A 72,089-nucleotide genomic window follows, 5' to 3' on the forward strand; every position below is an offset into this window, starting at 1 on the left:
CGAGTAAGACTACAAATCAGTTTTATAGAAAATATACGATTTTCTATGGTAAACATCGTTATTTCAAAGGTAAACAGTTTTCGTTGAAACTTTCCGAAAACAATAACAATTATTCCGGAAAACAACGTTTTGCATGGAATTAAGAATCTTTTTACACAAGGCTCAATACTTGTTAACAAACTAGTATAACATAAAGGACCTTTAGTGGTTAATTCTATAATTCCTTAGTTTATACCTCAAGGTTATATATATATATATATATATATATATATATATATATATATATATATATATATATATAATATCCGATAGGCAGTGGAATGTGTGACTTCTGCCTTACTTCCTCTTCCTTGTTTGGTTGTTGGCTTAGAGCAAATTCACACATTTAACTGTCTGTTCAATATTAGGTTATATATAGCTAGTATAAACTAAGTAATTGTAGAAGGAACTATTGTGGTTACTATTTTTACATCAAAAAAATATCGGATTTTCTGGAGGAATAGGCGATCCTTTCCAAAGAGAAAATAATATACTTTTCATAACAAAATACTTATGAACTTACCAACTTAAATGTTGATACACTTTCAAAATCACTTGTATTCTCAGGAAACTAGTAGACAGGTACACGCGCAAGGATTCAGAAGTTGGAACATAGTAGCATCATGTCTTGTTTGCTATTTAATTTTGGAGTCAATCTTTTGTGAATCAAATAAAATGTAAAGACTTTTATATCAATGAAATGGTTGTTGTTACTTTGATTACTATGATGCATGTGTTGTGATACTGAGCATGACGTCCTCCGCCCCCGAACGTTTCCGCCGTTCCGGTTTGGGGGTGTGACATATTGGTATCAGAGTTGGGGCACGGTTCGATGTGTTCGACAGGGACATCGAACCCTATAACGGGGGGGGGGGGGGGGGAGGTGGGTCGCACCTGATCCCACATCGGCTTGGCAGGAGAACTAAGCATCGCCTTATAAGGGGTGTGGATATCTTCTTTGTCACAACGCGTTTTAAATTTGTGAGGGCAACAGATCCCATAAGAAATCTACAGTTAAGTGTGCTCGGGCGGGAGTAGTACCGGAATGGGTGACCCCCTAGGAAGTCCTCGTGCCGGGTGGCCCAAAGCAAACAATATTGTGATACGTGTCGGAGGGGGATGTTACAGATGGTATCAGAACATTGTTTATAGTGAACTAAGTATATCAGCCTATAAAAGATATACAACTATAAATACAATGGGACCGAAGTGCTAAGTAAAAGTATGTTTTTAAAAATATAACAATATTATTATAAAAGTATACATACCTGCATATATATATATATATATATATATATATATATATATATATATATATATATATATATATATATACTTACTAAAACAAGTATCATAAGAAGAACAAGAACAAAAGTATTTAAATATTGGACACTACGGTCAAACCTGGACAGTTATGTAATTATATTTAGGATCAATATAGCCTGATCAACTATAATTATTTGAGATATGACCAACATGTGTTTGGGAGTGATATGGTGTAGCAACAGACTTAAAACTTACCTAACTTTATATATAAAGGATTTCTAGAACAAAAGACAAAGTTAAAATACTATAGGAGTATTTTAGTTATTATAAGATATCAACAAGTATTGAGCATACAATTAAAATATTATAGAAGTATTTTAGACTCTATAAATAACTTATGTTAAAATTTAAAAGACCCTTATTGGTCGGTGTATAATTTTGGAGTGTATACTCCCAAGGCTTTATATAATTGAGATTTTATAGACTTAGAATTTGTGATCTATGCTCTACTTTCTGTTCCTTGTTTTGTTGTGGTTTTAGAGTAGGGTCACGTATTCGAAGGTCTATTTAATCTTAAATTATATACAACTTGTATACACTGCGAAATTATAGAAGGACCCGGTAAGGATCACCCCGTAAGATAAAAATGTTATATTAATCCCATATATTCTTTAGACACTCTCATTCTCGCGCAACCCACATAGATAGAAGAAACCACTCATTGTTATCAGTCGGCAAAGGAGTTAAGCAGGAACACAAAGAGATTCACGAGAAGGATTCTGAGAAGAGATCAGCCGAAGAGAAAGGCACTGGAGTGATCATAGATGAACCTTACCCTCTAAAGAAAAGGCGTGCGGGGTCTGCTTAGACATTCGAAGTCAGACTCTCCATCATGAAGTGATTGAGATCTGTGACAAAACCCGGACCAAGAAGAAGCGAAGACTCAATACACCTACGGAGAACCGGAACACCACAGGGGTGTCTAGAGACAACAAATCTTCACAGTAATGAGATAGAGCGAACGTAGAAAGGACAGAGAACAGAGGAAACCACTCTCGATTCATGCGAAGAAACTGAACACCTTATCCAAACTGTTTATTTGATAGCTTTTGTTATGACCACCAAACAAACCGCACCATCTTTTAAGCAAAAGATCATCTTCTTTTTAATTTTTCTCAAAGCGAGTCCAAAAACTTAACATGAGAAGAAGATAAACGGTGACAAAAAGTTTTTTTTTGTTAAAAAAACAAATCTACAATAAAAAACAGTTATCTTGACAAAAATCCACGATTTTTTTGTTGGAAAAAAGGTGTCGCGAATTCATAGCTAAAAATAACGCTTTTTTTTTGTTAAAAGGGAACCACACAAGTTCTTTTATTCTTTTTTTTTTCGTGGTTTATATGGTTATTTTGTGTTATAAAATACTAGATTATTTTTAGGTGAAATTTTAATAAAAAATGTTAGTTAGATTATTTTTAGACTTTTTGAACCACATTTAGTAAATAAAAATATTTAATATTTATATTAGAGTAATTTAGTTTTTTAATACAATAATTTTTAACATAAATGATCCACGTGATCTTTGTTTTATCACAACATGATGCGACTTCTTAATTAAAACATATTGTGTAGTAGTGTTATGAATTGACTTTGTCAGGTGTACCAACCTCCATGGAGGCTTATATGAATCTTTTCATATTGGCCCTGTAAAACCAAAAGCAACAATAAGTTATTATATGTACCAACAACATTAAATTCTGCAAAGAATTTCGATAAAGATTATAGTTTAAGTGCATTGTCAAAACCATAAACATCAAATTCAGATATTTTAATTTGGTAAATTTATAAATTACTTTTTCCTTATAAGAATTAAAATATGATTTTTCAGGCTACACCGGTCACATATACATATCTTCTAATCAAAGAAATTATTACAAGAAAAAAAAACATGTTATGAACAAAAATATAATATTAGTTTCATAATTTACCAAATGTTAACACTAATAAATAATAATGACTTTTCACAAATTTTGCATTTTGATCACTGCATCCAACTAACAAATGAAATTCAGTTTAGAGGATTGATTCAAGAAGTGCATCCATGACTTCTTGTAGCCAAATTCGGGGAAATGTTAAGACCTACCAAGATATGAAGGAACGGTCTATGAGGCTACAAATGGTTTCTGGAGGGCAAATTCAAAATTGTTAGCACATATTTTCATACCTGCTTCAATTATTAAATTTAAATCAAACTTGTCAAAATCAAATTACAAAAAAAAAACCCTAAAATATAACCTAGCAATCAAACAACATATTTTTCATACAAATAAATATCACAAATCCACAATTTATACTTTATATAGTATTCTTAAATTATATATTACCTTTTCATCTTTAATGGTTACTAACACCTCTTTCTGCCTTATTGTTGTGACACACATGTATATCAGAAATAAGAGAAAGAACGTTAGAGAACGAATGTTGATGGAGTGATCATTCATTGAAAACGTAGCAGAATTATTCATAGAGCCGATAGGATTCTTCTATAGACCGCTAGAAGATCTATATAGTGACAACCGGTATGACTTCTATGAGAACGCACCATTTAAAGTAACAGATTTGATTAATGTAAGTGAAAAATCATTTGGAATACTTACCAATCGTGATTGTTTCTACTTGAATGTGAACATTAACATTCCTGTAGAGAAATAGAACTTCAAATTAATCCTATATAGCCAAATCAACAAACATGACAACACAAAAAGAAGCCTAAATTGATATATAACCAATTAGGTTTTGTTGAACAACTTTTTCAATTTATCAAAATTTTATTTTATTACAAACCTACATGAGTAATCAATAATCTTAAGCAAGTGAAAGAAGTAATTGTTAATTTAAAGCTAGTAAAAGATACAATATTGTGAAATTGTTTATAATTTGCATGTTTGCTTATTGTCCTGGAGGTACCCAACCACTTGGACATGTATTATTATTTGATTAATTAGTGCATTAATTACATTATAGAATATGAAATTTAACAATTGTTCAAATTCATTTACACTTGATTTATTAATAGAAAATTGACAAATTTATAGTCATAAAAGTATGCTTAATTCAACAATTTTTTATCAAAATTAGTAGCAAACCGAGTTTCTTGAAGAAACAAATCAAATACACAAAAACGATATAAATAAAAAACAAAGAATTGAGCAAAGAACATTTGAAGATCATGTCAGAAAGGTATGACCAATATGATCTTTTTGGCACTTTTCAATATAGTCATGGTTAATGTTTTCTCATCTTCAAGATGATAAGTACAAGTGAGTAGAGAAAACAAATTTATAAGCATAAAAATATGCTTAATTCAACAAATTTGTTATCAAAGTTAATGGAAAATATTTTTTTTTTTCAAAATACTCAATTATTAAGTATGTAGGATATTACCACTAAGGTATTTATAGTTTTGCATCCTCCTCAAGCTTCAATACAAACATCAACTAATGCTCATCATTTTCAAGTAAAATTCTCTACAATTTCAACTTAAATATAGTAAATATAATCAATAACATTATAAAAAAGGGTAAGTTTAAGAATAAATACATACAATTATTGAGTTAGATAGTTGGAATCGAGCAATTGTAATTTAACATATATCCAACCGATTATTACTTTCAAAACTTGAGGTATTTACTATATTAATAAGATTTAAATTCAAGATGACTGTTTTTCCCTTGATAAATTTTGGTACCATCGATCTACATTGAAAATGAAATAGAATAATTATGAAGATATATCATGTTGATTTGCAAACATATAGGATGGTGAGTGCATAAATTACGACTTTAAATTTGGAGAGGATTTGAATTTTGAATTTTATTTTAGGGATAGAGGAAATTGGTGAAGGTTTGAGCGGAAACATTAATAGACAATGTGTTTGACCAAAAATTGGTCAATATGACATAAACAATTTGATCTAAGGGTGGAAAATGTATAAGTAAAACACAATCAAAAGTCTTTATTGTTTTAGATGATGGAATAAAGTTTCTTTTTTAAACATAGATGTCAATCTCCTATTTAGTAAATGTAAATGTCTTAGTGTTCGTCTCTCTCTAGCATCATTGTATTGAGTTTTATTATTTAATTCTATAAAATTGTATGATATCATTAATATCTAAAATAATTATATTTCAATGGTAAATATTACTAATAAATTTATAAATAATTTCACAAGAAATATAAATAATTGTTTTATAACGGTTAAAAGATTTATAAAAGTTTACAATTTTCTAAAAAGTGGTAGTTTTCTAATATTTATATTGAGGTTGTAATGAATAACATTGTAACAATGCTGAAATATTCACATTCAAACGAAATAATAGAGTAAAATATGATTAAATTTCTCAATTCATCTGAGTTTAAACCTAAAAGGAAAATAGATGAATAATTCAACATTTCATAAAACCCAAAATATATTCAACTGATCAAAATTCTAACCCAAAAACGAATAGAATGAAATAAAGTCATCAAAAATCAAACCCCATAACCAAATAGTATGTAAACAAAATATGAAATGAATAATATTCAAATCACTCAACTACTCAAACAAAATCATGAAAATAAGATATTATTTATCTTGCTTTGGAATTAACAGTTTTGACTTGCCTTCTCTAGAAGTACGATTTGTCATTGATGTTGATGGTCGTTTGTTTGAGGACATGGTTGTCAGATTATCAACATCGTAAACATCTTACTAGTTGCGTTTTAATTCTTCATGTCCATACATTTTTTTTAAAGGATGTCCACTTAGTTAATGGACTTGTTGCAGTGTTTTTATCAAGATTCGAAGCAGGTGTGGCGTTATCACCAGTAAACGAAACAACATTCTAAATATAGAAAATAAATTCATATGTCAATCTAAAAGTTAATAATATTTTAAGGTATTTAAAATATTAGATTTAGTTATATTATATTTAAAACCTTCGAATTTAATGTGTCTTGAGATCCGACTTTTTCCAATAAAACATTAAATAAATCGGGTTTTGGCGCCTACATTTGTAGTACATAGAAATATGTTAGTCGGTCAACTGAAATATAAAAACAAAATTTAATAAATGTAATGTTTGTAGTATTCTTCATAAAAGAATGTTTCCTGTTCGATGTTAAATTTTTTTTCCAATTCAACAATGATTGTATTATCAACAATGAAGTTTGAGATCGTATAATCATCAACTTTGTTCTTCAAATTATAATGTGAAATTTGAATTTGAACACCAACTTTTTATCGAAAAATACATTCAAAGCAAATGGATAAATCTCCATATTACCCTCCTAAAAATAAATAAAAAATGGTTATAAAAATAGATAGACAAAAGGTAAAAAATTAGTTTTATATAAATTAAGTTAATATCGATAACCTCATTAAACTTTTGAAGCAACTCTTGTGCAGTTTTTCTAGAAGTTTATTTGATGTCACGATCAAATAATATAAGTGACACCACACCGGTAAAGTCTTGTACTTGAATATCGATTTTGAAACTAAAGTCATTGATATAAAAAATACAGTAATATAAAATTAGAAAATTTAACTAAAGGGTATAATAATATGTATAAAAGAATTATTGAAAAACTTATAACAAGATATATGTATTTGTTTATGCAAGTTGAAGTGTAACAACAAAAAACTTATTCATTTTGCTTTTGGTCTGTTCCACGGGTTTTGCCATCATACGTTAAAACGACTTTTATGACTTTCTCTTGACAAACATGGGTCAGCATATTAAAAAATTAATATAGATATAATTTTGTTTCTATAACTAAATGAATGAAACTAATATACTTAAAGTATATTGATTAATTTTTTCATGATCTCTCAACAGAAATATAGTAATAACAAGTAATAAGAACAAAGTAAATATAAGAAATTGTAGAAGAAGGAGAAAAGAGTAAAGAAAGAACCTATAAAAAAATTATAAAATAAGACCGTTAAAGAAGAGCACTGTAAATCATACGATTCAATTCAAAATCGTAAGAAGAACAACTTCAATGTAGTCATATATATAGGTTGTTTTTCAATAAGGAAATCATTATCTTCCAAAAAAAAATGGGATCCTAAAATATTATCTTCGAGATTTTCGGTTATTCGTCTAGAAAAAAATGATATCATTTATATTGAATCAAAATTTCAAATTAATTGACTTGCTTAATTAATGAGTTTTAAATTCAAAACTATTATCTCAAATTGATTTATTTTACGTGGGATATACCGGAAGATAAACTATAAATAATATTGACTTTATTTTTGACTCTTAAATATTTCGCTAATTTAATAGGATTAGATTAGATTTTATAGGTTAATGACCAAATTACTGATATGCTTATTTAATGAGTTTTTTCAAAAAAAAATAAATAAAAATTAAACGGGTTTGAATTTTGAAACCAGGAGCTATAAATAAGAGAGTTAAATTAGGAATAATATTAATTAGAGAAACTAATATCTCATATATAAATAGAATGATATGATATAATTGATAATGTAATTATTGAATTTAAAGATTCTATAATTATTAAAGATTCTATAATTAAATGTAATTGTGTTTGAATTTTATTTGAAGAAGATGATGTCATCAATCTAATCTAATGGTGGAAAACATAAGATTGAAATGCAATCAAGGGTCCTGATTGCCTCATTGGTGAATTATGGGTTCTGTTTTAATAATATTTAGAGATTACAAAAATAATCGTATTCGTATATTTTACGCCCCAAAAAAATTCATTGAATAACTCACGAAAATAATCTTAATGACCATTAACTCGGTTTGGGTTATGTTCTAATATCATTATTATGTTTGGCGGACTAGCCGATAAAAAAATAATATTTTGTAAAACTAGCTGAAATATATAAAATTACATAAAATGACATGTAAGAGTATGTGTTTCTATAATTAATTAAGAAGTGTATTTGGAAAATTTGAAAAAAAACTCCTAAAAAGCTATTCTAAGGCTGTGTTTGGCGCGTCACAGCTAGCTGATAAGCTAGCTTATTTTTCGAGCTTTTTTATGTTGTGTGTTTGGTAAGCCAAAAAGTAGCTTATAAGTTAACTTATAAGCTAGCTTTTTGAAAAGCTACTTAGACTAGCTTTTTATGAGCTTTTTAAAAAATTTTCAAATACACCTTTTAATTAATTATAGAAACACATACTCTTACATGTCCTTTTATGTAATTTTATGTATTTCAGCTAACTTTACCAAACGTTATTTTTTTATCAGCTAGATTTTCAGCTATCAACTAGCTTTTTATTTAACTGCTAGTTTTCCAGCTATCAGCTAACTTTTCAGCTAATACGCCAAACATAGTCAAAGTAGCTTTTCAAAAAGCTAGCTTATAAGCTACATTTTTGCTTACCAAACACGACAACATAAAAAAGTTCAAAAAATAAGCTAGCTGTGGTGCGCCAAACACAACCTAAGACAATGGCTTCCACAATATATATATATATATATATATATATATATATATATATATATATATATATATATATATATATATATATATATATATACTAGTTTATAACCCGTGGGAACCACGGTTATAAAATTAATTAAACTTTTATAATAAAAATTTATGATTATTAATCAGTTATTTTAAATAAGTCATTTTAAATACATTATTAATTAAAAGATACATCAAAATTTTAAAGTTATTATAACTACAAATTTAACATATAATTAGAAAATATAAATTAGAATTTTGAAATAAGTTGTCTAATATATCTACATGACACATGACATAATATTAATAAGGAGTTGTATTAGAGTAACACTTGGCAAAAGGAGATTAAACTATTCATTTATTAGAATACTAGTTTATAACCTGTGGACAGCACGGTTAAAAAATTAATTAAACTTTAATAGTGAGAACTCAAAATTATTAATCAATTATTTTAAATAAATTATTAATTAAGTGGTATTTTTTTAGTTATATAAAATTATAATCGTTAATTTAAATAAATATGTGAAATTATATCACCTTATAATTTGTATAAATTTTATTTTATTTTTTATTCTATTGTTATTAATTTAATGTAATAAGAAGGGGAAATTTAAAATTTGAAATTGAGAATTAATAGGTTGACAAGTGACATGTATTAATTAGGAGACATAATATGATGACACATGTCAAAAGAAGAATAAAATATGCATTAATTAGGAGGCTAATATGATGACACATGTCAAAAGGAGATTAAAACTATTCTTTTATTAGAATAAGTAAGAAGTAAGATATATATATATATATATATATATATATATATATATATATATATATATATATATATATATATATATGTGTGTGTGTGTGTGTGTTAATGTGAGACCATCATATTTTATGAAACATGAGGATGCAATCCTAACAATTTATTTTGGCGATAAAAAAGTATTTTTAAAATGCAAAATAAATGAAAATTTTTGAATTTTTTAAATATTATTTTCGTCATTTATTTTATACAAAAAAAAAAATTAAAAATTACTCTTTTTTCTCAACATATACGTGAAATATTCTAATAAAACATTATACTGTAAATATTCAAATCATATTTTTAGAATATTAAAATATTTTACTAGAGTATTAAACTATAAATATTTAAAAAAAATTAATAGAATATTAGAATATTTTAACAAATCTAACAATTTATGTAGAATATTAGAATATTTTAATATACCTACCAATTTTAGTAGAATATTAGAATATTCTAACATTTTAAAAATTCGTTTTGATTATTTACAGTATAATATTCTATTAGAATATTTCACTTATATTTCGAAAAAAAACAATGATTTTTTTTATTATTTTATTATTATTATTTTTGGATAAATTAAATAACGAAAATAATAATAAAAAAAAGAATTTTTGGATTTTTCCTTTTATTTTGCTATTTATAATTTTTTTTATCTCCAATATGAATGATTAGGATTGTGTCCTGATGTCTCACAAAATTAACATATATATATATATATATATATATATATATATATATATATATATATATATATATATATATATATAGGGTTAGGTTAATTTGAGACCACCTATATTTTGTGAGACCGTGAGACGCATTTTTTTTTTTTAATTAATTCAAGTTCCGAAAATAATATTTAAAAAAAGAATTTTTTGATTTTTCCATTTATTTTGCATTTTAAAATTATTTTTTAGAATATGTACAGTGTAATATTCTATTAGAATATTTCATGTATTTTTCAAAAAAAATGGAATTTTTTTTAGTTAATTCAAGTTCCGAAAATAATATTTAAATTTTTTTTAGATTTTTCCATTTATTCTGCATTTTAAAATTATTTTTTAGAATATGTTAGTGTAATATTTTATTAGAATATTTCACGTATTTTTCAAAAAAAAAATGGAATTTATTTATTTATTTATTTTTTAGTTAATTCAAGTTCCAAAAATAATATTTAAATTTTTTTTAGATTTTTCCATTTATTCTGCATTTTAAAATTATTTTTTAGAATATGTCAGTGTAATATTCTATTAGAATATTTCACGTATTTTTCAAAGAAAACGGAATTTTTTTTATTTATTTTTTAATTTTTTTAATTTTTTTTAGTTAATTCAAGTTCCGAAAATAATATTTAAAAAAAGAATTTTTAGATTTTTCCATATATTTTGCATTTTAAAATTATTTTTAAATTTGGTCTTACGGTCTTACAAAATTAAGATGGTCTCAAATGAACCTGAACCTATATATATATATATATATATATATATATATATATATATATATATATATATATATATATATATATATATATATATATATATATATATATAGACATACACTTGATCCTTAATCATGGTTCTTTGTAAAATTGTTATACACGCTATCCATTGAGATGTATGGGCGTATGGTGACAAAAAGTTACATTGGTAACGTTTATAATATCATTACATCAATGATACAAAAATGTTTTCCCCAATCTTGATTTTCAAATTGCCCCATGTTTGAAATTTAATTTAAAGGATTGTATGTTTGAATTTGAATATTATAACTATATATATTATTGAGTCACTTATCAAAATACATTAACGGGTAGATAATAAGTTTTTTCTTGTGTTTAAGAAAAAGTATATTCAAAAACAATGATAACAGAGAAAAATATTAATTTTATCTTATAAGTTTGTAAAATTAAGATGTGCAATTATTATATTGTATTTCAACAAAAGATATTTTATAACTTACATGAACAAAAAATATGCATTAGTAATTAGTACATCAAATAAGATTTAACATTATTAAAAAAAAAATACAATAGGTCACATGTGACGAATAAACCTTTAGTGGTTACTTGGTTGATATATTTGTATATAATATTTGAAAATTGAAATAAAAACAGGCGTATTCAGAAGATCATTGATGAACTAAATTATGAAACTTTTCAATGCAAAAGGAAGCACACTCGGGTCCCCTTTCTTGCATGCTTATTTTCTCTAGAAATGTTTTCTTTTTGAATAATTGGCACTTGAATCCAAATTTAAATTTCAATTTCGTAGCTTCGCAATTCAAACAAACACTTTAAATGTAAACGGATAAAACTGTCGAGTTTATTAAATTAAGTTTAGAAAAAGTTATGATCACATTTTTTAACGGCAGAATTTTAATTAAATTAGTAAGATGTTAGTATAAAATCGAAACACATTACAAGATAGATATAGCAATGGTTGGGTTTTGTAACTAATGAACCTAATAAACTTTAAACTTTGTGCTTCTATTAGCAAATCCAAAACGAGGAGGAAACAATCGAATCGAAAATGATCGTTTTCTTAGTTTTGGACACTCCAAATAAGGTTGTTTCGAAAGTTCCAAAACATCCAAGGTGTATTGAAAGCCATTGCTTTAAAGCATTTCTTGTGAGCCATGTTCATGTGTAAGGTACAGTGGCAAGAAAGTCTACTGAAACTGTATAAGGAGACAAAATATATATATCCCATAATCGAGCATTAAGTGACAAAATGACAAATCATTTATGCAGAGGTATACACGATAAGGATATGATCAATAGTCTCGATATGTGACTCACAAGTGGTTAAAAGTGATTCAATCTACATCTATGATTTCTGAAGATCGACTCTATTAGACATCTAGTTCCATTGAACTCTCCAAATAAAAACATTAATCTTGATATGAACAATATTACTTCATATAGTATGACTAGCACCTAGTGCAAACGAGCCAAGTTACTCGTGAGCTGCTCGGGATGTCTCGTTAAAAACTTGACTTGAAATTGATTTTTAACGAGTTAAAGCCGAGCTCGGGCCTAATATTAAGCTCGTTTATTAAACGACCTCGAGCTCGAGCCTATGTCACTAAACTCGATTTGGCTCGCGAGCCTAAAAGAGCTTATATATAATATAATTTATTATTATATTTATATATTAAAATAAAAACATAGTTATAGAATCAGGGATTTGGGGTGTTAATAAACGAGCTTTTTAACGAGTTCGAACCGAGCTTAAGCTTATTTATGCATATTAGACAAAAAACGAACCAAACTCGAGTCAAAGCCGAACTTTTATAATTCTTTACGAGCTTGATTCGAGTTCAAGAAAGCTTGAATCGAGCCGAGCTCGATCTTGAGCCTCGTATAACTTAAACGAGCTCGAGTCAAGCCTGACCATGTTCGGGCTCGGCTCAGCTCGTTTGCACGGTTGCACACCTAGCACCTACCAATATAGTACCATTATCGATATTTGATCTAGCCAAAACCACTAATCAATGTGGCACCACCAATACTTCAGTATGGTGAGATGGCAGTGCGATACTGCAGTGAACACCACACCGACCAAGTGTGCAGTTTGGTGTCCACCCAGCACGATACCATCTTCCCGCATGGTTTTCCTATTTTTTAAAATACTTTTAATCCTTATGAATCAAATACGAAAAGACAACTTACAACAAACATCTAAGGTCCCGTTTGATAGTTTATGTCTGAGAAAGTGTTGTATGGTAAAGTGCTGCCTGGGAAAGTTTTCTGACTGGGAAAGAAACCATATTATTTGATTGTACATGTGATTGACTATGCTGAATGATGAAAAAAGTAAGAATTGAATAAAAAATAAATTTAAAAAAAGTTATTTAAAAAAATTAATAATCTAATAAAGAAAGAAAGAGGCGGGGTTTAATGTATAATTGTCTTTCTAGCTCATTCAACCAGAAAGATATGATTTTAGGGCTTTCTGAGAAAGACATATCTTACCGGGAAAGACTCTTTTTTTTGTGTAAATCAAACAGTCTTTCCGGTCCATTTAGCCAGAAAGATCTGTTTATACCTAGAAAGATGCATATCAAACGGGGCCTAAGTATTCTCTCAAAACGTAGCCAATTGACCATTACCAACCTTTTTTTAGCATAACGACCCCAAATCCAACCCTCTAGATACAAATTGAACCAGAGAATGAATGATATTACTCCATTGTCCTCTAGTAATACCATGGAAAAAAAATGAGATTCAAAGTTGCCTTATGTTCCATAAATTTCTTTTTATCACTTCGAACCCATACATAGTTTTAAGTCCACCAAGAAACGACATTTCCACTTAAAAAGGAGAGCTCTATTGGAAGCATGCAAATTTCCAATTCCAACCTCACCTTTGTCTTTACTCGACATTATCTTTGTCTTAACCTACAAGGACGAGTACACCCATGACTTTCATGGGTTCGCTCACGATAATGTTTTGTATGAAAACTTTGATTTTGGTATCCTTATCCTTATGCATAAATAAACTTGTTTCGTGTTCCATAAGAAGTGTCATATATATTTTCAACATCGTCTTTGGTATTTTGCATCCAAATTCTCAATTTTATTGAAACCAACATTAAACTTTTTGTTCAAAAAAATTGGATATCGATAGCATGTTGTAATATCATCACTTTGCTCCTTAGTTAATAAGTTCTCATCAACCTCTCTTATGGACATACAATATTATACTAATAGTGAAACTACGTTAAACGTCGTGTTATGTTTTGTGGGTGAACTTTATATTGATATTGATTGATCATTTGTGTTGTGTTTTGAGGATCAAAATTTTCTTCCCACAATGATCGTTGATTTGTTCACTTCATGACTATGAACGTTCGTAATCAAACTCCAAACATTATACTCTACTTAAAACATTTAATGTTGCTTAGATTAACAAGTCAAACAAATAAATTAAAGTTTGGTTTGATAAAGAAAGATCTAATCTTATATGGTAAATTTAACAAATTGATATTTTTTATTATTATCTACACAAAATGATTATCAATTTTGTAATTGGATTGATAAAGAAAGAATTATGTATTTTCAATTTTGCAATATATGATTTTTTATTTTAAAAAAAAAATATCTTTTAAGTTCTTTTGGTATTTTTATGATTTCAAGATTGAATGGCAATGATCATATACTTTTCATACTTGCTTTTATCTTGATTCTTGAATCAAGCAAACGAATTCAAGTCACATCGATCCATTTTACGAAGCTAAACGTTTGAAAAAAAGTACATAACATTCTTTTATTCAAATGAATCACAAGCTTAAAGCTTTAAAGCAACTCCTAGAAAAACTTTATGTATACAAAGACCAATTCACTTTACAATAAAACGATTTTAGGATTGATTTTTTAAAACTTAAATCAAGAGAAGTTCATCGATGATTTCAGCTTTCACGTACTATTGGCAATGTAGATCAAACGTATTATTTTGCATAATCAATCATGATCAAATTCGAAAAACAAGGTTTTCAAATATCAATTGGGATTTTTGATTCGAAGAATAGGAAACAAAATTTAAGATCAAACCCTAGATGGGATTAGGGGAATGTTTACCAGAATCTGTTACTGACAATCAGAGATTGAAAATTTGAACATATCATTGTGATTTCTGGAAAATTTCTCTACAGTTTCCAAGAATAAGATAATGATTTACTCGGGAATCGTACCAAGTACCGGCCTCCATGCTCGTCGGAGTAACCGTTGCCGTAATGTCCCCGACAACGGCCTCAGCCCTCTCGAACCACCGCGCCGAACACCACCACCACTCCACCGCTTCGTTTCTTCTCCACCGTCTGTTCTGTTCTGTTCAAGCAACCGAGGCGACGGAGGCGAGGACACAAGCAAATCCTTCAGCTTCTGCCTCACGCCACCGACATCCTTCCTATTGTCCGACGAATCAACATCATTATTACCTCTCCGATCTAAAAACTCTTCACGACGCGGCAACCGCCGACTCAGCAACATCCGTAACGTCTTCCGTCGTCTGAGGTGAATTACCGGGCTTGTAGCTGGACTCCGGGAAGGACTTCCGGCTAACGCACATTGTGTCGCTAGCAGCTTAAACTTTTGAAGTGTCGCCATTGATTCCGATCAAATTAACTCAAATTTCTCAATACAAATCTCCAATTCGTTTCAAAACTCCATCAAACGATAAATTCAAAGACAAATTTAGCGTCGAGGTTCTTGTTCTTCCATTGGATCAGTAAATACAGAGGGAGAGGAAAGGGAGAGAAGAAGAGGGGTTAAATAATTGAAGGGATGGGAGAGTGGAAGTAACGGACGGCGACGTTAAAGTTAACGGGGGGTTAACAGCGGGAGGATGGGAATATTGTGACACGTGGCAGTGAATACGGAGTTTGAACGGGTCTCTCATGGGTCCCACAGTCTAACTCGTGCAGTCTAACTCGAAAGAAAATGGAATGTTGCAGCTTGTACGTCGTGCAGTTTTGTTTGTAACCTTGTTTTTATGTTCTGTAAAGTATCAAGTGTGTCATATTGTACTTGTCTTTTTTGAAATAATGAAATAATATTTTTGTTCCATTATTCGAATATTTAATCAAGTAATGTAATATCAATATCTTATGTAATGTAATATCAATATCTTATGTCAGGAGACGTTGATATGTTTATTTTTTTATTATCATTTTTTTTTTCTAAAAGCAGATAACTTAAAACAACTAGTAATTACGTGACCCTAGAGTGACAAATATTATGGAGATTGTCAAATTTTTCTTTAGTGACATACCAACCCGTTCACATGGAGGATGCGATTTTGTTCTTTGATAAATGGTTACGTGAGTCGATTGAGGGCATTATGGTTTGTGGTGGTCTTTATTTGGGGACATTCAATGGCGATTTGTTTCATTACAAATTAGGTTTGGTGGTTTGGGATTGTATTCAGCAGTAGAGACTTCCTCTTATGCTTTTGTAGTATCACGAACTTAATCGTGGGTGTTACAAGACCACATCTTGCAAGATAGCGACATATGTGATATGAATTTTGATTATGTTTGTGATTTGGCTTATCTTTGTGATACGATTCTAATATTTGACTTCGGCAGTTTCACTAATAAGGACATCACCCCTCTAAAAGTCAACATTCATTAGTGAGTGCTCTTGTCCAAGACATGGAAGTTCACTTCCACATGACTAATAGGAGTCTAGGCATGTACTTTATGTCTATTTATAAAATCTAAAAAATTGTGTGTTGGTTATTGGAATTGATGAGAGCATACCTAAGAAATGAATTTGGATGTCGATTTGATTCCAATAGTACTCGTTGCTTCTTTTGTTGGGTTGATTGGAACACTAGTTATATGCTTAACACATGCAAGTTAGATGTTGTTTTGCAATAATAGTTAAGTCGTTAGGCCGAGAAGAGAGAAAAATTTCTCATTTTCTTAGGTACATAAACTCATGAAAGAAAAATTAATTAGGTCATTTTGGTGGCTAGGGAAAAGGCGGTCTAAGTTTTGAAAGTGTTTATACATTAAATTGGATTGTATGGCAGTGAAAATTTGCTAAGGACTTCAGGTCTATTTGGAATTAGAGTGATATACATGACAGTGGTGTGGTATGAGTTTGAATGGGGAGGAGCTAAATTTGATTAGAGTTTGGTAAAACAATAGCTTGTTATATTAATTAGATCATGCTAAAGGTGTTATTCTACATTTTCTTCTTAAGAAGTGTGTTGTTGATGGGTCAATGCGTATGTTTTGAAAAGATGTTGGATTTCCAAGATTGTACTTGATAGAAAGGGTATAAAATTGTTGCATCAGAGATCAATGGTTTAATCAAGTTTGGGATTGGAATTGGTGTAGATTCGTGAGGTAGCAATGGTACTAAGTTCTCAAATGTGGTTTTATTACTTAGTTCCTTCCTCTTAAGAGGAAAAATAAGTTTTGGGAGCTTGATCATCCATGAAGTTTTGTGTAAGTTCCACCAAATTCTACACTTTCTACATTGATGGGGTGATACCAATACACGACATCAACATTCCAAATGGAAAAGATTTGTTCATAAAAAGATTAATATTTTTGTTTAGAGTATTTTACTAAATTGATCCAGCTTAGATTAAATTTGTTAATATGGGAATTGATTTGGATTCACTTATTTGTCACTATCGAGGTTCTCATAATGAAGATGTCATTTATGTATTTTCAAGTTGTGAGGCAACGACTCAAACATGGTCCCGTATTCATCGATAGTTAAATTTGGTCATTCTTTTATGTGATATTGTCAAAAACATCTATATATGAATTGATTCTTCGATTTTGTCATCTATGAAATCAACAGATTATGATACAATTTTCATGACAACTACTTAGGTGATCCGGAGCTATCATAATAAGAAAGTCTTTTGCTCAAATAAGTATCATCGACCATTTAAAGTCAATTGAGTTTTGTGGTTACAAAACAATATCATGTCTATCACTTTGTAATTGTTTACTTCTATTTGTACCACTTGTGTCGGTTTATAAATTTCAGTTAAAAACGCACAATGACTTGTAGTGTCGCCATTATATCATTTTGTCATCTATGAAACGTACGAATTTGGATACAATTTTCGTGACAACTATTTTGGTGATTCGGAGATATCATAATATGAAAGTTTTTTTTCTCAAACAAGTACCATCGACAATTTAAAGTCAATTGAGTGTTTTGGTTACAAAACTATATGATGTCTATCACTTTGTAATTTCAGTTAAAAAAACACACGATAATTTGTAGTGTCGTCGTTATATCATTTTGCCAGTATGATACATTAAAGGCATGTATGTATATAATGATATAAATAGAATGGATGTACGGACACAACACTATTCAAAAATATTCTCAAAGATTGAATTTTTTATCGGGATAATGTCACTGTAGCACATGGAACTTTTAACATTTGGCTAATTTGGTCCTTAAAGTTTTTTTTTTTGGTACATTAGACCAGTAAACTCGTAAGTGACCTTTTAATTACACCATTTTAGCAACTTTTAGAAGGTTTCCCGGTTATACGATGCCATTTTGTCAATTAATATATATTTTTTGTCTAATCCGATGCCACATGAGATATGCCACGTCAATTAATGAAATACGACGCTAAAAGCCTTTCGTCTTCAGCTATCGAACTTCACTAGTCTTCGTCTTCATTATTCAGCAGTAAAAGAAACTGATTTAGGGTTTGTGAAGCATTCCTGTGATCGAGCTGAAAGAAACAAAGAACTCGCAGCAATGGCACAATCGGAACCTAATGGACGGTTTGCGATGGTGGAACTCAACTACCAAGGGGTATTTAATCGAAATCCTTTCTCTTACACTGGTGGTGTTAAAACCATCTTCAATGATGTTGACTTTTCTTCTATGACTTATTCTGAGTTTGTGACCTTCTGCGAACGTTTCATGCATGAAGAGTGTAAAAAGTTTTACTACTGTGAACCAGATATGTCCTTCATGGAAGGGCTTAATCCCATTTCAGATGATGTGGAATATTCTGCTTTTATTTTTGATGCTTATGGAACAGATGGTGTAATTTCGGTTTATGTGGATCATATTGGGGTTGGTGTTGATGGGTGGAATGATGATGAAGATAATGATGATGATGAACATGAGTCTTGTATTGATGGTGAAAATGAAGACAACATAGATGAACTTAGAAATGTTGCCTTTGAATTTAATGAGGATGTAGTGCATATGAATAGGACATCAAATGATCCTTTCTTGAGTAAGATATGTGTTGATGATGAGGATGCAAACAACATTGTAGATGATGACAATGGGAGAGAAGTTGAAGTTAACATACAACTCATTCCATATTTAATGAGCTATTACACTGGAAAAAACAAAAACCAATTCTAAGGATGAGATTTAAGGGTCCAGGGCAAGTAAAATCAATGTTATGTAACTATGTTGTAGCTAATGGATATTAATTGTGTTTTGAAAAAAATGATAGGACAAGACTTTTGGTGAGGTGTAGCAAAGGTGCTTGCACATTTAGATTATGGGCTTCCTGGATGAGTGATGAAGAGAGTTTCCAAATCAAGTCACTAAAAGCTGATCATAGTTGTGCTAGGAACTTCAAGTTTGGATCATTGGTGACATATGCATGGACTGGGAGTCACTATACCAAAGAGATTGTAGAAAGTCAGAAAATAAGTTTAAGGAAGCTTAGGTTAAAGGTAATGGCCAAGTTTGGTATCCAAGTTAGTATGGGGCAATGTAGAAGAGCAAGAAGTATGCACTGAAACTTGTTGAAGGTAACCTTGTTGAACATTATGGTAAGCTATGGTCATATGGTCATGAGATTTTAAGGACAAATCCTGGGTCAACTGTGAAACTAGATATGGAGGATGGTCCAGATGGAAAGAAATATTTTAGCAAGTTCTATTGTTGTTTTCAAGGAGTTAAACAATGTTGGATTGAAGGGTGTAGAAGGGTAATTGGTCTTGATGGATGTTTTCTTAAAGGTGTTTGTAAGGGAGAATTGCTTTGTGCTATTGGGAGGGATGCAAATGACAAGATATATCTTATTGCTTGGGCAGTGGTTAATGTGGAGAACAAGCAAAATTGGAAGTGGTTTCTAGAGCTTCTCATTGATGATCTACACTTGAATTTAGGAAATGGTTTCAGTTTAATGTCAGACCAACATAAGGTTAGTATTTTACATAGTAATGCATTTATGTTGATTTTAGACTATCTGAATTAAACCTTTTTGCTTCTACAGGGTTTGATAGAGGCTGTTAAAGAGTTGTTGCCGTATGTAGAGCACAGGCAGTGTGCTAGACATATTTGCCAGAATTTGCAGAAGAGATTTACCGGTGCCATATATCATACCTTGTTTTGGAGAGCATTTAAAGCCACAACTGAGCATGCTTTTAAAGTTGTGATGAAAGAAATTGAGACATTGAACCCAGATGCTCATCAATATCTCATGGAGAAAGATCCTAAAACATGGTCTAGAGCTTTCTTTCAAACTGGAAGGTGTTGTGATGCAGTTGAAAATGGGTTCTCAGAAAGTTTTAATGTTGTAATAGTAGATGCTAGGAAGAAGCCCATAATAACCATGTTAGAGGAGATACGATTATACATGATGGACAGAATCTACAACATGAAATTAAAGGGACAACAATGGGGAAATCATATTTGTCCAGAGATAAGTGATAAGGTGAATTTGCTTAAAAAAGCTCAAAGGCATTATCAGGTACTACCAAGTGGATTAAATCAGTTTGAGGTAAGGGGAGCAATAGATGCATATGAGGTGGACTTAGAAAGAAAAACATGCTCATGTAGGTTGTGGCAATTGAATGGATATGGATGTGCTCATTCTGTAGCTAGCATATCCTTTCTTAATAGGGATGTAGAAGCCTATGTAGACAACATGTTTAGCACAACCACATGTAGGAAGGCATATAATTACATAACTGCTCCCATGAATAGCAGTGACATGTGGCCAGAGACAAACTATACTCCACCATTGCCTCCTATTAATAGAAGGATGCCTGGTAGGCCAACTACTAAGAAGAAGAAATCCACTACAGAGAATACAGGAACACACATGGTTTCTAAAGCTGGAAAGAAAATCAGATGTAGTATTTGCAAGGAGATAGGTCACAACAAGGCCACTTGTCCATAGAGAAGGCCCCAAAAGTTAAATGTGAAGAAACAGAAGAAACAAAAAGTATGTGTGAACTAAAATGCAGGACAGGTAAAACAATTTAAAATATAAGATTAATTACATATAATTTGTTACTAACATAATTATATCATGCCATGTAGGGTAGTACAAGTGAACAACAACAACATGAAGAGGTTGAAATGACTCCAATTGAGATGGATACTACTCAAAATGATATGCAAGTTGCTCCTATTGATGTTGAATCTAGTAGTGCAAGGGATTTTAGTCATTATATGCAATTTACTCCACCTAGATGTTATGAAGGTGATGAGGGTGTTATGGGTGAGGAAGTTGATGTAGTTGAGGAAGCTTTTGTGGTTGCGCAAGTTGTTCAAGATGAGGAGGCTGAGGAGGTTGATCCTATTATCCAAGTTGATAATGTAAATGTTCAGGAGGTTGATGAGGTTAGTCCTAATGCCCAAGTGGATAATGGTAATGTTCAGGAGGTTGCTCCTGTTAACCAAGTTCAGCAGGTTTGTGTTAGGCCAATTTCAGATATTTTGAAGAGGATAAGGAGAAGAAAGCCAGAGAGAATATTGAAGCTGAAATTAGGCAAAACAATTGGTGGTGTTGATGATCCAGGAAATTCGAAGGGAAAAGCTCTTGTAATTGATTAGTGTTTATTGTAATTTGTGTTTAAAGTTTATGTAATGGGATGATGGTAAATTGGATTTAAAGTTTATGTAATAGGATGATGGTAATTTATATTTAAAGTTTATGTAATAGGATGTTGGTAATTTATATTTAAGTATGTATGACATTAAAGGGTATTTTGGTCATTGAAGTATGTATGAAAGAAAAAGGGTATTTTGGTCATTTAAGTATTTATGAAAGAAAAGGGTATGTTGGTCATTTATTTATTGATGACAGATAAGGGTATGTAGGTCATTCATTTATGTATGCAAGAAAAGGGTAGTTTGGTCATTTAAGTATGTATGACAGAAAAGGGTATTTTGGTCCTTTAAGTATGTATGACAGAAAAGGGTAATTTGGTCATTTAAGTATGTATGACAGAAAAGGGTATTTTGGTCATTTAAGTATGTATGACAGAAAAGGGTAATTTGGTCATTTAAGTATGTATGACAGAAAAAGAGTAATTTGGTCATTTAAGTATGTGTGACAGAAAAGGGTATTTTGGTCATTTAAGTATGTATGACAGAAAAGGGTAATTTGGTCATTTAAGTATGTATGACAGAAAAGGGTATGTTGGTCATTTATTTATGTATGACCGAAAAGGGTATGTTGGTCATTTATTTATGTATGACATGAAGTATGAAAGTATGTTACCATTTTAAGTAAAATCATGACATTTGGCTTTGAATATTTATGCATGGAAAAAATTGGAATAATGTGCATGCATGGGGATGTTTTATATGGCCCCAGATATGGTTTTTTAATGGCTTCACAGGTCCCATTTTTTCATTATTAAAACACTCACTGACTACAAATGGTCCCCATACACATAGTGTACTTCCACATGGATCACTTCCTAATTAAATATATTTGTTGGGAATATAGACCATGCATATGTTTGATAAACATCATCTGATTATACAAAACGCCCTACAATTGGGACTTTGAATATTTTTTTACATTACTTATCATATGCCCTTTCATTAGGGACTTACCACCTGACAACATCAACACATTAAGGTTGATAACCCCAACTTATAACTAAAATCAGCTTCAATACATACAAAATGCCCCTTATGGAACTGACTTTCTAGTCTGCCTTTACAAAAAATACAAGGGATCCCAAAAAAAACAAAAGCTTACACTAACCAACCAAACTAACTACATTGACCCCCCTTGCATCATGAACTTCTTTCTCACTCTTTGCCACCTGATACTGCTCCTGTGACAGCAGAAACTCCACTTCAGCAATCCTTCTCCTCAATTTGTTCATCTCAGACGTTTCATCTTTGGCATCCAGTTTCTGCTTCAGAGAATATAGCAGGTTTTTGTAGTACCCGTCTGCCTGTTCTTCATCTTTCCATTCAAAGAAGCTACATTTCCTCAACCTAGTCTATAAAAAGCCAATAAAATTAGGGTTTGACTGACAATCACAAATCAACTACCTTTAATGTACCAGCGAAATGGGTTTTATTCACAGTGATCGCCAAGAAGGAAATAAAATTAGGGTTATTAACAGATGAAACAAAATACAAATACACCATTATCGTCTTTACAGAAAGAAACAACACATCAAACCATAAAATACTAACTTATCAAAATCAAGAGAATCGGGACCTACCATACTATTTTGACAATTCCAGAATCGCCTCCCAGGGTTTGTTATCTTCCAACAGGTTCGTTCTTTAGCTGGAACGACACAATCACAAACCTTTACCCCTTCTTGCGACTGAACATGAGTGACTTGTAGCTGATTCCTTGACATCGATGAGCTCGAAGACATTCTTCTTCAGGATGGAAATAGTCGGGGAAGGAGAATTCTTTGACTTTTCAGAGAAGGGTAAGTAAAGATTTAAAGGAGGTCCGAATGAGGGTTTCAATTAATAAGCCTATATCGACAACTGGACTACTTCGACACATAAGCTTCCCACGTAAGCTTATTGGACACATCAGCGTGCCACATAAGCATTGTAACCGGGAAACCTTCTAAAATGGTGTAATTAAAAGGTCAATTAAGAGTTTACTGGTCTAATGTACCAAAAAAAACTTTAAGGACCAAATTAGCCAAATGTTAAAAGTTCCATGTGCTAGAGTGACATTATCCCTTTTTTATCCACTAAAGCTTGTACCTTGCGTGTTGCAATGAGGACTCTTAAAAAATTATAAAACAAATAATCTATAAAAAAAACCAATTATAAAAAAACATAAAAATGAAGATATAAAAAGTTATAAAAAATTAATTTGATAAATGAATTTTTTCCTAATAAAAGCCAACAAAAATAAAGTTGTAAATAAGACATAAAAAGAAAGAAGTTGTAAGACAAAACTTCGTTATAAACTAATTTTAAAAACCATAAAAAACTAAATTGTAAACAAAAGTTGGGAAAATTTATAAGAAAAACATTTGGACCAATTTTGTAAAAAAATTAAAAGTTGCGTCAAAATTTTAAATAAAGAAATTTGTGATAAATTGAGTTTGTAAAAAGTCTTGTATGAAATTCTTAAACGTTTATGACGTATAAACATAAAATTTTAACAAAATTATTCATAAAAATGACATGTGAAAATATAAAGTTAAGATTGATAAAAAATTCTTTAAAATGTATAATCAAAAGTTTTAGGCTTTCTATTAAGGTCGAATTTTCAATATAAGTCCAAGGATGAAATATGTACAAATATAATTGTGGGTAGAGAAAAAGATTTGGCTTTGTAGAGGGTAACATGGTTTTGAGGAGCAATTGCTAACTGATGAAATAAAAGTGATTTACATTGCAAAAAGAAGACGTAATATCTAAAAGGGATAATGACTTGGGAGGTAATTAGGTTTTTTGTTTGTCCGCATTAGGTCACTTATGTTTTTTTTGTGCGTATTAGACCATTATGGTCGTTATTACCGTTTACATTTAACCCTTTTTACCGTTTGCTTCTTGTTTAGCTTAGTTGACAGCTTACGTGTCCGGTGGCATGCCTATAACAACCCCATCGAGTCCACCTCAAACAATGTCCTATTTTTCTTGTGCCATAAATTGAAGAGTTGAAGAAGAACAGAAGAAGATGTCGCAAGCCTCCATCGCCTCCACCTCAAACAACCGAATCATGTGCTACTATGGGCTCTCGAGTTGGATTCGAGGCTCCACGACACCACAAAATCCGGGGAAAAGGTTCAGAACATGCCCTAATTCGTTGGTAATGGCCAATTTTGAAGATTGAAGCTTTTTTCTCTTTAAATCTCTGTTATAAGTGTGTAAGTTATGGCATTTATGTAACGCCCGTGTTTTTGGGTTTGCCATTTTTAGCAATGTAATAGTCCAGGTTAATATTTGTAACCCAATTTGAAATAATAAGAATGTATTATTTGTGAATTATGTGAATTATGTGTTTATTTTCTTAATTATTATAATTTAATGAATTAAGAATAAAATAAGCGTCAAAATTAAAGTGTGGGATATGTGCGATATCTTTGCATGAAGATGTAGTGGTTGAAACAAGGATTCCGGAGATATAATGAATGCCGAAATCCGAGTTATAACGAAGAAGTTATGACATGTCGAAGTTTCGCGACAAAACCGGTGTGACACGGCGTGACGTAAATAGTGAATTTACGAAGGAGTGATATGTAGCCTTAGTGATCAACACGAAAGACGTAGATAATGTTGAACTGAGAGCATGCATAAAAAGAACGCCTAAATCTGACTTCGTATGAGGAAGTTATGATTTTTCGAAGTTTCAGCTTAGCAGTAGACAGCCCAAAAGTTCGAATTGAAATCGAGCGAGTTTTAGCCGAAACTTTCTAAGCGAGAATCGAAGATCTCGTCAATGGTAGTGCAACGACAGAAAGAGGGACGAAAACGAACGTCAGACGAAGAAGTTATGAATTTCTAACGAAGTTTTTCTGTCCCGACCTACTAAAAATAAATAATAAAAAATAAATTCAAAACTAGCCGACGGAGTCTAAATGAAAGTTGTAGAGTATGGTCTGACCTATGCATGGATATAAAGAACGTCGAAAACGGAGCCTGTATGCGAAAGTTACGCAATTTAGAAGTTTGACGAGTCAAATTACGCCGAGCGTAATTTAAGTACGCCCAGCGTACTCAGAGGAGTGCAAGTTGTCTGACCAATACTCGAGTGCCACCAAATTACGCATGCAGTGACGTCAAAGTACACCCAGCGTAACCAAATTACGACCAGCGTACTTGGAAATTACGCCCAGCGTAATCCCAGACCCATCAGCCTATAAATGGAACTCGAGATCAGCCATTTTCCTTGCGATTTTTCTTCCTCTCTCTCTCTCTAATTTCTGCATCGTTTTACGTGCCAATCATATCCCGAAGCCCCGGTATCATTCCCGATCCCCGAAGCAAGTTCCGAAGCCCCGAGGATCCCGAGAAGTGAGATTTCCGAGCCGAAGCCCTGCCCGCGAGGAGCCCGGTTTTTGTGAAGATCTTCCAGATCTACCGAAGAATACTACATTTGCAAGTTGTAGTGTTGTCCGATCATCTTCTGATCAAGTGAGGGTATAGTCCCTTTCAATACACGATATTATACAAGTAATCGTTAAATGTATTTAAGAATTGTGTGAGGGTATTATTATTACCTTCTAACACATAGACTTATATGACTCTCCTTGAAATTTCTTGTTATGTGTTTACGTGTTACTTGCTATTTCGATGGAGTATTGATAGAGCATGCTATACAGTTCTTTTTTTTTTTTTTTTTTTTTTTTTTTTTTTTTAAATTATGTATAAAACATGTATATTTTTATCTACTAATATGTTAGGTAGAACATGGGTAGACAGTTGGTGCGCAATGAAATAAATTGATGAGAGGCCTCGTTGTTGGTGTTATTCTAGTCATTCAGCAGAGTATGGATGACGATCACAGACTATTCTAGACAGCCCTGTGGAATGCTAGCAGGCTCATAATCTGTAGGTGTTGTGAACGATCTGGTCACCGGTGTACTCTATCCCCCACATGGTTGCCTTTAGGCCACTTATTGTTGAGGAAGCCCCTCTGCAGTAATGTCCGTCCCGATGAAAATCCTAAATTAAGTTCCTTATAATAGATATTGTTTTTAGGGACGTAAAGTGAGGATTACAGGAATGGGTAATCGAGTTATTGTTGATTGTTGAAATTAAATATAATTATTTATTGTGGGTTGAAAACCCTATATGCTCACCAGGCCCCCAAGCCTGACCCACTCAGTTTATTTGTATTATAGGAAGTGGCGCAAGGGCATAAGATGGATGAATCATCAAGTTGTTTTGTTTACAAGTCTGTATATGTATATATTTGTTGAATGACTTGTAATGTTATCGTTTATGCTTTACGGTTTGTATCGGAACATGACATCCCGATTTTTTTATTATGAAATGAAATTATATTTCTTTATGAAATGTTTTGATAAAAATCTATTTTATCATGTTTTGTTTTTGGGAACAAATTCCGCATCTCTTTTAAAATCAAAAGAATTTACTCTGAAAATGTTTAAAAAGCATAAATGAAACCGGTTTTTTCTGGCCAAGATTTTGGGGATGTCACAGTTGGTATCAGAGCATTAGTTTAAGCGAACTAGGAATTTGTAGGATTTCTAGACTTAAACTTAGAATGCTAAGTGAAGGTTGTTAGATGTGTGTCTGTTATATTTCAAACATGAGCACTAGTTTATTTTAGGAAAGTTGCCTAAAATGCTTTTATGTGCTAAATGTTAATTTGTTGCCATATATGATATTAATTGTTCGGATCTATGGTCTGTTGCCGACCGGATCTGGAAATCTTATGTGTGTAGGATTCTAAGCGTATGTCTACGATATTAGAACTAACATGTAAACGTTTCGGAGTGATAAGGATGATTTGAATATCTATCGTGAATAAGGATCTAATTTCTCCTTATTCGGTGTATAGATCAAAAATGGTGAGAACGAGGAGTGGAGTGGGAAATGCTGATGAAAATAGGAATCAACCACCAGTGATCGAGCAAGTACCTGTTGTAGCTGCTGCACCTGAGCCGATAACAATGGCTGGTGTACAATTGATGATTCAAACGATGTTGGATTGTTAGATGGAAGAAACGAGACGTCTGCTTAGGCAGAATCGTGAAGAACCGTCAATTCAAGTGGAAGAGCCCGAGGAGAATGGAGGGCAGTCTGAAGGAGGAAACTTTAGTGGGATCATTGGTCAAGACGACCCACTGATTGTTAGGCAGAATAACCAGGATAGAGGAAATGATGGGTGTGGGTGCAAGTACAAGGATTTCATGGCATCCAAACCACCATGTCTATCCGGAAGCCCGACTCCGGTACAAGTTATGGACTGGATCTCCGAAATGGAGACAATGTTTGAAAGTTGCGAATGCAGCAACAGGTAGAAGACCGCTCTTGTGATCCCTCTGCTAAAATCTGGTGTGTTGAGTTGGTGGAAGTTGTTAGCTGATTCTATGCCCAAGGGAGAAGCAAGCAAAATGTCTTGGGAAGACTTTGTGGAACAACTAAAACTGCAATACTGCTCCGAGCAGGACCTTCTGGAAATCAGTAATGAGTTTCAGAATTTGAAGAAGGGGAAATTGAGCGTTACTGAATACGCTGCTAGTTTCACAGAAAAGATGAAGTTTATCCCATATTTGGTACCAACATAACTCTCTAAGGTCAACAAGTTTGTCCTTGGACTACCAGCGGACTATGGTCCAATGGTTAAGCAAGCAACCACATTGAAAGCTGCCATCTGGGCTAAATGTTGAGATCCAGATCAGGGAAAAAGGTCTGGAAAGGTCAGAGGTTGGTGAAAAGAGGAAAATTGATGGATCTTCAGGGTCCAGCAAGAAAAGTAAATTCTCGAAATCTGGTTCGAGAGGAAGTGGAGGAAAAGTAGAGGCAAAATGGTGCGACAAGTGTAAGAAGAAGCATCATGGGAAATGTGACGGGGAAGTGGTCACATGCTTCAAATGTGGAAAGTCAGGGCATTATGCCAACGAATGCACCCTCACCAAGAAAGTTTGCTATGGTTGCGGCGAGGAAGGGCACATCTCGAGAGATTGTCCAAAGAAGAAAGAGGCAGCAAAACCCATCATTCCGCCAAAGCCGAAGGTGAGAGCATTCCAGATGACACTGGAAGCTGCTAAAGATGAAGTTGATGTCGCTTCAGGTACCTTTCTCGTAAAAAAATTGCCTGCCCAAATTTTATTTGATTCTAGAGCCAACTACTCCTTTATTTCACATGAATTTGGTAGAAAACTAGCTTTGCCTATCGATAGACTAGATAATGCTTTATTAGTCGAAGTTGCTAGTGGCAAGTTTGTACCTGTTAGCCATCATATGAAAAACATCTTAATTGACTTGAATGAGAATAAGTTCCACGAGGAATTATTGCCTATAGAACTTAATGGTTTCAACATCGTGTTGGGAATGGATTGGCTTAGCGCCAATGACGCTGAGATATTTTGCAGAAAGAAGATAGTCAAGGTAAACCCGCTAGGGAAAGAGACATTTATGGTGTATGGGGACAAACGCAGAGTAAGTTCTGGGATCATTTCCCTAATGAAAGCCAAAAAGTGTTTGACCAAGGAGTGTACATCATATTTAGCATTCGTAATCGATGCTAAGAAGGAAAAGAAGGTGATGCAAAATATTCCTGTCGTATGTGATTATCCGAAAATATTTCCCGAAGATCTTCCTGGATTACCGCTTGACCGGCAAGTAGAATTCCGTATCGACTGGTTGCCCGGAACGACGCCTATAGCAAAAACACCTTATCGATTAGCACCGACGGAGATGAAGGAGCTGATGATGCAACTTCAGGAGTTATTGGACAAAGGTTTCATAAGACCTAGTTCATCGCCCTAGGGAGCTTCGGTGTTATTCGTGAAGAAGAAAGATGGAAGTATGAGGATGTGCATCGACTACAGAGAGCTGAACAAGGCAACAATAAAGAATAGATATACGTTGCCGAGGATTGATGACCTGTTCGATCAACTACAAGGTTCAAGTTATTTTTCAAAGATCGACCTGAGGTCAGGATATCATCAGCTAAAAGTAAGAGAGCAAGATATAGAGAAGACTGCATTCAGAACACGATATGGACACTACGAGTTTTTGGTTATGTCGTTTGGACTAACCAATGCTCCAGCAACATTCATGGATTTAATGAACAGAGTTTGTAATCCGTTCCTTGATAAATCTGTGATAGTGTTCATAGATGACATTCTGATTTACTCGAAAAGCCAAGAGGAGCATGGCAGACACTTGCGATAAGTGTTAGAAGTCTTGAAGAAGGAGAAGTTGTATGCTAAGTTTTCCAAATGTGATTTTTGGATTTGAGAAGTCCAATTCTTGGGTCACGTGGTCAACCAAGAAGGTATAATGGTTGATCCAACAAAGATTGAAGCTGTAATGAAGTGGGAACAACCAAAAAGTCCCACAGAGATCCGAAGATTTTTGGGATTAGCCAGATATTACCAAAGGTTTATCCAAGGCTTTTCTTCGATCGCTAGTCCATTGACAGCTTTGACCCACAAAGGAGCTACTTATGCTTGGAGTGATAAGCATAAAGAAGCATTCGAGAAGCTAAAGAAGAAGTTATGCGAGACACCGATTCTTTCTCTAACCGATGAAGTTGAAGACTTCGTTGTTTATAGCGATGCGTCTAGAGTTGGATTGGGTTGTGTTTTGACCCAAAGAGATAAGGTGATCGCGTATGCATCTCGACAGCTAAAAGAGCATGAAAAGAACTACCCGACTCATGATTTGGAGTTGGCAGCGGTAGTTTTCGCTCTGAAAATATGGAGGCATTACCTCTATGGCACGAAGTGCAAACTTTTCACTGATCATAAGAGTGTCCAATATCTCTTTAGTCAGAAGGAATTGTATATGAGGCAACGACGCTGGCTAGAATTACTTAAAGACTATGACTGTGAGATGCTTTACCACCCCGGTAAGGCTAATGTTGTTGCTGATGCTCTCAGTCGGAAATTCAATCTTGAAAGAAAAAGGCCAAGAGCGTTGAGAATAGAAGTTGTCACGACCATTGTGGAAAGTATTAAGAATGCTCAAGAGGAAGCTTCTGAGAAGAATGACCGAAAGGAGGAACGTTTGGGCAAGACGTTGGTGTTCGGTATAAACAGTCATGGACTAAAGGTGTTCCAAGATCGGATTTGGATACCTAAGATAGGAGGAGTCAGAGATCTTCTGATGGAAGAAGCTCATAAGACCATGTACTCGATTCATCCCGGTAGCACTAAAATGTATAGGGATCTAAAACCCTACTACTGGTGGCCGACGATGAAGCTTGATGTTGCAAAGTATGTGGCCGAGTGTGTGACTTGTGCGAGAGTCAAGACACAACATCAGAAACCATATGGGAGTTTAGAACCTTTACCTGTACATATGGGTAAGTGGGAAGACATTGCTATGGATTTTGTCACTAAACTGCCCAGAACAAAAAGTGGTCACGGCATGATTTGGGTGGTCGTTGATCGATTCACTAAGAGTGCGCATTTCATAGCAGCTAATGAGAAATGGTCTATGGAAAAGCTTGTGAATTCTTACGTGAAGGAAATTATGAGGCTTCACGGTGTTCCGTTAACGATTGTGTCAGATCGTGACAGTCGTTTCACCTCACGATTTTGGAAAAGTCTACAAGAGGAATTGGGTACCAAGCTGTGTTTAAGTACAGCTTACAATCCACAGACTGATGGTCAGAGCGAACGGACGATACAAACACTTGAAGATATGCTGAAAGCATGTACCCTAGAATTCCAAGGTAATTGGGATGAACATTTACTTTTGGTAGAATTTTCCTACAATAATAGTTTCCACTCAAGCATTAAGATGACCCCTTGTCAAGCTTTGTACGGACAAAAGTGTCGTACGCCGTCTTGTTGGCTTGAGGCTGGGGAAAAGCAGTTTATGGGACCAGAGATAGTCCATCAAACTGCTGAAAATTTGAAAATAATTAGGGAGAGAATGTTAGCAGCTCAGGATCGTCAAAAGAGCTATGCTGACAAAAAGCGAAGACCGATGACTTTTGAAGTTGGAGATTCAGTTTTGCTTAAAGTCTCGCCGTGGAAGAGACTTATAAGATTTGGTAAAAGAGGAAAATTAAGTCCAAGGTTTATTGGACCGTTTAAAGTTCTTCAGAGGATTGGGAACCAAGCTTACAAGCTCGAACTACCAGAAGAACTGAATGGAATTCATAACACTTTCCATGTGTGTTATTTGAGGAAGTTCATGGGAGAAGTTCCCGACATGATTCCACTTTCGGAGTTAAGAATTGATGAAAACAAGAGATTGATCGAAGAACCAGAAGCAATCGTTGACCGAAAGACTAAGAAGTTGCGACAAAAGATGGTTGAGTTAGTGCTTGTCCGTTGGAAACACGCGAATGAGCCAAATCTCACCTGGAAGACGGAGAGTGACATGATGAGTCGCTATCCGCATTTGTTTGCTGATGTGTGATTCCAGGGACGGAATCATCCTAAGGTGGGGAGAATTGTAACGCCCATGTTTCTGGGCTTGCCATTTTTAGCAATGTAATAGTCTAGGTTAACATTTGTAACCCAATTTGAAATAATAAGAATGTATTATTTGTGAATTATGTGAATTATGTGAATTATGTGTTTATTTTCTTAATTATTATAATTTAATGAATTAAGAATAAAATAAGTGTCAAAATTAAAGTGTGAGATATGCGCGATATCTTTGCATGAAGATGTAGTGGTTGAAACAAGGATTCCGGAGATATAATGAATGCCGAAATCCGAGTTATAACGAAGAAGTTATGACCTGTCGAAGTTTCGCGACACAACCGGTGTGGCACAGCGTGACGTAAATAGTGAATTTACGAAGGAGTGATATTTAGCCTTAGTGATCAACACGAAAGACGTAGATAATGTTGAACCGAGAGCATGCATAAAAATAACGCCTAAATCTGACTTCGTATGAGGAAGTTATGATTTTTCGAAGTTTCAGCTTAGCAGTAGACAGCCCAAAAGTTCGAATTGAAATCGAGCGAGTTTTATCCGAAACTTTCTAAACGAGAATCGAAGATGTCGTCAAAGGTAGTGCAACGACAGAAAGAGGGACGAAAACGGACGTCAGACAAAGAAGTTATGAATTTCTAACGAACTTTTTCTGTCCCGGCCTACTAAAAATAAATAATAAAAAATAAAGTCAAAACTAGCCGATGGAGTCTAAATGAAAGTTGTAGAGTATGGTCTGACCTACGCATGGATATAAAGAACGTCGAAAACGGAGCCCGTATGCGAAAGTTACGCAATTTAGAAGTTTGACGAGTCAAATTACGCCGAGCGTAATTTGAGTACGCCGAGCGTACTCAGAGGAGTGCAAGTTGTCTGACCAATACTCGAGTGCCACCAAATTACGCATGTAGTGACGTCGAAGTATGCCCAGCGTAACCAAATTACGCCCAACGTACTTGGGAATTACGCCCAGCGTACTTGGAAATTACGCCCAACAGCCTATAAATAGAACTCGAGATCAGCCATTTTCCTTGCGATTTTTCTTCCTCTCTCTCTCTCTCTCTAATTTCTGCATCGTTTTACGTGCCAATCATATCCCGAAGCCCCGGTATCATTCCCGATCCCCGAAGCAAGTTCCGAAGCCCCGAGGATCCCGAGAAGTGAGATTTCCGAGCCGAAGCCCTGCCCGCGAGGAGCCCGGTTTTTGTGAAGATCTTCCAGATCTACCGAAGAATACTACATTTGCAAGTTGTAGTCTTGTCCGATCATCTTCTGATCAAGTGAGGGTATAGTCCCTTTCAATACACGATATTATACAAGTAATCGTTGAATGTATTTAAGAATTGTGTGAGGGTATTATTATTACCTTCTAACACATAGACTTATATGACTCTCCTTGAAATTTCTTGTTATGTGTTACTTGCTATTTCGATGGAGTATTGATAGAGCATGCTATACAGTTCTTTTTTTTTTTTTTTTTTTTTTTTTTTTTTTTTTTTTTTAAATTATGTATAAAACATGTATATTTTTATCTACTAATATGTTAGGTAGAACATGGGTAGACAGTTGGTGCGCAATGAAATAAATTGATGAGAGGCCTCGTTGTTGGTGTTATTCTAGTCATTCAGCAGAGTATGGATGACGATCACAGACTATTCTAGACAGCCCTGTGGAATGCTAGCAGGCTCATAATCTGTAGGTGTTGTGAACGATCTGGTCACCGGTGTACTCTATCCCCCACATGGTTGCCTTTAGGCCACTTATTGTTGAGGAAGCCCCTCTGCAGTAATGTCCGTCCCGATGAAAATCCTAAATTAAGTTCCTTATAATAGATATTGTTTTTAGGGACGTAAAGTGAGGATTACAGGAATGGGTAATCGAGTTATTGTTGATTGTTGAAATTAAATATAATTATTTATTGTGGGTTGAAAACCCTATATGCTCACCAGGCCCCCAAGCCTGACCCACTCAGTTTATTTGTATTATAGGAAGTGGCGCAAGGGCATAAGATGGATGAATCATCAAGTTGTTTTGTTTACAAGTCTGTATATGTATATATTTGTTGAATGACTTGTAATGTTATCGTTTATGCTTTACGGTCTGTATCGGAACATGACATCCCGATTTTTGATTATGAAATGAAATTATATTTCTTTATGAAATGTTTTGATAAAAATCTATTTTATCATGTTTTGTTTTTGGGAACAAATTCCGCATCTCTTTTAAAATCAAAAGGATTTACTCTGAAAATGTTTAAAAAGCATAAATGAAACCGGTTTTTTCTGGCCGAGATTTTGGGGATGTCACAATTTATGCTAAAGCTTTGTTCTTTTTCATTTTTTTTATAGAGAACAGGGAGAAAGTTTGGATTTTGGGAATGGGTTGTTGAAGATCCGTACACAGAGGAGCTTTTGGGTCTTAATCATGAGTTGAATGAAATGAAGAAGAAGATGAAATGGCATAAAGTAGCTTTGATTGTCTTGTTTGTATTGTACTTTGTTAAATTATGTTGAATGGAATTATGATGCAGTAGACATTTTTTGAATATAAAGGGTACCCATAATTTTGTTATTTTGATTGTAAGGGTACCTATAATGTAATGAAATCATATGCATGAATGCAAATGAAGCTTTTGGTAATGAAATTTTTAATTGTAATGTTAATATGGTGTATTGAAATCTAAATGCTATTGTAGTGAACAACCAATCTCAGTGTAATGCAAAAGCAATAATTATAATGAACAACCAAGAATCAGTTAAAAGTTTTATAGGAGAAAATATATTAAAGGAAGAAGCAGTAATTGAAGGCAAAATACATCTGTAAAGTGCATGATTCAACAACCAAGAATCAGTTTAAATATTTAAAGCAGAAAATATATTAAAGGGTAATATTGTCATAGCTACAAACACCCTTAAAATGGTGTCCCATTCAACATCAAAATAGCATCAAAAGCTGGATAGTTTTGTCCCTTAGTCTAGTACAACATTACATTTAATATCAAAAGATTCGACCATCACATGCTTACCTAACACTTACACCCCACATGCATACATAACAAAAAAAAGAGTTCAACATCAAACCTACAATCAACCCAAATCTACAGGTTTCTTTGAACTACAACCACTAGCATCCTTGGGCACCACTTTTTTCCTCAGGCACTGTTTGATGATTCTTTCTGAAGCTTTCCTCTTTCTCAATTGAACTTCACTTTGAACTGGTCTTGCAGAAGTGGATCTTGGAGTTGCAGGAGTGGATCTTCGTCTTGGAGTTGCAGAAGTGGATCTTGGTCTTGGAGTTGCAGGAGTGGATCTTGGAGCTGCAGAAGTGGATCCTGGTGTTGGACTTGGAGCTGGAGTGGAAGATCCAGGAACCGGATCACCTGTTGTTGGAATTCTTTTTATTGGGCACCCATTTTTGTATGCCCACTAACATAGCATATTGAACACCTTTGCACTTGCTTTACTCTTGATACTGTATGTGTGCTTGATATCTCCCTTTCTGCTGCATTTTTCCTCCTCTTACTAGATGGCCTACCAGGTAGTCTTCTACTCTTTGGGGGTAAAGGCTTGGTGTACTCACTTTGTGTCCATAAAGAGCTATCATTCAAAGGATGAATAATGTATGCATAGCAGGTGAGATAAGTTGCCTTGCTGTAACAATTAACTACATAATCCCCTGAGTTTAAGTTCATGGATGAAATTACAGCCACTCCATGTACACAGGGTATTCCAGTCAACTACCATCTCCTGCATCCACAAGTCCTTCTGATCAGGTCAACTGCATACCTGTCATTACATAATACCACCTCAAATTGTTGATACCCACAAGGGTACACAGCCCAGAATCTGTACATAAACATAAAACAGGTTAGAACACATAAACACATGTATAAATATTAACAAGTGAATACAAACCTTCTTACCTTTGTTTCTCCTTCAAATCTCCTATTTTCTTCCTAATGCTTGGGCATATAATTAAATCCCAAGCCTCTCCTTTACTCCTCTGATGGTATTACCTCTGCATCACATAAACCCTTATATCCTCCAACATTGCTATTATTGGTTTATGTCTAGCCTGAACTATTTCAGCATTAAAACTCTCTGAAATTCTATTTTCCACAGCATCAGAAAATACTCCTTCTACTTGAAAAGCCCTGCAATAACATTTAGGGTCCCTCTCCATGAGATAATCAAATGCCCTCCCTGTCTAATTCCTTGATCTCTTGCATAGCAGCTTCATGTCTCTGTTTTGTGGTAGCCTTCACAGCTCTCTAAAATGGCTTGATAAAATGCTCACCTTTGAACCTTGTGTTGAAGTTGGCTAGTATGTGCCTAGCACATAATCTGTGCTCAGCATGAGGAACCCTTTCTTTGTTAGCTTCAATTAAACCATGTACAATTTACAATATTAATTAATAATTAAACTATAAAGTTAAGAGTAAACATGAGTAGTACCTTGTGTCCATCTGATATAAGAGTAAGCCCATTTCCACTGCCTCTGTCAATATCATCCATGAGTAGATCAAGAAACCATTTCCAAGTGTCTTTGTTCTCAACAGTCACAACATCCCAAGCTAGTGGGAACATGCTGTTATTGGCATCCCTACCCACGGCAGCTAAGAGTTCACCCTTGCAAATTCCTTTAAGAAAGCATCCATCAATCCCAATGATTTGTCTACACCCTTCTACCTAACCATCTCTTACACCTTTAAAGCATACATATAACCGTTCGAAAATTAGACTTCGATCAAGGGTATGGTCAACATCCATACTCACAGTTGATCCTGGATTAGCTCTTTTGATTTCTATGCCATAGTCCCACAACCTACTATAATGCTCTTTTAGAGTGCCTTCTATCTCAGACAATGCAAACTTTTTTGCATTTCTACATTGTCCAATGCTAACTATGATGTTGTATGTGCTTGATATTTGAGCTTTCATCTTCCTCAAACTAAGCCTGGGGTTTTCCAGAAGTACATTGAAATATTGTTTCCCTATCCACTTGTAATTCACTAAGCCTATTTTATAAACTCTACCACAATTATGACTTGATTTAAGTGACTTGATCTGAAAAGTCCTTTCCTCTTGCATCCAAGAAGCCCATAACCTAAAAGGACATGTAGGTTCTTTACCTTTGCAACACTTCACTAGAAGTCTGTTTTTATCATTCTTTTCATACCACAAATCATAACCATGCTTAACAGCATAGTTGGTAAGACACTGTTTAAGTTCAGTAGGATTGGTGAATTTCATACCTAACGTAGGAGCCATTTCATCCTATTGTTGCTCAGAATTGTGCACAGGGTATATAGGTGGTAGTTGCTCAACATTAGAATCTTCTTCCTCTTCAACATTTGGGCAAATTTTGTTCAAAAACCTGTCTTTATTCTGAATAATTGTTGTTGCCCTTTTCATTGAAAAATCCTCATCATCAACCTCGTGTTCCCAGCAGTCTTTATCTATTAACATTGAATCAACATCTTCATCTACTTTGGAGTTGGTATCATCTTCAATTTCAGGCTCTTCCATTTCAATCCAGTCGAACAGGGGTTCATGCATATGGTCCACATACACAATTACTTTCTTTTTCTCATGAAGACACTCATGAAATTCGTGGTAATCACATTCGTTATGCAATGCGGCCAATCCTTGACACAATGTTTGCCCATATGGACAATAGTATACATCTTTGCACATTCTTCTATTAATCACGTTGAGGTGAGCAATGAATTCAGCATACCCCATCACCCTGAAATCCGCGTACATTATCTCCTTTTTATCTGGATCAAAATAGATTAGTGGTTTGTTGATGAACATCCCGTTGTACCAGACTTCAACGACCAGTGTATCAGCTTCAACCATTTGATTGTGGATTGATCGAAGTAAGAACAGTGGGTGGGGACGATTGAGTGAGAGTGAAGAGAAAGTGATTGGGATTCGTCTTGCCCTAATTTAAGGAGACCTAATATACATTAAATGCCACCTAATTATCCACGTAATGGCCTAATAACCACGTAACACCCGTATTCACTTTGTAACCGGTTAAACAAGAAGCAAACGGTAAAAAAGATTAAATGTAAACGGTAATTACGACCATAATGGTCTAATACGCACAAAAAAAAACCTAAGTGACCTAATGCGGACAAACAATAAACCTAATTATCCTCCCAAGTCATTATCCCTATCTAAAAACAGTATAAACAATATCAATATTACTGTTCATCATATTCTATGAATGTCCATAATTATATAATTCCAAAAAACTTAATAAAACTCCCAATACCCATTATACCCTCTTTATATATATGGTGGAACTAGATTAGGTGGTATTGCTAATTTTCAAACAAAATAAATTAAAATTGACAATTATTGTATGTAATTAATCTCCTTAACAATCATGGAAAAGTTGAAATCAAAGAAATCACACACTATTGCCATTAAAACATAATTTATCAAAATAAATAAGAAGCCAAAATTTTGAAAAACTGAAAATTGAGGGTCTAAATGGCAAAAATTAACGATGAAAAATGGGCTTCAAAATTTTTGACGATCAATAACTAATTCGAAGTCCTTAATACGATTCTCATCGATGACACATAAAAACATCGTCTATATCTCTTGTTGAAAAATAAACTCAAAACTCAACATGAAATATTGTTTTACGTGATCATTTGTAAAAGTAACTATTTGATCTCATTTGGTTATTATACACACAAGGAAAATGAGTAACATGTGCTTTTGTGTTAAAAATGAGAAATATGCATTAACATGATATCGTTTGCATTGTACTTTTAAAAGTTACATAATGATGCATGGGATAAATTTTTGTCAAAAAGTCCATTTTGAAAGTATATGTGTGTAAATAAATGTGTGTTGAGTAGTGTGCATTTCGTGTCTTGTCAAGGAGAGTTTTTAGGTGTCGGTACCTTGCTTTCGGTTTTTGTAATTGAAAATTTTCTTATAAAATATTAATGATAATCTTTTTTTTTGTCCCCAAACTAGAAATTATTACTCAAATCATAAATTTTGTCTTTTCCTTATGGATCCATTAGGTTAGTAGTTTTGATAACAAATTTAAATGAAATTATTTATAGTATTTTATTGTATTAGGAATACTTTTCTTGTTCTAGAGTGGTTTTGAAATATTCAAAACCCATGTTGTGAGGGTGGACATATCATCTTAATATTCACAATTTATATATATAATCCAAAAAAATATTATATATTCATGTTGTAACTATAAAAGTAAATTCCGTAATATGGTCCCAAAAATATCGGGTTAAATAGTAGTATATCAATAAGTTAGATTGGTTTCATAGCCCTTTTAATGTCATAAATAATTGTACTATGTTTTTGCCTAACTCCTTGCTAAGCTTTAATTCAATTCTGCAGTTCCAAAAAAAATGATGACCTTAACATGTTTGAAAAACATTCAAATCATTCTAAACTTGTTTAAATATCAAAATCCACAAACTTATGCATTTTATGTTCTTGATTTTTATAATCCTTAAAAACAACAGCCACCACAAATGCATATTTACATCATATAAATGCACTAATGGAGAAAAAAGGGGGAAGAAAATGCTCAAAAAGGGGTGATCCACCACTTTCGTTGATTTTAATACACTATCCATCAAAACCCTTAACTATGGCAAATAAACCACTTTATACCGAATTCACTAAACTTCCTACTAACAAATTAATAATCCTTACAAGATCGGTAATTAAATTCCTTAAAATCTTTTTTATTTCGTAAAATAGTTACTACAGTCTTCTTACATTGCATTAATATATCGAAAAGTTATGGATATTACACATTACATTATATTTTTCATCAAAAGATAAACTTTTCTGTAAAATTTAAAGAAAAACATTAAAGCCCTAGAATAAGATAAAAATATGATAAAAAAAACAAGTAAACAATCATAAGATGAAAGATGATGAAAAAGCGAGCACGTTTGATATATGATACAATATATATCCATTCATAGAATTGTCGAATTTTAATAAAAAAACATTGTCATTCATGAGACATACCACGTAAGAAATCACAGGGGTGGTTGAGTTTTCTCGAGGAAGAGAAAGTGAAGGAATCATGTTTTGACAATTAAAAAAAGTTGATTTGTCAATAATATGTTGATATTCTTGTATTCAAATGATGAAATGAAGATCTATATGTATTCACATACAAATATAGCCCAAAAAATGAACATTAAATGGCTTTCCCACACACACACACACACACACACACACATATATATATATATATATATATATATATATATATATATATATATATATATATATATATATATATATATATAGTTAGGTTCAAATGTTTCTAGCAAGTAGTGTGTGCCTAAATGCACCGAGAATTCAAGAAATAATAAATCATTGATTAAATTAAAAAAGGGTATTATGTTAAACTTAGTATATCTAATTATGGTAAAAAATCATTCAATTAATCTCTCATTAATTACTTAAACCCTAGAAAACCAACATCCCTTTATCAGTCGTCGCTCACAAAATTATTTCGCATCCCCACCGCTGTTTCTTCGATTTCGCCATTGTGCAACACCGGGCAGCGGTATGTATGAAGATTTAGGCCTTATTTTCGCATTCACTTCTTCTTTAACACACAGGTCCCTGGCGAAGCTCTCTACTTCTTTTAACGCTAAACCTCTCATGGCGTTTTCTGATCGTCCCGAAAACAGCCAAGGAAATACTAAACAGCTTGGCGTTTGATGATCGTCCAGAGAAAGAGTCAGCGTACGAGCTGTTGTGTAACATCCGGATTCCCATGTATTATTTTTATCCTTTTATTTTTGGGTGTTGTGAGGAGACTCGGCGAGTTGGAGTCTAAACTCGCCGAGTAGGATCGCGGTTTGATGGGGAGATGATTTGTGATAAATACATTTGATACAATATGTTTGATGTTATTTGTGAGTAAATGAATGTTTTGAAAATGAATTTTTTTTTTTTGAAAATTTACATTGTTACATGTTGTTTCACCGAGCCATGGGTTTCGCTCCCTACGGTGACTATTGGTGTAACCTTTGAAGAATCTCGGCGACACATTTGTTTAGCCCTAAGAGGGTTTCTGGGTTTGGGTCTTTCAGGCAAAAAATCGGGTTAAGGTGGTTTGATGATAAAATTGGGGCGGAAGAGGAAATGTCAGAGCGACTGCAAACAAACGTATCACGAACACCTAAGATACAAGTCATCATCCGCTCACGGGCTTTCCACAAACCAACAAGCAAAATCCATTGTTTGCCGCAAACTGATTTAAGGTAATTTCCGATCATCTTTGAATATCGATTCCTCTGTAAAAGATCAGGTCTTTGAAGCTAATATTTGGGTTTCTTTCGGGGTTAATAAAACCCTTGATAGGTTAGAATTCCTCGCCGAATTTCTCGACAAACGGTATCACCAATATCTGGATTTCAAAATTTGATGATACCGTTTCCCTAGCTATGCGAATTATGCTTTTCATCTTATCTATGCTTGGTTTTTGAATTATTCCAAAATTTGATGTCTACTACACCTTTAGAGTTTTGATTCGTATTTTTCCAATCGAGAAAGACAACTTTTGATTGAAAACAAATAATTAACTATGTGAATGAAATCAAGCTCCAATTACACCAGTCGGATGTGTATCAGTGTTGGCGGATGTCTTTTCCACTCTTTGTTTCCAGTCGAGAAAGACATAACATATGAATATATTAGGCATATGCCTTACCTGAATTAATGTGTTCGTGTGTTCTTTGCGTTGAATGTTCGTAATAACCTGCCCTTGTTTGTCATTCCTGCCTTTGTTTGTCATGGATATGCTTATGTTAGGGTGGATGCCCTAGTGTCGTTTCTGAACCCTAAATCCTAAATTTCTAATCAATGACTCAAGTTCCTAATGATGTTGAGAATTTTATAGTTCTAAAGCTTAATTATTACTTCAATCTGATTTTCTTCGTCACACTATGCCATATCTCTATGTTCTTAAACTTTGGTTTTTAATTTTAGAATATGAACTTGTTTCTCTAAATGATGTCTGTTACATTTGTGCATCAGTAGTTTGATCTTCATCTTTGAATGTCATAGGTTACACGTTTTTTTTTTGTATAACAACATGAATCGGCCCAAGAACTAAAAATAAAATTTTTAATGCTCAAGTCTTCTCCTCATAGCCTGCCCTCTCCTACAATTCCATTTGTTCAATTTGATCAACACTTCAACCCTTTTTCAATTTGTTCAATAAAGATCAGACTGGAAAGAAACCCTTCATCTTTGCTGCCTATATGTTTTTATACCAATTAAGGTGGTTTGATTTTCAGCAAAGGCTATGAACTTCTCGGAATCTTCAACTGGAGCGACCATTTTCCGATCGTAAGGTGGTTTGATTTTTAGGGAATTTCAACAGCTCTTATTTGGGACTTCAAAAAGGGTCAATTTGTTCGTGTTTTAAGTGCACTGATTTTATTTTAATTATGCGAAGGTAAGTTGAAGGCGAATCCAAGACTATTTGATTTTATTTTAATGATAGATGGTTCTTGATTTTCGATTTGTTCTTGATATTTGATTGTTCTAAACTTGTCTTTGATGATAAGGGTTAAGCTGACATTCTGTCAGAATTTGCATGAAGAGGGTTAAGTTGGGGATTTTTTTTCATATCAGAATGCAAACACATGTTCATTCTATGAGAATATAAATATTACATAAAACATGTTATGCTAGTAATTCTGTCATAATACATTTATACATGCTTTAGAATGTTTAGATATCTGTTATTCATTTGATTGTTAATGAATTGAGAGGATAAAATTCTGTTAATTTTTTTATTCATGTCTTCCGATTATGGTTTTGGTTAATTATTTATATGTTGATAATAAATTCTGCTAGAATTTTACTGTTTTATTTTGATAAAATTTTAATATTTATATGTTTATAATGTATTCTAACAGAATTTTACTGTTGCATTCTAACATAATTTGTGATAGAAATGGCTTGAAGAATGGTTTGAAGAACTGATGGGAAAGGTTTGAAGAATGAATTAAAGAATGATCACACTCAATGTTTAAGAATGTTGTTATTTTTTAAGAATGTTGTTATTCTTTTAGAATGTTGTTATTATTCAAAGAATCACAATTAATTATTTGGTATATTATTAGTTCAAGAATTTATTTTGTGTATTCTTTTCAGAATGTATTTAGTAGGTTATGATTGACATTATGTTATTCTGATAGAATATGTAGAATGTAGTTATTTTTCAAACTCGGATTCGAGAACTTTGTTATTATTCAATAATATTCTAATAGAATAAAATTCTAAAAGAGCATCATTCTAACTAAAAAAATATTCTGACAGAATAAATCCGTTATGTTTACAAATTATGTTAGAATTAAAATTGAATTAATTAAAAAAATCATATTTTTAAAATTAGGAGAATTAATTATCCATAAATATCCGAATATTTCCTTTTATAATTGTAGTTAATTGTCCAAAATACCCTTTTGCTAAAATTTGTGTGATTATATGGTACATGCTATCCCATTGTAATATCATACACTCTCAAATCATGTCCATTGATGAATTCCATCCTTTGGTCCAGATTTGTGCATTGTGACACACAATAGTTAGTAGAAACAAAATAACCTAAGCCTATATATATATATATATATATATATATATATATATATATATATATATATATATATATTTCATTCTCATTTTATGGTGTTATGCTCTACAACTTTTTTAGACCCTTAATATATATATATATATATATATATATATATATATATATATATATCCCCTATCCTAATAAAAAAATATAAAATTGCCATGTGACAATTGCTCAGCCCCTCTCCAAGCTTTTTTCCTGCTCAAAATGTCTAACTAAAATAGCAAAATCGCCCTTATCTTACTATTAAACTCTATAGCTATTAAATATAACCTATTCAATTGACTTATTTTTTATAAAAAAAATAATACATTAATAAAGTAATTTTTAAAAAGATATGTGGATTTACATTTGTAATTAAATACTTAAAGTTTACAAATTTACTAAAAATAGAGAACATATCCTAAGAAAAACACCAACATTGAACGAGTTTCAAGGTTACAGCCAGTAAGCCTAAAAAAGAAACACATGATGCAGTAAATCAAGGTAAAGTTTTGAAAAAAAAACAGATGAAAACAACAACAATTTCTATTAATCTAACGTACAATCACCATGAACGATTAAGAAGCAGTAAAAAGTAAGAGTTTTAAAAATCTTCATTTGTAGTTAAATACTTACCATTTATTGTGTGATTAAATACTTACAAATAAAAAAAATTATTTAAAAATACTATATAAGTTTTCTAACTTAATGATATATTATTTATTACATAATTAAATTTCAAATTCTATTTAACATTAACACATGTGGGTCCCACGGGTTTTCACCTAGTGTGTGTGTATATATATATATATATATATATATATATATATATATATATATATATATATATATATATATATATAAAGAGAGAGAGAGAGAGAGAGAGAGAGCGAGCGCTAGGTTCAAGTATTTTAACTAATTATTATGCGGATGTGTGAACAATGTTATTCTATGAAAATTATTAAGAGAATAAGTTGTTTAGCAATGCGAATACGTTCAACCTTACAAAAATATCGCAATTTTCATGCATTCTCGCCATTTATTATTTATTTTTGTTCTCACACATTGTTTTTCACTCATTTTCATTCTGACAGAATACAAATCAATAAACATTCTGACAGAAATGAGAATAATAATAATAAGTGTATAATAACCTTATAGACGATTTAATTAGTGAGAATGTGTGTTAATGACAATAGTTATGTAAGATTGAACGTATTTATATTATCAAACAACATATTTTCTTTTTCATTCTAAAAAAATAGCATTGTCCATACGTCCGCACAATAATTAGTTATAATAGAATAACCTAAGAATATATGTGTATATATATATATATATATATATATATATATATATATATATATATATATATATATATATATATATATATATATATATGAGAAATTGAGTAATGTAACCCTTATAAACGACCATTTTAACAAACATTTTTTTTTGGTAAAATGACAATTTGCTCCGGAACATAACATTCCGGATATAGCTTGTTTTATGACTATTGGGTGGGTGATATATTTGTTTTGCATTTTTCTATTGTTTCTTTAAAATATATAATATTTCTACATCTAAATTACTTCATTTTTGTTTTTAAAAAAATATTGGTCCATGCATTCAACGACTGCTTCTTGTATGCCATCTTCATAGGTAGTGTCCCTCTTAGAGGGGAGTATCTAAAAATAATGTTTGTAGCGGTTGCTATCGATGGAACTACCAGACCCTCCCTATAACACTTGGTCTGACTGTGGAAAATAATCTCTACTGTTACACATGGTTCCTTATAAGGTTAAGAGAAGCTTTGAGATAGGGTAGGGAAGTATAATTCATAACAAATATGGATGATGTCGTTAGTTCTTGCATAGAACATGTATTCCCTGATTCTTATCATGAATATACTTCTAAAAGTGTATTCAAGTATATGTGCATATGAGGCGTCTCTGGCAGAACATTAAAACTTTTGTTCTGGATGACATCTAACTCATATACTATGTTTGATTTTGAAGAAAACTTTTGTCGATTGACACTGATGCTCGTGAAATTCTTGCCAACATCGCTCATGCGAAATGGGCAATAGCCTATTTCTCTAACATCAGTTGCAATGTAGTCAACATTGATGTTCCCTATTTTTTTGTGTTATCGATAAATCAACTCAATGTAGCGATAATAATGCTTACCGAGTCAATTTGTGACTACATTCAGTGGACTTTTGATGAATGCAAATTAATGGCAGATAAAATACCTGGTGAAATATTAAATTTATTTAAATACTTGTACAAGAACCTTATTTGATCATATATACTTTTCAGTGAGTTTGACTACCATATTCACCCCGTATGCTGAAATGGTGTTTCATAAAAGGATGCAAAAGTCTGTTCGGTGGCAAGCAACAAAGATTCCGCTAGAAATCCCGTCTCCACTCTCGCCCGACATTTATCGTGTTTTTTATTTAAAAAAAACTTGTGTTGTTGATCTGAACCATCATACATGTTCATGTGGGAAATGACGCAGTTTGGGTATAGCTTGCGGTCACGCTATTGCGACATCACGTCATTCAAACATCTATTAATTACCTGATATGGTTCAAATATATTTCCAGGCTGATGCGTTTCAGTCTGCCTACCAGACACAAATCATGCACCCTCTTCTCCCTCCATCAGAATGAGAAATACCAGACCCTTTAATTGCAGTTTTATTGTCAATGTAATTACAATTAATTATGTTTGTAATTGATTTGCACTGTATAATGAAAAATATTCTTATTGCCCTAATATTTGTTACATATTACTAAGATAGAAAAAAACATAATTAATAAGTACCATAATAATACTAAGAAACAAGCAAACATTAGATATTAAAAATATTAATAAGCGTTACAGAAGGAAAACTTAGTTGATGAACATAAAACTTACAACTTTTACACAATGATTCCAAAAAAGAAAATCCAACTACAAATTAATGCTATCTTCAAGTGCATATTTTGGGTTTGAAGTTTCTTCTTCGATCGAAATAAGTTACTGATTATCAACGAATTATTGTCTTTTTCTTTGTCAACCCAACTGATAAACCCAGACAGTGGTCCTTGAAAATTTATGATAAAACACATGACGTATATTGTGTAAATTAATAATAATTCAAAGAAAATTAATAAAAGGATAACCCACATACCTCTTTAGGAAAAACGTAAAAAAACTGTCTAGGGTTATTTCTAATCGTTGATGTCCTTATAATACCTTCAGAGCCACAATCGCAGTATATAATTTCTTTGGATTATGAGAAATGTATTTTTTATATATTAAATTTAACAATGTGAAGAGTTTTGACGCTTGAAATCCTTTATATAATGACATTTACTACGGTTATAATTCTGGACACTATTCTGAAAATACATTTCGAAGCCACTTTCTGAAATAGATATTTCGGACCCTAATTTTGGAATAGTAATTGTCCTAGATTTCTTACATATGTGTAGTCATTCCGAATAGTAGAAGTCACAGATTCCTGACATATGTATAGTTATTTCGAATAGTGAATGTAATATATTCCTGACAGTATTTCAGACCAGCTATTCCGGACCATTGTTCCAAAGCCACGTTCCAGACTAGCTATTTCGCAGCCACGTTACGGACCAACTATTTCGGACATTGCTTTTGTACCTAATTGTCATAGATTCCTGGCATATGTGTAGTAATTTCCCAACAGTAAAAATCATAGATTCCTGACAGTATGTGTAGTCATTCCGAATAGTAAATGTCATAAATTCCTAACAGTATTTCAGACCCTTATTCCGGAACCCCATTCCGGAGCCACTTTCCGGAATGGCTATTTCAGACACTTGTTCCGGACATTGCTTTTCGACCTTAAAATGCACCTAGCATGTATCATCAACATTGAAATAAATTTGGAGTGAGTTCATCTCAGAATGGTGTTTGGCATTATGAAGAAGAAGATTGTTATGTTTGTTCAGATAATAACCCGTTTTCGGAAGGCCCAAATTTCTCACTCCCGGATAAAATGTTTGATGACGTTTTTCAAGCTATGAAGTTTACTGAAGAAGAAAATGAAAGAGACTCTGAAAGAAGTCACACACTAAATCAACGTGTAGTCTATCTAGCATAACAAGTAAATGAAAATGAAAAATGAGTTGCTAAAGCGATAAAAGAAGTGAATCAAGCTAAGAATTGGATTAAAAACGCAAATGCGAAGATCAATAAGCTGCGTGCATGTCACACCCCAAAACCGAGAACGACGGAAACGTTCTGGGGTAGATGACGTCATGTGAAGTATCACAACATATGTAGTGTAGTAATCAAAGTACAACAACCATTGCATTAATAGTAATAATTTTACATAGGTTACATTTAACAATAACATCAAAGTAGATTTAGGAAATAACATAAGCTGCAGCTTGGTACTAGGCTGACTTCGCAAAAGCTCCCGGAGTGCACCTGTGTACCGATGACCTGAGAATACAAGTTATTTTGAAAGCGAGTATCAGCATTTTTAAATGCCGGTGAGTTCATAAGTATTTAACGACATTGGTATAAATACATGTTTTACTTCAAAAATAATCTCACACAATGATGGTGAATTGAGTTTACAGAGTATTAGAATCCCTTCCAGAAAATCCTATATTTTCTAATAAAAGTAGTCTTCTACCAAGACCCAGTTGTTTTATGTTTAAACCAAGGAATATCTCTATTTAAAAGCAGTCTTCTACCAAGACCCATCTGTTTTATGTTTAAGAAACATTTTCCCCTTAAAGGTACTAACTTTATCAAAATATAGTTTTTACTTTAAAGAATATGTGAGGAAATCACAAGCAAAAGTAATAGGGAAAATAATATTTTTCCTCAGCAGTAACACTGTTGGTTAATGGTAAATATAACATAGACCCAGGAAGTATTAAGTGAACAATACGCCTCGGAGAGTCTAAAAGAATGAAATACAGACTCTAGGAGGTATTAAGTGAACAATACGCCTCAGAGAGTCTACAAGAATGAAATACAGACTCCAGGAGGTATTAAGTGAACAATACCCCTCGGAGAGTCTAAAAGAATGAAATATAGACTCCAGGAAGTATTAAGTGAACAATACGCCTCGGAGAGTCTAGAAGAATGAAATACAGACTCCAGGAAGTATTAAGTGAACAATACGCCTTGGAGAGTCTAAAATAACCTTTAATCTTATGTAGATTAGTTTAACAGTTTAAAATGTGGCCTAGTATATAACTAGGAAAATATATCATGATGGTTTCGTATATAGAAAATACCGTGATAATACTTCTTACCTTAAAGCCATGAATTATAAGGTAAATGTAAAGATAATCGTAACCATACTGATTGACGATCGAATACTTGACGACCTGTTGGCGTCGGAATGAGTGTGACATTTGTTACCCCTTGGCTTGGTCGGCCGGGACTGTAGCTAGCAGTCAGGATGTGGGAGTGTCTGTCCCGTATAGATCTATACACACAATGCCCGCTCTCCCTCCAGGAGACTCTGGTTACCAACTTGACAACGGTGGAATCCGCGTCATGAGGATGTATCTCGTGTTTTGATTTCTATAAACCGTTCCTTTAACTAAAAAGTATATGTTTTAGAATATAGATATAACTAAGTTCTCCTTCATGAATGTTATGGTTGGTTTCTAAATTATACCTATTATAGTTTACTTGAGAGGTTATCTAGATGCCTTTGCTACCCAAAGGTGATGAATTGCTTGATGGAACTTTTATGACTATATATGTATACATAATATATAACTAATATTTAAATGAACTTCGGACGGATAACCGTTACTCTAAAGCCACATCCAAACAAGGAAAAGGAATTTGAGCGAGTTAGCCTTCCTAAGTCCTTCAAACATTTCTTATATATCTATACATATATAGGCATGCATTTTACAATATAAAAGCATAAAAGAAGTTTTGGTAAAACCTTTGAAAAGCTTTAATAATCTAAAAAGGGATTTCTATATTTGAAAACAAGATTTGAAAACATTTAGCTGGATAAAGCAGTTTAACATGCAAAAATCTATTTGCTATACGGTTATTAATCACATATGATTGATATAATAACCCTATAGTTCAACTTGTATTCCCCCCCCACATAAAAGCATTTAAAATCATTTAAAAAGGTTGATTTAGGGGTATGAACTCACCTGACGTGGGTGATTCGGATGAACGGACGGTATAGGATGCTAAGTGTTAAGTGAGGACTTGAACACACACGTGAATCCTATTTAACATGTAATGATACATTTAAGTATCTAATTAGTCATTTATCAACTAATTATGTAAGTAAGGACATCCTAAAGCATGAAAACACTTTGCTATAAGTGCTAGGAGTACCAAGGGTTGCATATAAAGAGAGTATGGCCTCACATTGGAGTTTACTCCTCAAATGGTGGTCCTTAGGGGTGTTTACGGTTTCTAGACCACTTTACCCATGAGTTTACGGCCATAAACTCATGGAAGTGGTGCCATTGGGTGTTCAAAAGTCTTATACCACTCAAGGAATTATGCTAGACTTGAATCAAGGGCTTAGGAAGTGACTAGGGTTCAAAATGACCCTTCTTTGGAGTTTATGGTCCTTGGACCACTCCTTGGGAGTTTCCGGTCATAAACACATGGGTTTACGGCCTTAAGCTCATGTTTGCCCATTACTTTCGTGTTTTGGTGGCTCTATCTTATGCATGCAAGGTTCTAGTCACTTATACAAGCCATAGAAGGTGTTAAGGGCACTTAAACACCATTGGAAGGTGTTTACGGTTTTGGAGATCTTCCCAAACAGTAAACACGTGTTTTCTTGGGGATCTTGATGTTCTTCAAGGGTTTAACATGAATTCTAAGTGAATAACTTGATAGGAGGAGTGTACTTACTTATAGGAAGCTCAAAAGAGTGTTTGGAGCCCAAGAACACTAGTGTGTTCTTGGTGTTCTTGATGAACACTTGAAGATCTAAGAAAAGATGAGATTTCCATGGATGAAATCGAGTATAAACACTAGATTAAGTGTTATATGAACGAATCTAGGAAGAAAACACTTACATTTTGGCGGATTTGACGGAATGATTTTATGATAGTTGAGAGAGAATTCTTGATGCTCTTGAAGTTGGAAGTGAATAATGAGAAATGGAGGGTAAAATCATGATATATGCATGAGTCCATGCCAAAGGGAGTTTACGGTCCAAACTCCCTTGTTTGGCCATAAACACCTAGTCAAGGTGTTAAATGGTTATTTGCCACATAACACTCCTAACGGACACTTCCATTTAATTGTTCGTTTGACGAAAAAAAAATTAAAATAAAATACTCAAACGGACTTAAAACCGGCCAAAATATTTTGAGATGAATTTGGCTAATTTTTGATGTGCTTGATTGCGGAGATAAAACAAATAAAAATTTTGGGTTGTCACATCATCCCCCCGTTAGAGGGAATTTCGTCCCGAAATTAGAGTTCAAGCACACACACGCAGATGAAATTGAGCAAAGCCAAAGATAAGGTTGCTTTAGACTCAACAGGTCTTCTCGCTCCTAGTGAATTTAGGTCTTCGCTTGGCGTTCCAGTGAACCTTTACTAACGGGATGCGAATTTGTTTCGGTCGCTTGACCTCTCGGTCCATGATCCATATGGGTTCTTACACGAAGTTGGGTTCTCATTGATTTCGATCTTGACGAGTGGGATTTCGAGAGTTACATCGGACAAGCACTTTTTCAAATCTAAGACATGGATAGATTTTGGTGGAATTTATGGAATTCCGAAGGTAGTCGAGGTATGACGGAAGCAGGACCGATTCTTGTTAAGAATCCCGGATGGTCCTAAGCTCTTGGGAAGATAGAGCTTTTCAGTACTTAGAACATAATGTACTTCCATGGTTAGATCATCGCTTGGCGTGATCGCCATTTTGAAGTTCCAAAAGTTCTTTCACACTGGGAGTGTATTCTCCGGTTTGGTTCTTAGAAGGCTCAGGTCATCTTCGTATTCGCATTTCCTACTGATTGGCTTTCGGAGGTTTTCTGGATCGTTGGGGGTATTGGTTATATGCTAGCATCTATTGGTTATGTGGCATCTATCTCGACCCAGTGCAAAATGGACCTGCACTTCTAACTCTTGAGGTGTTTCTAACGGAAACTCTTAAAGTCGGTGTGATAGGGGATTTTACTAGACGATGCTTAGAAAATTTTAAATTTTAATTATCATCTTAAAAGATGCTTTCACAGCATGATTCCCTAATCGGAAAGAATCTTGCTCTTACTCGCTTTGCTGTTTCATGGATAGCAGTCTCATATCAGGGCTAACTTAGCCCTTAGAGATTTTCTGAAGTGCTGGACTATTTCTGCAGGTGGTTCTACTATTTCTTTTGAGATAATATTCTTTAGAACACCTAATAGCCCAACGAATCTCTAATACATGCCCCATTCTCAATTGAGTTGGCTCCCTCCAGTTTGTAGGAAGCGCGTGTTCTTGTACAACCCATCGACTAACACCTAGACTGGTGTCGAGTCTATAATCTCTTTATGATCTGGGTTATAAGGCTTAACGCAACATACCATTTTACTTTATTCAAGTATTATTGGTTGCGGATGTGGTCATGTGGTTCTTGGCATCCTAATATTAACTTTGGAGAGCACAGTCTATCGTCTATAGGGCGACGATGACTTGTCTCGCATGAGGAGATGGTGTGTCATAGGCACTACTCGTCTGTAACGGGCTGAACGAAGTGCCTGAGTAGTGCGAGTATCCCTTGCAACTAATCTTCCAGTGTTATCAGGTTTCTCCATTTTGATTTAATCTGGACAGGAATGGATCCTGCTACACAGAATGTAACACCCGAAATCAGAAAGGTCAAGAAAGGAAAGGAAAACCATAAGTTAAAGAAGGTCGACTCGTCGAGTCCAGGGAGGAACTCGGCGAGTCGGAGCGGGATCCGGGTGTAAAGTAAGCGACCGACTCGGCGAGTCGGCAAGTGGACTCGGCGAGTCTGGCCAGGGTTGGGAAACCCTAATTCCGGGACTTGGTACCCTATTTAAGCATCTTATTCTCTTCCCTAGGGCTCATTTGCGGCCCCTATAGTCCAGAACCCCAAACCCTAGCCACCATAACCGTTTTTGGAGGAAGATCTACCCTTGGTGAAATAATTTGGAGCTTTAAAGAGAAGAGATTCATACTGATGCAAGAGGAGGCCTTGGATCTAGATTTGGTGGAACTTTTTAGAGCATTTGGAGGTAATGAATCATTATTCTTGGCTTTCTCCTTTCTAGATCCATCTTTCATGGAGTTTTAGGGTTTCTTTGGGAGTATGTGATGAAAAGTGGGTGCACAAGTTAGATCTGGAGTTGAAACTCCAGATCGAGCTCTATTTGGACCAAAGATGCAGAAAGCTCTGTTAGTTGCTATGCAAAATCCATTCCCCATGAGTTAAGTTCCTTTCTAGCTTGGTTTTGGTATTATGAGACAAGGAGCACGTAAAGGTAGCAACTTTATGTTGCTAATGGACTATAGGAACCCATATCTATTGTTTGGAGCAAAGGAGTAGCTCTGTGACTCGAGATCACGAGAATACACGAAAGGACTCGGCGAGTCTGGGAGATGACTTGGCGAGTCGGGCTAGATACCAGACTTAAATCGTGTAGCAACTCGGCGAGTCACATGGGTGGACTCGACGAGTTGGATGAAGATAGGCAGGAACTCGACGAGTTGGAAGAACAACTCGGCAAGACTGTTGAAGATTGCCTTGGACTCGGCGAGCCTGTTCTTGGACTCGGTGAGTCAAGTCGCGAAACTCCAAACCCTTCTAGTTAAGACTCAGATCAGTGAGTTGAGTGAAGACTCAGTGAGTTGGACAGGACCGAACTCAGAAATCAATAGACTTGGCGAGTCATGGTCTGAATCGGCAAGTCGAGTCGCGAATGAAAGGGGTTTCTGAGCTTATGAACTCGGCGAGTCAGTAGGCTGACTCGGCGAGTAGGGTCAACCTGGAAGGTTGACTGTCACCAGGACTTTGACTTTGACTAGAGTTGACTTAGTTGACTTTTGGAGGACTGTCAGACTAAGTGTCATATTGATATTGGTAGCTCGGAGAGCTAGAGGAGCAGCGACTCAGAGGGTTGTCGGTTAGGAGCCAGAGGGTTATCAGCAGAGCTTAGCAGTTCAGGTGAGTTTCCTTCTAGTAGGAACGAGTCTAAGGCCACAATGCCGACCCGTCTAGCTAGCAGTAGTTTCCAGACTTCGGTCTGATGCTGTAGTTAGTATGTTTGATGCCTTCGTGGCTCAGATAGGATTTATGTGTTATGTGTTCCGAGCTCCGGCCCGATGCACTATGTAGTTTATGTGTTCATGCTAGTGGATATGTTTATGCTCTGCTATATTCAGTCAGTTTCCGGATTTTGGTCCGACGCAGGGGGTAAGGCCCCAGTTACTCCGGATTTCGGTTTGATGCAGGGAACAAGGCCCCAGTTAGTCCGGGCTTCGGTGTGATGCAGGGTACAAGGTCCCAGTTAGTTTCCGGACTTCGGTCCGATGCAGGGGGCAAGGCCCCAGTTAGTCCGGACTGCGGTCTGATGCAGGGGACAAGGTCCCAGTCAGTTTCCGGACTTCGGTCCGATGCAGGGGGCAAGGCCCCAGTTAGTCCGGACCTCAGTCTGATGCAGTGGGCAAGGCCCAATATGTGCTTTATATGTTTGTATGGTATGTGGTAGTTTGGGGGAGCTCACTAAGCTTCGTGCTTATGGTTTTCAGTTTTTGGTTTCAGGTACTTAGTTTTCAAAAGAGGAGCTTGGAGAGGTTGCACACACCATAGTCAGTTAGCCTGGGAATGTTTTACTCTGATAATAAGACTATGTTTTGAATTGATACACGGAAACTATGTTATGACTTATCATACGGTTTTTATAAATATGTTTTTACTAATGTTTTAAAAGAAGTTTTTAGTCGTGATTTTGGGTTGTTACACAAAATCTTTAATTTCTTCATCCATTCCCCTTAGAGTTTAATCTGTCACAGCTTCCAAGTGTCCGAGATTTCTGCTAGGATGCTTATTTCGTAGTCAATGTTTTTGACTCTTACGAGTTTAGTTATGTGACAACTCGAAATTTTCATTCGGTCAAACCCTAAAAGTCAATCACTTCATATTATAAGTCAATTTCATTTCTATTTGTTTTTAACAAATTTAAAGTTCGTTTGACTATTATAATAATTATTCTTTAAATGAACGGGTGAAAGAATGTGCCGTCTAGGGTCTTGAAATTTCAAAACCACAAATACCATGTAGCTTAGAAGTTCATGGCCAAACTTTTATGTTTGGGCCGTAAACTCCCCTAAAAACCGTAAACTCATGCCTTAAGCATGAGTTTACTCGCCAGAGTAGATCACTTCTCATTTTCACCCTAAAGAGTAAACTCCAAAACACTCTCAACTATCATCCCAGTTTTCGCACGATTTCCCAAAAACATGAGTATTTCTCGACTTGATTAGTTGATGTATCATAACTACTAGTGATTATACATCTTTTCATCCATCCATTATTGTGTTTTGATTAGATTTCGAAAACACCAAGAACACACACTAGTGTTCTTGGACTTTTAGTTCATTTCAAGCTTCCACAAAGTAAGTACTTCTATCCTAGAGTCATTTAAAGCTTTCTATACATCTTAATATCAAGGAAATGTCCCAAGAAAACCAAGAACAAGGTGTTCACGGTTTTGGGAGGCTCCCAAAACCGTAAACACTAAGTAAGGTGCCTTAGGGTGCCTAGATGCTTCACAATGCCTTAGGGACTTGTCTAGATCCATCCTTGATGAGTTTATCACACAAAAAGCACAAAAATCCCACATTTATATGTGTTCACGGTTTGGGGATCTCCCAAAACCGTAAACACCCCAAAAGGTGTATAAATGCCCCATATTTGTTCCTTATGCCTAAAATCTAACCTAGACTATTACCATTATGTGCTAAGGACTTGAAAACCCCCAAATACCATAAACCTTATGAGTTTACGGTAGTCAACTCAAAGGAAATTGGTAAAGGGACCGTAAACACCATTTAGGAGTGAAATGGTGCCCTAGTTCCTTCCATGGTCACATACATCAAGTAGAAAAGCTTCTAGGGACTCTTAAAGCTTCAAACAAGAAATGGTCACAAAGGGAGTGAGCTTACGACCGTAAACCCTTTTGCTAGTGTCCACAAAACCGTAAACTCCCTAATGGAGTGTTCCTTGAACCCCAAACACAATAGCCTTTCCCTACAACACTTAGATGCAATCCTTGAGACTTATAACACTTGTAAAAGGTGTTTAGCATGTCCTAGGGTGTCTTGACTTGTTTATTAGTTGTTTAAAGACTAATTGGATACATATATGTGATATTATATGTTAACTAGGATCATAGAGTGTGTTCGAGACTTCACTTGACACCTAGCAATCCTACATCTTCAGTTCATCCGTACCACTCACTACAGGTGAGTTCATACCCCTTAATCAATGTTTTAAATATTTTTAAATGCTTTATGGGGGGGGGGGGATACACGTTAAATACTTATAGTTATTACATCAATCACATGTGATTAATAACTACAAAACCAATGATTTTCTTACTGTTCAAACTGTTTATCAAACTATTTTGCTTCAAACTGTTTACTTATCAAATACTTATACTTAAGCTCTTTTATACTTATTATCAAATGCATGCCTATGTATGTATAGTTATATATGTAATGGTTGAAAGGCTTAGGAAGGCCAGCTCGCTTTATTTCCTTTTCCCCGTTGGGATGTGGTCTGGTAAGATATCAGGTATCCGTCCGAAGGTCGTTTAACTATTAGTTATATATCATGTGTACATATATAGTCATAAAGGTTCTTCCAGCCAATTCAATACCCTTGGGTAGCAAGGGTATACTCCCATGTTCATACGTACAAGTTATATTACTAGTAAACTACAATTGGCGTAGTTTAGGGTTTTACTAATACTAATACTAGAACAATGAATCATACAAAGAGTCAGTTCATACACGAGTTATAACTTATAGTGATGAGAAACAAACATAATACATAGTGAAGTGAAACAAACATAATACATAGTGAAGGGAAACAAACATTATACATAGTAATGAGAATCAAACATAATACATAGTAATGAGAAGCAAACATGATACATAGTGATGAGAAACAAACATACAAGCTAGACAGAGGAAGAAAAAACAATACAACTAGCACATACATTACATATACATTACATATACATTATATTCAGTTATGTGAGCCATTAAACGGGTCATGGCACTACCTGCCATGACCGCTTTTGTATCCAGAATCTCCTTAATTGGGGAGCGTATGAGTTTGCGTATAGATCTATACTGGATTGACTATCCTACACCTTGCTTCTTGCTACAGTGGGACTTGCAAGTCTACGGGTGCCAAATGTCATTTCTTACGGCGTCTTACATCGTCGTTTTACTATTGAGTCAGTAGCAGGCTACATGCCGATCATATGGTACTTTAAATAACAATTGGTTTAAGGTAGTTAGTACAGTAGTAGTTACTTAATACAACACTACAGTACGATAATATTTTTCCTATTTCATTCACTTCGTTAACATTCACATGATGCACAGTAATGTAAAAACTATATTTTTAGTTAATGATAGTCGGATTTGTTAAAATACTCACTCTTTCAAGAGACACACACAGATATCACCTTATAATTATCTAGTTAGCTCGTCTATTAATTATTTCCTTACCCCTTTTCTCACATAGATATCATGGCTGGATTTCATCATCATGACGACTCGTACTTTCCACCCAACGGCAATGCTGGATGGCTTGAAGTAGAGTCCGATGATGAACATCAAATCCCTTTGGATGATCATCAAGCTGAAGGCTTCTCAGATGGATCTAACTCCGAGCCCGAAGTCAACAACTTACCTCAAGTAGGTCAAGCTCCGAATAACAACCCCCGACCCGCATTTCAAGGACCCACACCTCTGTGGGCAACAAAATTAAATACCTAGAGCCATGAACAGGGTCAACCCATTCCCTACAATGGAGACAGAAGTTTCTACAACCTCACTAATGGAGGTTCTGCTGATAGAGTCCTACCCATCACGGTTCGTAGGATTTCTCGGAACACGATACTGGGTCAATCATCTATCAATCGAGTCTTGGAGATTGACGCCAACACTGGTGTTAACACTGTCCGCATTCGCCAACTAGAGTCTTCTCATGAAAGGGATCTGGTTCACAATGCAGCCCTTCAGAGGGAACTCACTGAAACGTGAGCTGCAAAGAACTTCGAGGTCAGCAAGCAGGGGCTGATAGGCGTATGAGGGATATAGAACATCTCATATCGGGGTCAAGAACTTACTCTGATAGTTCTCGTCGCCGATAGATTCTCATCAACTTCTCTCTTTTTGGATATAACCTAGTTATGTAAAACTCTGGTCTAATTCTCTATCGTTGTAAATCGTAGGCCTGTTAGGTCTTGGTTAGTTTGTAATTCTGTCAAAATTTTCCAATTTTGGTTGATGTGAGGCCTATTTCTGTTGGCCGTTTTTTCCCGAACTTGTTACATCTATAATTCTAGTAATATTGACAGGTACCTAATCTTATGGGAATTATTATCCAAATGTGATCATCTATTAGTTCTGGATTTCCATTCAATCGTATCGTTTGGGCTATGAAGAGTTAGTCCATGAGTCATTCTCATCAATTCTTCCATTGAAATCTTATCAATGTTTCATCTTCATAAACTATAGATGAAAGATGTTGCCTCGCAGAAATCCAAGAAGAAACCTCAATAACGAAACTCCACCTCCTCCACCTCCTCAACCACCTACTCCTCAGTTCGACACGACGACCTTAAATGCTGCTATAGCTGCAGCTGTAGCTACAACCATGGCTCAGTATCAATCATCTGGTTCCACTGGAGGAGGAACCCCTGTTCAGTCTATCCAGGTTGAAGCTCCTGTGCACTCGAGAGAGTGCTCCTATAAGGACTTCACCAACTGCAAGCCATTGTCCTTCAAAGGGACTGGCGGAGTCATTGTCCTCTCGCAATGGTTCGAGAAAACCGAATCGATTTTCGAAATTTGCTCTTGTTCCGAGGAGAGCAAGGTGAAGTACGCTGCTTGCACCTTTGAAAACAAAGCCCTAACATGGTGGAATAGCCATGTTAAGTCGCTATCTCTCATAGTGGCTAATGCTATGGGCTGGGATACTTTGAAAGACCTCATGATTGAGGAGTACTGCCTGAGGGGCGAAATCCAAAAGCTGGAGGAAGAGCTATGGAGCCTAACCATGAAGGGTTCCAACGTAACCGCTTATACCGCCAGATTCTGCGAGCTGGTGGCCCTTTGTCCCAACATGGTTCATACAGAGGGAAAGAAGAATGATCGATACATATGGGGGCTGGTGCCATCGTACCAGGGAAATGTCTTGGCATCACACCCCACTACATTTGATAGTGCCAAGCGATTGGCACAGCGGCTCATAGACCATGGGGTTCATACCCCGGCCACAATAACAACTACCCTGGCCATCTCAGAACCTGCAAGAACCGCTAACTCTAAGCGGAAGTTTGGGAAGACAAGAAGAAGACTAAGGCTGCCAAGAAGAGGTAGGTCTTGGCAGTGCATGCTGCGATAGCACCTGCCGCTGCTACTCCGGTAAAGTAGTACTCTGGAAGTTTGCCCAAGTGCAACTTCCATCACGTCGGTGCCTGCCGGGAAATGCAGTGTATGAACATCAACAGGAAGGGGCACATTGCCCGTTTCTGTAAAGCTCTGGCGAAGCCAATCAACCAAGTCCCCGGTGCAGGAGTGGGCCAAGCTTGCTACGGATGTGGCGAAGTAGGCCACTACAAAAGGAACTGCTCGAAGGCAGGGATTGTCGGTGGAGTGGCAAGAGTCCTGGCCATAGGCCATGAGGAAGTAGTAGCCGACCCCACAGTGGTTACTGGTACGTTCCTCCTAGATAACGCTTATGCATGCATTCTATTTGATAGTGGAGCGGAGAGAAGTTTCGTTAACCAAAAGTTTGCTCATTTACTTAAGCAAAAATCACGAGCACTTAAAGAACCGTTTACTATAGAAATGGCTAATGGCAAGACAAAGGGCACTAGCAGTATATTCATAGGATGTAGCCTAAATTTAGATAGCTACTCATTTTCGATCGATCTCATGCCGGTCTCAATTAAAAGTTTTGACGTCATTATCGGCATGGATCGGTTGAGTTATCATCGTGCCGATATCATGTGTTACGAAAAGGCTGTTCGCCTAAATCTACCGTTTGGCGAAACCCAAATAGTTTATGGCGACAAACCCGACACGAACCTGCGTATCATCTCGAGCATCCAAGCTTGGAAATTCTTGCGAAAGGAATGTACAACATTCCTTGCTCATGTGGTCGATGTGAGCCAAGAACCGAAGGACATTCAGAACATTCCAGTAGTACGCGACTTTCTCGACATATTTCCAGAAGAACTCCCAGGATTACCTCCGCAACGTCAAGTCGAGTTCCGAATCGACTTAGTTCCAGGGGCTACCTCCGTAGCCAAATCGCCCTATCGTCTAGCACCTGCAGAGATGCAAGAATCGTCCTATCAACTTAACGAACTGCTCAGCAAGGGCTTTATAAGACCAAGTTTCTCACCCTGGGGAGCTCCAGTCTTGTTCGTCAAGAAGAAAGATGGATCGTTTCTTATGTGCATCGACTACAGGGAGCTCAACAAGCTGACGGTCAAAAATCGTTATCTGTTGCCTCGTATCGACGATTTATTCGACCAACTTCAAGGGGCGAACTTCTTTTCAAAAATCGACTTGAGATCCGGATATCACCAACTACGAGTGCTAGGGGAGGATGTTCCCAAGACAGCCTTCCGAACTCGTTATGGGCACTACGAATTCGTAGTGATGCCGTTCGGATTGACAAACCCGCCCGCAGTATTCATGGACTTAATGAATATGGTGTGTCGTCCTTACTTGGATCAGTTCATCATCGTCTTTATCAATGACATACTTATATACTCTCTTATTAAGGAGGAGCATAGTCAACATCTGTGACAAGTCCTCGAAAAATTACATTCGGAGAAGCTCTACGCAAAGTTCTCGAAATGCGAATTTTGGATTCGACGAGTCGAATTCTTAGGGCACGTGGTTAGCGAAGAGGGAATACACGTGGACCCTTCCATAATCAAAGCCATTGAGAACTGGTCAGCACCGAAGACGCCTACAAAAATTCGTCAATTTCTAGGCCTCGCTAGCTATTATCGCAGGTTCATTCAGAACTTCTCCCGCATAGCGAAACCTCTTACAACACCGACCCAGAAGGGTGTGGCCTTTAACTGGGAAGAGAAGCAGGAGAGAGCGTTCCAAACGCTCAAACGAGCCTTGTGCACCGCACCAATACTATCCTTCCTTGAAGGGATTGAAGACTTCGTAGTCTATTACGATGCATCAAATCAAGGGCTCGGATGTGTTCTGATGCAGCGAGCTAAGGTCATCGCCTATGCCTCGAGACAGCTGAAGACACATGAGGTCAACTACATGACCCACGATCTTGAACTAGGAGCAGTTGTGTTTGCTATGAAGATCTGGAGACATTACTTGTACGGAAAGTAGAGCACTATCTTTACAGACCACAAGAGCTTACAACACATCTTCGACCAGAAAGAGCTCAACATGAGACAACGACGGTGGGTCGAACTACTCAGTGATTACGAATGCGAAATTCGTTATCATCCAGGTAAAGCCAACGTAGTTGCTGACGCCCTGAGTCGGAAGGAATATTCTGGTCGTAGAGTCAAATCATTGACTATGACTATCCATTCACACTTGTCCACACAAATTAAGGCAGCTCAGCTCGAAGCTTTGAGGCATGAAATGTGGTGGGTGAATCCCTAAGAGGGATGGATAAGAACTTGGAGGTTAAGGGTGGCAGAGCTTATTATTTCATGGACCGGATCTTGACCCCGAAACTCGGTGGATACAGAGACTTGGTCATGAATGAGGTGCACAACACTCGTTACTCCGTACACCCAGGATCAGATAAGATGTATCTGGATCTTAAAAAGTTATATTGGTGGCCTAACAAGAAAGCAGAGATTGCTACCTTCGTGGGTAAATGCTTTACTTGCGCAAAGGTCAAGGTCGAATGCAAAAAACCCTCCGGTCTATCACAACAGCCTGAGATACCGGAATGGAAGTGGGAGCGGATAACTATGGATTTCATAACCAAGTTGCCCAAGACAACGGGTGGAATTAATACCATATGGGTCATCGTCGATAGACTGACTAAGTCTGCACACTTCCTCCCGATCAAAGAAACAGACAAGATGGAGAAACTTACAAGAACTTACATTAGGGAGATTGTACGACTGCACGGTGTTCCCTTGTCCATTATCTCGGACGGAGATAGTAGATTCACTTCGAGGTTATGGCAGTCGTTACAAAGTTCCTTAGGAACTAGGCTGGACATGAGTACAGCCTACCATCCACAGACCGACGAGCAAAGTGAGAGAACTATCCAAACCTTGGAAGATATGTTGTGAGCCTGCGTGATAGACTTTGGGAAAGCATGGGATTCTCATTTACCCCTTGTCGAATTTTCCTACAACAACAGTTATCACACGAGCATAAAGGCTGCTCCATTCGTGGCCCTATATGGCCGAAAGTGCAGATCTCCTCTGTGTTGGGCTGAGGTGGGTGATACCCAGTTAGCTAAAGGACGAATTCCTGAAAGCACTCTCACAGGTCTGACGATCATACGGGAAACGATGGAGAAGATCGTTCAGATCTGTGAACGATTGAAAGCCTCCAGAGACCGACAGAAAAGCTACGCTGATAAACGTAGGAAACCGTTGGAATTCCAGGTGGGTGACCGTGTTCTATTGAAGGTCTCACCCTGGAAGGGCTTGATACGCTTCAGAAAGCGTGGAAAGCTAAATCCAAGGTACATTGGGACTTTTGAGATTCTCGCAAGAATCGGTCCTGTAGCTTACAAACTTAACTTACCGCGCGAACTCAGTAACGTACATTCTACCTTCCACGTATCGAACTTGAAAAAGTGTCTGTCCGACGAGACTCTTGTAATCCCAATCGACAAGATCGAGATCAACGAGAGCCTCAACTTCTTGGAGGAACCAGTAGAGATTATGGACTGAGAGGTCAAGCAAACGAAACAAAGCCGCATCCCGCCAAGGGAGGACCGGAATTCACATGGGAGCGTGAGGATTAGATGAAACTGAAATATCCTCGTCTTTTTACTTAGTTATTTGTAACTACTTTATTCGCTTCGACTTTAATTTCGGGACGAAATTACCTTTAACAGGGGGATGATGTGAGAACTCGAAATTTTCATTTGGTCAAACCCTAAAAGTCAATCACTTAATATTATAAGTCAATTTCATTTCTATTTGTTTTTAACAAATTTAAAGTTCGTTTGACTATTATAATAATTATTCTTTAAATGAATGGGTGAAAGAATGTGCCGTCTCGGGTCTTGAAATTTCAAAACTGCGAATACCATGTAGCTTAGAAGTTCACGGCCAAACTTTTATGTTTGGGCCGTAAACTACACTAAAAACCGTAAACTCGTGCCTTAAGCATGATCTTACTCCCCAAAGTAGATCACTTCTCATTTTCACCCTAAAGAGTAAACTCCAAAACACTCTCAACTATCATCCCGGTTTTCGCACGATTTCCCGAAAACGTGAGTATTTCTCGACTTGATTAGTTGATGTATCATAACTACTAGTGATTATACATCTTTTCATCCATCCATTTTTGTGTTTTGATTTGATTTCCAAAACACCAAGAGCACCAAGAACACACACTAGTGTTCTTGGACTTTTAGTTCATTTCAAGCTTCCACAAAGTAAGTACTTCTATCCTAGAGTCATTTAAAGCTTGCTATACATCTTAATATCAAGGAAATGTCCCAATAACACCAAGAACAAGGTGTTCACGGTTATGGGAGGCTCCTAAAACCGTAAACACCAAGTAAGGTGCCTTAGGGTGCCTAGATGATTCACAATGCCTTAGGGACTTGTCTAGATCCATCCTTGATGAGTTTATCACAAAAAAAGCATAAAAATTCCACATTTATATGTGTTTATGGTTTGGGGATCTCCCAAAACCGTAAACACCCCAAGAGGTGTATAAATGCCCCATATTTATTCATTATGACTAGAATCTAACCTAGACCATTACCATGATGTGCTAAGGACTTGAAAACCCCAAAATACCATAAACCTTATGAGTTTACGGTAGTAAACTCAAAGGAAAATGGTAAAGGGACCGTAAACTCCATTTAGGAGTGAAATGGTGCCCTAGTTCCTTCCATGGTCACATACATCAAGTAGAAAAGCTTCTAGGGACTCTTAAAGCTTCAAACAACAAATGGTCACAAAGGGAGTGAGCTTACGACCGTAAACCCTTTTGCTAGTGACCACAAAACCATAAACCCTATTGGAGTGTTCCTTGAACCCCAAACACAGTGGCCTTTCCCTACAACACTTAGATGCAATCCTTGAGACTTATAACACTTGTAAAAGGTGTTTAGCATGTCCTAGGGTGTCTTGACTTGTTTATTAGTTGTTTAAAGACTAATTGGATACATATATGTGATATTATATGTTAAATAGGATCATAGAGTGTGTTCGAGACTTCACTTGACACCTAGCAATCCTACATCTTCAGTTCATCCGTACCACTCACTACAGGTGAGTTCATACCCCTTAATCAATGTTTTAAATATTTTTAAATGCTTTATGGCGGGGGGGGGGGGGGGGATACAAGTTAAATACTTATAGTTATTACATCAATCACATGTGATTAATAACTACAAAACCAGTGATTTTCTTACTGTTCAAACTGTTTATCAAACTATTTTGCTTCAAACTGTTTTACAAACTATTTTGCTTCAAACTGTTTTACTTATCAAATACTTATACTTAAGCTCTTTTATACTTATTATCAAATGCATGCCTATGTATGTATAGTTATATAAGCAATGGTTAAAAGGCTTAGGAAGGCCAGCTCACTTTATTTCCTTTTCCCCGTTGGGATGTCGTCTGGTAAGATATCGGGTATCCGTCCGAAGGTCGTTTAACTATTAGTTATATATCATGTTTACATATATAGTCATAAAGGTTCTTTCAGCCAATTTAATACCCTTGGGTAGGAAGGGTATACTCCCATGTTCATACGTACAAGTTATATTACCAGTAAACTACAATCGTCGTAGTTTAGGGTTTTACTAATACTAATACTAGAACAATGAATCATACAAAGAGTCAGTTCATACACGAGTCATAACTTATAGTGACGAGAAACAAACATAATACATAGTGAAGAGATACAAACATAATACATAGTGAAGAGAAATAAACATTATACATAGTAATGAGAAACAAACATAATACATAGTAATGAGAAGCAAACATGATACATAGTGATGAGAAACAAACATACAAGCTAGACAGAGGAAGAACACACAATACAGCTAGCACATACATTACATATACATTACATTCTGTTATGTGAGCCATTAAACGGGTCATGGCACTACCTGCCATGACCGCTTTTGTATCCAGAATCTCCTTAATTGGGGAGCGTATGAGTTTGCGTATAGATCTATACTGGATTGACTATCCTACACTAATACTCGGTGTATGCAAGTCGTATATAATTGAGATTTGACGGGATGTTCAGATGTGTGGCTCCACCCCAGACCCACAACCGAACGAGGAACTGGGAGTAGGAAGGGAGCACACATCTTAAATCTTATTGATCTAAATTATATACCACTCTAATGCATACACTCAGTAGTAGTAAGTTAATACCATGAGTTCTTTCTCTTGATTCACGAACCTGATTGTGCGATGCGGACAGCCTTTCTGGGGGAATATATTGAGTAGGTTTCGGGTGGTTATTGTCTTCCGGAGAATCTGCGGTGTCTTCCGCTTCTGGTTTTAATGTCTATGGAGGGGTTGGTTAACAGCGCATGGTACCCTTCTCCTGGGTACTTTGAAAGGCTTGGATAAGAGAGACGACTGGCATTTCGCATTAGGTTTTCTTATTAGTTTCGGAAGAATCTTTATCTGACGCATAGGCTATGGTGAAAGTTCTCTTTACACAGTACTAGGAATTTTCACATGGTCGCACCAAGTCGAACCATGATTGACGGCAATGTCGAATTTAACAAACATCGACACGATATGGAATGAAGATCGATAGGACCATGTGCTGAACAGGGCACACAAGTTCTTAGTGTCTCGGTATTTGTCCATGGTATCACTATCGCGGATACTTGGACCGATGGAATTGACACGGAACTCTAGGTGGGGTCCTGATGTTTTGGAATAATGTACTTTTCATGAATGGATTCCTCACGAGGCCTCTCTATAACCTCCTAGTATACACTAGTCATGTATAATTAAGATTAAAAGGACTTTTGACTGAGCAATTCGTGCTGCGACTTTTGCCTTAGCGAGGGAGTGATTACAATTATAATTTATTTATTAAAGTTCTCGGTTAGCTACTTAGGATTGAGAGACATACCAAAATTCTACCGGGTTTATTGATGCTTCCCCTAGGTATTAGGGTTAGACTCCTCCTGCGCCTTTGTCATTTCTTTCAGTTGGGCAATCCCTTTTGAGGTGCCTAATCTCACCACATAGGTGGCATATTGGACTGGTCCCCACATTGGTGGTCGATGTAATGAACTCAACCGGGGTTCTACAGAAGCGAGCGGTATGCCCCTTCCTGTTGCATCTGACACAAAGGAATTCTCGACAAATACCATGATGATGGTAGCTACACTTGCTGCAACAGGGGAGGTTTCCCAGGTATGGTCTTCCAGGTGTCGAGACAGAAGGGTTGACAGGGGTATTGACCACTTCAGCTTGTTGCCCTTCGGAAGGTCCTTGAGTCGAGGTACTTCCTTCCTCGTTCTTAAACTTTCTCTTCAGTGGATTTGGTTGGGGTTCTTGGGTGGCTTTGCACACCGGTGCTGGTTGCTCCTGCCCATTGCTTTGATCGGGATTCCCGATAGGGCTCCTGCTAACATTAGTGTTGTTAGCATTCAGGTGAGCCATGACAGCTACTACGACTGCTGAAACTGCAGCTCGGAATGGCTTCATCGAATTGAAGGACTGGTGTCTTACTAGCGGGTTGGTTACGTTTCTTTGGAGACATGTTTTTTTTTCCTACACGAAAAGGAACACAAGCTGATGAGAAACGATGGTTAAACCTAGACGTATCTTTCTTTATTATGATAGGCATAAATTTTCCTGCGCCTCGGATTATGGTTATCTGAGCGTCGACCTACATCCCTATGATGCAGTCCGGGTAACAGGGTAGGAATAAGTGTATCGAAAAGCCACAAATTGGGTGTCGTTCCTACTGATTTATCTTTAAATTGGATAGGTTCACTCTCTGGCTTTGAAAAGATTTTGAGAGAAGTTCGGAACGAAGGCCACGGAAGAAAAGGCTCATGAAAACTTATGTCTAAACACTCTCAATCGAGGTTTTGAGATCCGAACTATCCGTATTAATCGCGATGGGAAAGACGATTTGTTTAACACATAGAGTGATTAGCGTAATCACTAACTCACTAAATTGTATTATTTTATGGATTTATTAACGTGACGTTAAAGAGGTAGAGACACTCCTCGGGTTCCATGCATTGACTCCCTCTGTCCACCTCTTATTCCTGACTGGAACAAGCGTTGGTTTTCTTCGGGTACCTATATAGGGTTCTCTGCTCTTGTAGACATATTGAATTTCTGCTTCGCCTTACTTCTGATTCTGACTCTGAGTGTCATCACATCATGGTAGATGACTGGAATCTCGGAAGTTCAGGCGAATTTCCCACCGATGTCCCTAAAAGGTATGGGCACATTGTGGTTTCAACAACCTCGTCCCTGTTCATTTATTTCCTAATTGGAAACCTTCACAATGAACCTCTTCTGGGTCTGAATCAACTCTTCTTCCGATCACTGAAGTGGAAAAGGTTTTCTAAAGGGTTTCATGCGAGAATGGAAATGTCTAAAGAATCCTAAGAGATTATTAAAAACATTTCACTGGGTGATCCATATCGAGTCCTGCTACAATTTTATAGTGTATACAAATCATATATAACTTAGATCTGATAGGCCTTCGAATATGTGATACTACTCTATATCCACATCCAAACAAGGAAAAGGAAGTAGAGCGAAACCACACATTCTTAGCCTATGAGATCCTTACTATATATAATCTTGGAAGTATACACTTTGTAATCATAGGTATATGATAGCTTATTTTATTTCCTTATTTTATTAGTTTATTTTTTGATTTTTAAATCATTTTATCATTAATGTATTGTAATTTATTTATTTTTCTTTAGTATGGATCATACCAGGTGCTTGTTATGTTGCATGAGATATTTTGTAGGTTTTTTAGTGCTTGTTGCGGTTGCGGGTTGATTGGAGATGGGCTTAGTGGGCTCCCGAGGCATTATTGGGCTTGGCGGAATCAAAGAAGAAGAATTGGGCTTTGAAAGTTATTGGCTTGGATTATTTGGGCTTGTGAAGATGGATCATAAATTTCTAATTTTGGGCTTGGAGCATCCATTTGGTGGCTAAATGATGATTGGCGCATTTCAAATTACATGGACAAGGGGGGACCATAGGAATCTTTGGTAGTGGAAGGGTGGAGTGGTGGAAGGAAGGACCAATAGCATTACAGCAACATTTGCGCGGGTGAAATTTTCGTCGCGCGGGTACCCACGCAACTGCCCAGTTTGGGCATTTTGGTCATTTGGCTTGCCATAACATTTGGGGATCAGATCTAGAGGCTTATTCACGATTTTTCCACCATTGGAGACCTGAAAGAGGCGATTTTGGGAGCTAGAAACCATTTCCTTTCATCTTTCCAAATCGTAGGTAGTTTCTTTTTGCAATTAGATTATTGTTCTTGTTACTTTGTTGCCATGAGTGGCTAATACTCTTATTTGGCTGACTTTGGCTGAAAACCAATGAATGTTTGTGGGTTTTGAAGGATTTATGTTGATTATCAATTTATTCCATGTTTATGATTCTAGTTTGCAATTCTTATGCTTATTTGATGCTTTGATCATGAGCTTAGTATTTGATTGAGCAATGGTTGATTTATTTCATTGATTTTGCATTGGATCATTAAATTTATCTAGAACAAAGGCTTTATGATGGTAGAAATCATCTCTAGCTTATGAATCATATCTCCTTTATTGATGTGTAAGCATTTGACATCCTCTAAAAATTGGGGATTCCTTAATTCTTAAGGCTAATTGATTTCTTGGGATTAATTGCTTCAGTTGACCCTTGATCTTAATTAAGAAGGTGTGTTGTGGGCTTCCCCAACCTCCATACTACCTATGAGGAATCTTGGCATATCATGCTTCATGATTGCTATAACCAATTTGGGATGAAGGATAAGCTTTGTATTAGATCCTAATGATAAACACACAAATGTCCATTGTGTTGAATTGCCTTAGTTAACCAATTATTCCCAATCTTTGAGCATCTCATCAACTTGCTTAATTGCAAGGTTTTTAGTTATTCAAGTATTTTAGTTTTCAAGTAATCAAACACCCCCCCTTTTAGTTTAATTGTAGTTAATTAGTTAAATTTCACTAGTTCTATTGAGTTGCATTAGTGATTGAACACAACCATTTCCCCGAGGATCGATACCCCTTTTTACCATTATATTACGTTTATTTAGCTATCAAAGGGTGTAATTTGCTTAGTGGGCTTGACATCCCATCAAGTTTTAATCACAAACATAAATTTCAAAACTTGAGGGCAAGTTTTAAACAATTAAAACATGAAAGATCAACTAACAAATAATTCCAATTAACAATTAATATCCTAATTATCTATATTTGATTTTATTCAAGATTTTTTTGACAGATAATTACCAAAATAATTAAAATAATTAATTAATTATCATATAAGGAAATTAAATATTTTATTAGTTGATAAATACCTTTAATTAGATCAAGATAATAGTCATATATATCAAAAAAATCGGATTTAGGTTGATCTATTATGATTAAGGTAAGTTTCCATAAGATAATTATGAAAAAATCCCGAATCTGGCCATTCCTGACGCCTGGACTCGCCGAGTGCACAAAGGGACTCGCCGAGTCAGGCCTACTCGCCGAGTCCACTTTGGAACTCGCCGATTCCATGACTCAGAAACCAAAAAATCGAATTTTGCAGGTTTGTTTCAGTTAATCAAGCAACAATTTAAAGAAAACCAAGCTAGGCTCTGATACCACTGATGGGTTTTAGCCATAAGAACATTCCTATGTGCGCATGCAAAACCCTAATGCTTGGATCTAGGCTTTCTAATTAAACATGCTTTGAATCCAAGACTTCTAATGGCTAATTAGGTTAAATAACAACATTGAAACAGATCTAGAACCATACCTTTGAGTTCCTTGTTGATCTTATAGTCTTGGAGCTTCTAGAGTCACAAATGTCACTCCTTTAATGGCTTACAAACACCAATAGCAAGGAAGATGATTTAGGAGAGAGGAGAGGGGAGGAAATCGGCCAGGGTTCTCTTACTTTAGGAGAGGTGCCGATTTCCCTTAGCCATGGGGTCTATTTATACTTGTAGACTCCTTAAGGGTTACAGTCTAAACCCTAATTGGATAATCTTCTCTTAAGGCTATCCAAATCCTTTCCTTAGATAAGTCATGGACGATTTTGAAGCTATCCTAGCTTCTATAATCCGTCCACTATATATCTATAAGGATTTATAGTCTAAAGCTTAACTATCAAACAATTGACAGTTTATACCCCTTTATTTAATTAACCTCTTTAAGTCACCAAATTAATTCCAATTAATTCTATGACTTATATTAATCAAATAACAATATATTATTCTTTATATTATTCTCATAATATATTAATAATATTTACTCTCTCTTAATAAATCATCCTATCAAGTTGCTATGGTGAAGGCAACCTAAAAGGACCATGCACAACCGGGTCAAATACTTGCCTAATATAGTTGCAGCCTTAGACACTATTCCAACAGTCTCCCACTTGGATAAGTCTAGTAACTATATGCACAAGTACAATTCGGTTTGCAATCGTAGCTCTCAAAGACGTTGTCAAACTCTGATCTAATCAATCTTGTCCTTTAGATAAGGGATCGTACAGTCCTCTGTTAGATATCATGCTGACAATCCTATGGAATAGTTAGTCAAGCATTTAGGTTTCTCGATATCTGATTTATTTGACATAGAACTTAATCGAACACATCAATTCAGTTCTGACCGGGCCCGGCACATAAGTCAAATCAAATCATCGAGCGGCCGAGATATCACTTTTACCTTCTTAGATAAAAGTTACAGATAAACTTCGACTTATATGCATTTACTTATTCATTAATCAACTATACACAACAATGCGTTTTATAACACCGAGTTACTGATGCGTTTTTCGCATTATCAATGTACAATCAATTAATAAATAACAAACCATATATCTAGGTTTTAAGACTATATGATATTATCGTCTTGCGATCACCCTTTTATATCATATTCCATAAGGTGATTCCAGCAAGCGCGAGTTTGTTCCAATGCTCATGACAATCTTCATTCATATCTACTTCCAACATATGAACGATTGTGGACAATTTGAACAATTCGATTATTCCTAATAAACTCAATTATTCTGGAAGTCAAAACATGCAAAGTGAAACAATAGTTAAACAATTAACATAAGACAGTAACATTACTCATAAATAAATCTCCTTTATTTAATCATCAAATGTCAATTACATTTATCTATTACACGTTTCTAATACTATCTAATCTATGCTAATATCATCCTTCAGCCCAATTCTCCTAGCATGCTGCAAGTGCTTAACCCTACTCAGTCCCTTCGTAAGCGGATCTGCTGGGTTATCTTCTGATGATATCCTCTTCACTACGAGTTGTCCTTCTTCTACACGATGTCTAATGAAGTGATATTTTCTGTCGATATGTCTTGATCTACCATGATCTC

At 35.2% G+C, this 72,089-nt stretch overlaps 2 protein-coding genes across 2 annotated transcripts; both read right to left on the minus strand.

Moving 5' to 3' along the window:
* Window positions 1–15,085: 15,085 nt before the first annotated feature.
* LOC145093109 (uncharacterized) lies at window positions 15,086–15,851 on the minus strand. The gene has a single exon (XM_079031159.1). The coding sequence runs from the start codon at window positions 15,699–15,701 to the stop codon at window positions 15,270–15,272; it is 432 nt and encodes a 143-aa protein (XP_078887285.1). The 5' UTR covers window positions 15,702–15,851; the 3' UTR covers window positions 15,086–15,269.
* Window positions 15,852–36,706: 20,855 nt separating this feature from the next.
* On the minus strand, window positions 36,707–37,656 carry LOC145095661 (uncharacterized). The gene is made up of 3 exons (XM_079033502.1): window positions 37,162–37,656; window positions 36,841–37,074; window positions 36,707–36,763 (listed from the first exon to the last, which is right to left on the minus strand). The coding sequence occupies exons 1-3, from the start codon at window positions 37,654–37,656 to the stop codon at window positions 36,707–36,709; spliced, it is 786 nt and encodes a 261-aa protein (XP_078889628.1).
* Window positions 37,657–72,089: the final 34,433 nt, after the last annotated feature.

The sequence above is a fragment of the Lactuca serriola genome, chromosome 3 (assembly GCF_051521515.1).
Source record: "Lactuca serriola cultivar US96UC23 chromosome 3, Lser_US96UC23_V15, whole genome shotgun sequence".
Classification (NCBI taxonomy): domain Eukaryota; kingdom Viridiplantae; phylum Streptophyta; class Magnoliopsida; order Asterales; family Asteraceae; genus Lactuca; species Lactuca serriola.

Coding starts and splice junctions, on each gene's coding strand:
- LOC145093109 (XM_079031159.1), bottom strand. CDS start 15,701: ATGGCGACACTTCAAAAGTTTAAGCTGCTAGCGACACAATGTGCGTTA.
- LOC145095661 (XM_079033502.1), bottom strand. CDS start 37,656: ATGGCTCCTACGTTAGGTATGAAATTCACCAATCCTACTGAACTTAAA. Junction 37,075..37,161: donor GAGCTAATCCAGGATCAACT/GTGAGTATGGAT, acceptor AGAGATGGTTAG/GTAGAAGGGTGTAGACAAAT. Junction 36,764..36,840: donor TTATATCAGATGGACACAAG/GTACTACTCATG, acceptor GTTTAATTGAAG/CTAACAAAGAAAGGGTTCCT.